Source organism: Papaver somniferum, unplaced genomic scaffold (assembly GCF_003573695.1).
Source record: "Papaver somniferum cultivar HN1 unplaced genomic scaffold, ASM357369v1 unplaced-scaffold_75, whole genome shotgun sequence".
Classification (NCBI taxonomy): Eukaryota; Viridiplantae; Streptophyta; class Magnoliopsida; order Ranunculales; family Papaveraceae; genus Papaver; species Papaver somniferum.
The window spans coordinates 1,563,175-1,635,263 of NW_020650415.1; the positions used below are offsets into that span (position 1 = coordinate 1,563,175).

Sequence of the window (72,089 nt, forward strand, 5' to 3'; positions counted from 1 at the left end):
AACCACTTTGAAAGTCTAGACAAAGACATTGATGAAACATCGGATGCTTGGAGGAACCGCGTATTCATCATTTTTGTCGCGTTGGACGGAAATTGTAACTCAAGGTCTTTGAAACTCGTCAAGGAACGGTTCCAGGAGATAAAATTGGAATGTGATGCTTTCAAAAGAGAATTTAAGGCTGTAAGGGAAGCCATGCCCAATATGTTGGGTGTTATAAGAGTAAGTAGTTAAACAAGAGGTAAAACTTATCAAAAGCTTTGAACAATACTAACTAAGTTTTTGTTTTGTGTTTTCAGTTGGGGAAGGCGTATGCGCGATTTGAGGTGCTTCGTGGGAAAAAGTTTGAGTTCGACCATTGATACTTTATCTTGGAGGGAACTATGTATAATTACGCCAATTATGGTTAAGTGTATAAGTGCACCGTTATTATGTATTGTATTTCATTTCATTCACTGCAACGCTATGCAAGGTGTATGCCTTTTACGATTCAATCAAATCAAAAATTATGATAATCCAGTGCAAGGGTCGTTAGCATATTAATTAAGAAACCGAACGACTATACAAAAAATTTGAAATGTCTGGCTAGGGTCGTCATCTTCTTTGAATACATATATGACGAATCTAAGTGTTTTATTTACTGAGAGTATTGGATTTAGAGTCGTTTGTATGTAAACAAAAAAAACTAACGACCCTTTGTGACCTAGTAAAAAAGGGTCGTCAATGTTTATCACACCACCCTAACGATTTTTCATAACCTAGGAAAGTTGCAGGTTTTAATCGTCATTGGGAGTGTCAATATAGTGACGACATTCTAGAGTCGTTTGGGTATTAACAACCCCGACTATGACGACCCTTACACTGAGTTCTTCAATGGTGTGGATGATTCGACCACTTGGACCAACAAACAGACAAATCTAAGGGTATAAGATGTTGACCTGATTGTTTTGAGCTTGGGGTTCCTCATTTGTAGTGTTGGTTCCATCATTTTGAGCAATGGGATCTTCATTTGCACCATTGTTCATAGCTTCCTCTATCAACATCTCCTTATCAAACATCCAATCAATTTGATTAGTTGAGACAATCTTTCCATCAACACAATCATTGTTGTTGTTTGAAGCTTCATCAACATCATTTCCTCCACTAGAATCACTCATTTCAAATAACCCTAACTTTCCCCCAAAAACTCAACCTCTCCTTCTCCACAACACAAAAACACAATATTCCTTTTATCCAAAAATTATCCCCAAATTTGATTCTAATCTAACGAAACTAATTAACATCTTAATCCACTTAACTAACTTAATCATATGTAATAATTTAAGGGTAGTTTTGGCATTTTTAAAAAATTAGGATAAGGGATATCCTCCAAACGTTATTTCATGACCCTTTTTGTCCTCTAGTGTGAGGCCCCCAATTGTTTTTTGGAGCTCCAAATTAAACGAGGTTTTTTATTTATTGCAATAGCAAAGTCTCCCCCAAAACCAACGTTTGAAAGAAAAAACTATTTATGAAATTCCGGTTCACCAGACTTGTAGACCTATATTCTGGTTCACCGCAGTTGTTTAAGAACATAAGTAACTGAAAGTGAAATAAATAATATTTTAGTTTGGTCACACAAGTAATATTCCATTTTCTTTATTCCATCATGGATAACAATGTTTCTGGTCCAGCAAATTGACACGAATCAGTCTTCTTAAGACTTTCGTTTCTAACATAATGTCCGCTGAGCTACCGATAGATGATGGTTTTTACTCTAGTTTGATTTTTTCCAGCAAGTTACTTTTCATTTTATGTGTTTTGATGCGTTTCAAGAAGTACCTAATCAGATTTTACATAGCCTCTCAAATGGATAATTAGAGCTAGGGAAACAATAGTAAAAACAAAAAATTTGATCCTGCATGATAAAACTAAACATAATCAATTTAATTATACTATATGATTTCACTGTTAGGCATATGTATTTAACGTATCATTATTGTCTTGGCAACTATTCTCTAAACTAAATAAAAAATGAATAGTAGAAGAATCATAGAAAAAAAGTTGTTCCGGAATAATCTTAGTAGTCATATTTGATAACAACACAACAGTGACGAATCCAGAACTTTTAATTGGGTGGGGAAATATTAGTATTAGTTGGACAATGAAAATAAAATGGTCACGAATCAATTAATATTTTTGGCAGTAAAAAATTACTAACCCTTATGTATATTACACAATAGTTAGTAACATCTATCTATCACAAGCGACCATAACATAAAATAATGTAAGGAAAGAGTTCAGTAACACTTATATTACAAAGAAAGTATCAAAAAAAAAATGGTTGAGCCAGGGATCCACCCACCTCACTACTGGCTCCGTTCCTACCACACAACCAAAGATGTCTGATAGATTTCCTAAAAAATAAGATTAAAAATGTTTATAACTATTGCTTTGTAGAAATCGGATTGTTGCTAAAAATTTGCAACTTGTATCTTGGTCCATGATGGCTTTTTTATTGATTTTGACAATTGGGTAGTCCTAAAAAATTGGTTGGGCCAGGGATCCACCCACCTCACTTGTGGCTTCGTCCCTGCCACACAACCAAAGATGTCTGATAGATTTCCTAAAAAATAAGATTAAATTTTTTTATAACTGTTGCTTTGTAGAAATCGGATCGTTTCACAAAATTAGCAACTTGTATCTTGGTCCATGATGGCTTTTTTATTGATTTTGACGATTGGGTAGTTCTACGAGGAAAGCATACCACTGACTAATAGGTTCATAAAAAGTGGCGAAAAACCTTCCCTCTCATAAAATGTTACAGTGGTTATTGAAGACATTAGAGAAAAAGTTACAAAAAATAACCTCGTATAAATTATCTGTAAAGGATGTGGGTTACCCCAGCCGTGTTCACGACCCTTTTCATAGTTAGGACCTAAAATTCAACTTTCAATAATTCCTCAATCTGGTGGTTGTTATTTCAAAATGAAGTTTAGTTGGTTGTTGACCTGTTTGGACAATCATGGTTAATTTTACATGGATAAATCAAGTTCTTTAATATGTGGCGAACAATACATGGGGTCTTCAAATAAATAAAAATAATAGCTATGTTTATTTTGTCAGGCCCATGTTAAACGTGTCTTTACCTTCACATCACAGATAAGCCTTCTTGAACTACAATTTCAAATAATTTTTAAATTTTAAGGTATGATTTGTTGTTGCTGAAAGACGTATAGTTGGGCATTGGTTAGGTTCCTCCCAAAGACTTTTATCAAGTTCGTTTGGAAGTGGAATTAAAGGTATCAATTAAGCTCTTTGTTTTCTTGAGATATTGTTTACCTTTTTCCTTATTTATCTAATTAGGTTAGTTATTGATTTATTTGGATAAATATGATCTCATAGTATGGGGTCAATTATATATGGGCCATCCTATCAAAATCAAAAATAATATGTTTTCTTTGCTAAACATGTTATGTACGTGATTCTGCCTTCATATGAAAGTTAGGTCATCATGGACTTTAATTTGAGATGATTCCTCAATTCAAATGTCTGACTTGTTGTTGCCGGAGAATGTGTGGTGTATTGTCGCCTTATTTGTGTCATTAAGTTTTTTGTTGCCTTGTTTGGTAGACATAATCTTATAATATAGGCCCATTATATATGGCCATCAACTAAAGAATTTTTTTTTTCTTTGTCAGGACGGTGTTGTACATGTTCACATTCACATCATGGTTAGGCTTTCCCAAACTACAATTTAAAATAATTCATAGTTTGGAGATATGATAGGTTGTTTCCAAAAAAAAGTGTGATTGGTCTTTCTCTTATTTGTTAGTTAGGTTAGTTGTTGCTTCAATAACCATATACTAATAATATGGGGTCAGTTATATATGGGTCTGTTGAACAAAAAAAGATTATATTTTCTTTGTTTTCCATGCAAGATAGATGTTTCTTCAAATCATAATTAGGTCTTCTTGAAATTACAACCTAAAATAATTTGTCAGCTATGGTTGTTGTTTCCAAAAGAAGCATAGTTGATTGTTTTTCTATTCAAATAATCAGAATCTTATAACACGGGGCCCACTAGATATAGGCATGTCAAATAGAAAAACAAAAAAATTATTCGTAGGCATTCACTATACGTGATTCCACCTTTACATCAAAATTAGGTCAAGCTGAAATTTAACTTAGAATAATTCCACAATTTTGTTATATGATTTTTTTGTTTCCAAAAGATGCGTGGTTGGTAGTTGCCTTATTTGTATAATTAAGTTTGTAGTTTCTTTGATTGGATCAACATAATCTATCTATAAATGTAGGTCCATTATATATGGGCTATCAAACCATATATAATTCAACAAAGAATATGTTTTATCTTTTTCCACATTCAAACTACCGTTAGGCCTTCCCGAACTAAAACTTGGAATAATTCCTTGATTTGGAGGTATTATTGGTTGTTGTCAAAACAAGTATAGTTCAAGAAAGAAAACAATATCTCAATAAAACAAGGAGCTTGATTGATACCTTTAATTTCTACTTCCAAAAGAGCTCGTGAAAAGTCATGGAACGAACCCGACGAATACCAAACCATACATTTTTCAACAACAACAAATCATACCTTCTAATTAGGATTTATTTTATATCGAAGTCCAAGACGGCCTAACTGGAATGTGAAGGTAAATACATGCGTTTACCATACGCCTATATAAGTAAACATTGCCTTCTTTTATATATATTTTTTAAGGCCCCATATAAAGTTGGCCACATTTACATCACAACTAGTCCTTCCTGAACTACAATTTGGAATCATTCCTGAAAATGGGGATATTTGTCGCTAAAATAATTATGGTTGGTCTTTGCTTTATTTGGATAACTATAATAATACGGGATCAATCATATATGGGTCCTTCAAATAAAAAAAAAAACTTTTATTTTCTTTATTTCCCATACATTGTAGGTGTTTCTTCTTTACATCAAAATTAGCTATGTCTGGCTGAAATTCCAATCTAGAATAATATCTCAATTTGGTGCCAAAAGAAGTATAGTTGGTTCTTGTGGTATTCAAATTTTCATAATCTCATAATATGCGTCCAACAATATCGGCTCGCAAAATGAAAAAAGCTAATGGTTTGTTTATTATCCAGATATTATACATATTTCTGCCTTAATATCACAATTAGGCCTTCCCCAATTTTAAATTGGAATATTCCTCGGTTTTGAAATATCGTTGTTGTTTCCAAAAGAAGTATAGTTGATTGTTTCCATGTTTGAATAATTATAGTTTCATAACACGGGGCCACCATTTTATAGGCCCCAATAATTAAAAGAAGGGTATGTTTTTTCAAGATTGCATTTGATGCTTCTATACCTTCAAATCATAGTTAGGTTTTCTTGAAGTTCAACTTGGAATAGTTTTTGAAATTTCAGATACCGCTAGTTGCCGCCAAAATAAATATGATAAGTTGTTTCCTTTATTTGCATAATTAGGTTTGTGGTTCTTTATTTAGATAAACATAATCTTATAACATGGGGCCAATTATTTATGGGTCCGTCAATTATAAAACACAAGTTTCTTTCTTATGGAATCATACATGTTTCTTCCTTTACATCACAGTTAGATTTCCTGAAATTCAACTTGAATAATTTATCCATTTGGAGGTATGGTTGTTGTTTCCAGAAAAGGTATAGTTGGTTGTTTCCTAATCAAATAAATAATAATATTATAATATTAGGATAATCAGATACGATCCAGGAAAATAAAATAAGCTTATGTTTTCTTTGTGGTGGGAGGATTCACGGACAATTTTATATGGACACTATACATACAAGATAGAACCAAAAAATGAAAAATTTGAATGCAAATGACAACAGATTTCAACCCAATATTTTTATAATATGTTTCTTTTATTAAATTCTATATTCCTACCAAAAATGATCACAATTCGATATATCAAGCCTCACCATCTACCAATTTTAATTTCAATTGTTAATTTTAAAAGATTGATTTACAAAGTGGTAGATGGTGACGTTGTACGTCTCAGATTGTGCTTATTTTTGTTAGGAATGTATAGTTTAATAACATGAATATATAATTAAAATATTGGGTTCAAATTCATTGTCATTTAGAGTCTAAAGAAATACTGGTCCAATCTTGTATGGATAGTGTCCATGAATCCCCTCTCTTCTTTTTAATGCTTGTGTTGCGCTTGTATATACCTTCACATCGCAGCTAGGCTTTCTTGAATTTCAACTTGTAATAATTTTTTATATTGGAGGCTCGATTGATTGTTGCCAAAAGATGTTTGATTGGCTGTTGAATTGTCTGTATAATTAGGTTTGTTTTTCCTTATTTGGATAAAGATAATCTTATAATACGATGTCAATCATATATAGGCCCATCAAATAAAAAAATAAAAAAAGATCTATGTTTTTCTTACATACCTTCACATTACAGATAGGCCTTCTTGGGCTTTCAACTTGGAAACATGGTTGGTTGTTGGCCAAATATTGTATATAATTGGTTGTTCCTTTATTTTAATAATAAGGTTCATTTTCTTTGGTTATATTAAAAGTCTTATATATGACGCCAACAAGATATGGGGTCGTCCAATAAAAAATGATAATGCTTTCTTTGTTATCTAGGTGGTGTACATGTTTCTGATGTCACATCACAGTTAGTCATTCCTGAATTTGAAGTTGGATTTTTTTCAAGGGTCGGGATCCTGTATCAAAAGGATTTGACAAAGCTTTTTGACAAACCCGGGTAGCCACCAGATATTATATATCTAACGATTCTAATTATAGATGACGTGGTTGTTTCCTCCAAATTGAGAAATATCCCAAGTTGCATTTTAGGAAAGCCTAATTGTGATGTCAAGGAAAAAACACGTAAAATGCATGGCAAACATGTCAACACAATTGGTTGTTTCCGTATTCAAATAATCATAATTTTACAATATGGGGCCAACTAGATACGTAAAACAGGAAAAAAAAAACATATGGTTTCCTTGTTAGGCATGCACTGGACATTTAAATCGCATTAAGGATTTTCTGAACTTCAACTTGGAATAATTCCTCATTTAAGAAATATTGTTTATTTTGAAAAGTAAAATGTAAATATGGGTGGTTGTTCCCCTGTTATTAACAATCGATTTCATTTTATTTGGCTACAATCATAATGTTATAATATGGGTCCATTTTATTTACCTTCACATTAGTTAGGCCTTTGTAAGATTCACCTTGGAATACATTTATAATTTGGAGATATAGTTCTTATTTAGAAAAGAGTTATAGGTCTTTGCCAAATTTGAATAATTATTGTCTTATCATACGGGCTTACTAGATATGGGCCCAAAAATAAAAATAGGTTATGCTTTCATTTGCAAGTTCTGTGTTACCCGTGTTTCAACTTTCACATCACAATTAGGTGTTTTTTGACTTCAACTAAGAATAATATCTGAAACTGTAGGAATGATTGGATGTTGCTAAAAGATGTATGATTCGTTGTTGCCTTATTTGTATAATTAGATTAATTAATTTTTCTTTATTTAGATAAACACTTTAATATGGGGTCAATAATTATACCATGGGCCCGTCAAATGAAAAAAATAGTTTATATTTTGTTAGACACGTATTACACGTTCTTCTGCGTTCACATCTCAGTTGTAGCAATTTTTAATTTGACCTATGAATACATAAGGCTATTTTTTAAAAATATATTAAACTATTATATTAAATGAATTATTATTTTCAAGGCTCGACAAGACCAAATTTTTTTATTATTTAGGAGAGATTAATATTTTAGTGAGTACTAACTTAAAGAGATTATATTGTACGGTAAAATATTAGCTTATACTTCAATTTCAACTCAAATCCTTTTATTTGTATTGAATAACAAAAAGTTGGTTGTCATTTTAAAGTCTCAACTACCAGATTATGAGCACAAATTTATTACCATTCATACAAGTATTAACCAAACAATCAAAGAAGGTCATCCCAAACTTTTGAATTTTAGTTTTCTCATCATCACAGGTCTTTCCAACCAAAATATATATAAAAATAAACAAACCATAATCTTCAAGAAAAACCTATGAAATAATAGTGATTGAGTATCATACAGACACAAAAAATGGAACATCCTGAACAACCCAGACTATCTTTTTTTGAAAAGGAGGTATGAATATGATACTTTCATCTAATTTCAATTTCTATTTTCTAATTTTTTTTTTTTTGGATTACACTTGATTTTTCTCTCAATCTTTGGCATTAACATAAGATTTTAAAAATTAGGGTTTGGGTTGTATTTTGATTTTTATAATTTGTTGTATTATATAGTCAGATAAATCTATTGATGCACGAAAACCGCTTCTCAATGGTGATCACTCTCTAGAGAGATACTCTGTTCTTTCAGCAATCCCACCGTGAGTAACCACTTCAGTTTTGTGTAGTTATATGTTTTGGTCATAAGCTTTAAACATAAGATCTTTAGGTATCTATATTTGTTAAAAGATATGTACTTAAGGAAAGTAAGATATCGTTATTTTAACAACCTGAAAAAAATTGTTAGGTTTTTCTTCCCAGCCATTGGAGGATTGTTATACGGCTATGACATCGGTGCTACATCTGGAGCCACAATTTCTTTGGAGGTATTGTAGAATTTGAGCTTTGAAACATACTATTTGGATAAGTTGTTTGTTTTAGCATGACTAGACTCTTTGGCATCTGCAAATATGGAAACATCATGGGTAGACCTAGAGGTGTAAACTGAACCGTGCCATCACGTTCCTATCACAACACAATACACTTAAATTTAAGGATAACACAACCCAGAATGTGACCTAGTACATCATGATAACTTTTTCTTAGTGCTGGGTTGGGCCAGACTAATCGGCACGGAAACACATCACAACAAACGCCATAGATAAGCATGAAAAATAGCACGACATAATATACTAAGAGAGAACGTCATAACATGCATAAGTCACTACTCAACACAGTAAAATACATCACATGTTATTATATTTCACAAAAGATTCTTTATTTTAGCAAGTTTTTGACATTTAATTTTCATTATGTTGACTAATTTCTATAGCAACAGATACAACATAAAAAAATAAATAACAAATATTTTCTTTGGAAATATAAAATAAGTGTATTGGCACAACACAATACGTCATAATAGTGTGCTCGGTTACCTAAAATAATATTACCGCAAATGCATAATACCTAACTAGGAGCGGTAAAAAAATCGATAATTGTCATCCCTAATAAACTACTCAAAAATGATATTCTTAGGACTTTTAGAATGAGACAATAATAAAATTATGTAAAACTAAAAATATACAGTAGTGGAATAGGTAACTGAGAAGTTTTGTTTCCACTGAATAGGAAAAACACTAGACATTCAAATCATTATTTGGAATATTTTTATGCAAAATTAACATATGGGCTTCACTGACGAATTAGTTTCCACCAAAAACCCTAACAACAAATTTAGTAAAACATGACTAGATTTCTTAAAAATCTATAAATATATTTTCATATAAAAGAAATATAATAAACCAATAATAGATTGCACGTCACCACAATTGAATCGGTGCTCTTCTTTTCTTGTATTTTGGCCAACGCCTTCACGGAAACACCAATGCTCCAATACTTTCTTCTCCCGTCGGTAGCAAAAATAGTGAGTATTAGCAAATACAAATAAAGAAGAAAAAATGTATAAAATATGTTTGAATCACATAACACGATTACGTTTCTGGGATCAACAACACACCTTAATCTCTGACATAACATGACGCAGACCAAAAATATGCTAGGCACGTGAATTTATGGGTTGAGTTGGGTTATGTTGGCACGGCATGCTTTACACCTCTAGTCATATATCTTTTAAAACAAATTACCAACTTGTCCCCCTAGTTACTTTGTTTGAGAATATAAGAAAAGGGGTAAATTGGAATAAAACGGTATCACAAAAGGGATAGTGCTCATTTTTATATAGGCGCGTCTAGTTTTAGAAGAAGTACTCCCTCCGTCCTAAATTATTAGTCCGCTTTGACTAAGTCAAGATATTAAGGAGACCGTAGGAGTGTACAAAACTACCCCTATTATATGGTACATTTTTACTAAAATTAAAAGGAGTATATGGAGTATGTAAGAAAAATACATTGGTAATTATAATATATATAGAAATATTTAAATAGAAGATAAAAATAAAAATCTTTATGGATTGATTTATTAGATTTGTTTCCCTATTGAGAAAGATATCATTTAATATTTAGATCGGTGATATTTAAAATAATTTTATAATTTTAAAAGTTTGAAGGATATATTTGAGAGTTTTACTAAAAAATATGACTATAAACGGAAGCTGGACAGTATTTTAGGACAGACGAAAATAGAATAGAGGACAGAAATTTTAGGACAGAGGGAGTATATATCAGTTAAATATTAGCTTTAAATTCATTGCTGTATAGGCTTTATAAAAATATTAGTAAAAATCTTGTATGGTAATATTCCAATAAGATTGTTTATGGATCCCCTCACATTTCCATGTTCCATATTACCATTATGCCTTCACAATTTTGTTGATCCATTTTAATGAATACTAGTTGTGACGTCTGTGCTCTGCACGAGCCAAAATATTTGTAGAAATATGTATGTTTTATTGTGGGTGTAATTTTTGGTACAAAAGTAAAATTTGGGATATATATAGTTTTTTCTCCCGTGCGTTGCACGGTTCTAAATATTTTATAGAGAAAAGAACGTATTAGTGAATAAAAATAGGCTTATGGTTCATAATAGATTTTTTAAAATATTTTTGGCCCGTAAAATAGAGATAATTCATTATTACCCGTGAAGTATTTTTTTCACTCAGGATTTTTTTTTTACCCGTGAAGTATTTTTTCTTTTCCTCAAGATTTTTTTTTTGTCAGTGAAGCATTTTTTTTAACTCAAAATATATTTATAGGCCATACTCAAGGGAATCAATTAATAAACGGGTAGAGATATTAAAAAAAAGTTACCAATGAAATATTTTTTTACTTATTTTCTTTTCTTTTACCCGCGAAGTTCTATATTTTATTCAAGATATATATTATTTTTGCACGTGAAGATTTCGCTATTTTAATAAACTGGTAGTAAGAAAAATACTACCTTATATGTGAGGTAATATTTTTTTACTTAAAATATTATTTTTTTTACTTAAGGAGTTATTTTCGGGTGGGGCCGGTAAAACATTTTACTTAAGATATTATTTTTTTTTACTTAAGATATTATTTTATGGTAGGGCCAGAAACTCTTATTTTCTATTGTTCTAAATTTTTTCTTAAATGATTTTGTTGGTCTAAATATTTTCTTGTGGAGATTTTTCCTGAAACCATATTATTAATTAATTAATATAACATACGAGAATATGGAAAAAACACAAAAAAACAAAAAAGGCTTTGCTAATTTCAATTATATCTCTCGTTATTTCTTTATTTATTTATAATAAGAAAAGGTAAAATTATTAAAGTTTTAAAATATTTATTTAAAAATGGGCACCTAGCCAAGCTGGTCATCCCCGTTTCCCAAAGTCTCATGCTCTCCAGGAGATCCTAGGTTCGAGCCCCCAATGGCGTAATATTGCAGGAATTAACATGGAAGGTTGTGTTAGCTTACCCTTCTTGTGATACTATCTCAGCCCCCATCCGCTTCGGCTCCTTTGGCTAGGTTACCCATGAGACTCGCTGGTAGGTTAGCATAGCAACCTGTTCAATTAATGTAGTAGTATATCGTTGGAGCTTAGGTTGTTAGGCTTATAACTAGTCAGTGTAATATTCTTTATCCAATTATGACTAATTAAAAACTAATTTAAAGGTCGCAATCGTTACGTAAACTCCATAACTTTTCCTTTTGCACAGATTTTATAAGTCTACAATTACATTCACACTCAAGAGAATCTTTCCAACAAACTAAGAACAAGCTAGAAGAAGTGGTTTAAATGATCTTGTTTGTTTTGTTAACCAAACAAACCTAGGCAACACCACTACATATACCAGTTGTGTTAGGATAATCAAATGATCCAACCATTTATCAAGGTTTTAAAGAAAAAGAAAACCATCCAACCTAAAGTAGCTCACCAAGCTATGGTAGCTTTTGACTTCCGGATCAAGAGGAATTGGATGTAATCGGTCGAATTCTGTCGGAATCTGGAACAAAATCTTTGTGGCTGTTATAACTGTTGTTGTACTGTCTTTAGCAGTTGTTTCCGATATAATAAATTGAAATTGCCAGAGTTGTTGGATCTGATATTACATTAGATGAAAACGAAGTTCTTTTGAGCAAATCAAGTTCCTCCTCTTGATAACCGCATCACCACAGAAAATAGTGGAATCTATAATATTCTGGCACAATAGAAAAGTGTTATGTCTCATTCTATTTATACAAAACATATACATAGGTAAAGTGGTAAACCCTACAGGGTTTCCTTATACGACAGACGTACTACACAAGCTATACATAAACTTCGTATACAAGTTAACTACTTCGACTCAATACATGTCTTGTATTCACACCCTCTGTCAAGTTGAACGGCTGTTGATCAGCGACGAATAACTTGTTTCGAATGACAGAAAACCGTGGATTACCAAGACTTTTAATAAATATATCAGTAAGTTGATCCTTAGTTGAGATAAAGCGAACAAGAAGTTGACGACGAGCCACTCGTTCACGTACAAAGTGGTAGTCTATCTCTATATCTTTTGTACGAGCACGGAATACTGGATTCATGGTCAAGTAAGTAGCCCCAAGGTTGTCGCACCATAGGATAAGAGGTTTAAAAGGAATACCTAACTCAGATAATAGAGAATGAATCCATATTAGTTCAGCTGTCGCAATTGCAAGGCCTCGATACTCTGCCTTGGTACTAGATCTCGAAACCGTCTTTTGTTTTTGAGCACTCCAAGATATTAAATTACCACCGAAAAATATACAATATCCAGTAGTAGATCGGCGGGAATCAACACATCCAGCCCAGTCGGAATCCGAATAGGCATGGAGATCAAAATTAGAAGGACGCTTGAGTAACAAACCAAAAGAGTGTGTCGACTTTAAATACCTCAATATTCGCTTGACTGCCAGCCGGTCATCATCAGTGGGATTGTGCATAAATTGACACACCTTATTTACTGAAACAGCAATATCTGGACGAGTGAAAGACAAGTATTGTAAGGCATCAACGATACTGCGATAAAGAGATGGATCGTGAAACTTTGGACTACCTTCTTGTGAATGTTTAGTCGATGTAGTTAAAGGAGTAGAGACATGCTTAACACCATCAAGCTTAGTACGCTGCAACAATTCAGTAACATATTTTCGCTGAGTCAAAAAGAGACCATCCTTGTGAGGAAATACTTCAATTCCAAGAAAATAATCTAATGAACCCAAGTCTTTAATCGCAAATGTAGAGCCAAGTTGATGTATAAGAGATTGAACAGCATCGGAGTTGGAGCCAGTCACAATGATATCGTCCATATATACGAGTATGTATATTGAATAGGCATCTGTTTTCTTAAAAAACAGTGAAGAATCCGAAACACAAGCCTTGAATCCAATTTGATTTAAAAATGTACTAAGTCGTGAGTACCAAGCCCATGGCGCTTGCTTGAGACCATATAACGATTTATGCAACTTGCGCACATAATCAGGATAAGAAGGATCAGTGAAGCCGGGAGGTTGTTTCATATAAACTTCCTCTTATAAATAACCATGTAAGAACACACTTTGTACGTGTAGTTGTCGAAGAGGCCAATTAAAACGCAATGCTAGAGAAAAAATAACACGAATAGAACATGGCTTCACAACCGGACTAAACGTCTCTCTAAAATCAATACCTTCTTGTTGGTTTAACCCCTTCGCCAGAGGACGAGACTTATAACAATCAATTGATCCATCTCCTTTTCGTTTAATACGGAAAACTCATTTACAACCGACGATATTCATGTTGGGTTCAGGAGGAACTAGTGTATAGGTCCCATTCTCAATCAGTGCATTTATCTGCTTGACCATAGCACCGCGCCAAACGGGCTTAGAATTTGCTTGGGAGAAGCAAGTAGGCTCTTCATCAGTTGAAAGCTGCAAGGGATGCTTAGACACAGAGAAGCACATTTTATTAATTGGCTTAAAAATGCCATCTTTACTGCGGGTTACCATCCGGTGAGTGGGACCAGTAGCTAGTGGAGGAACAACATTGACTGGATCACAATCAGTAGTTAAGGGTACTGAATTTGAATGTGAAACAGAACTTATAGATGTAGGTAATGATACTTCATGTGCTGGTTATATGGAAGTAGTAGGGGTGGGTAGTAATGGTGGGGATGGGATAGAAATACGTGAAGGAGGAGTGTGTAAATGTGGGGAATGTGCTGGGGATACAGAAGCAGCAACAACAGGAGTGGGTAGCAACGGTAAGGTGGGATTAATTACCGGGCTAGGTAAAAAATTGAATGATTGAGGATCCATGTGCGAAGGCTCAGTATTGCGTCCGTCAGAATATGGAAAAACAGTCTCTTCAAAACGAACGTGGCGAGAGATATACACACGACCAGTTGGAATGTGTAGACACATGTAACCTTTGTGATCAGAACTATACCCAATGAACGCACAAGGAAGAGACCGTGGAGCTAATTTATGGGCTGCATATGGACGCAAATATAGAGAGCACAAACAACCGAATACACACGAAGAGATAGAAAACCAGGAACACAACCAAATAAAATTTCAAATGGAGATATGGATTCGGAGCGGTCACGAGGTAAGCGGTTGATAAGGAAACAACTGGTAGTGAAAGCCTCAACCCAAAAAGATAAAGGTACATTGGCATGAGTAAGGAGAGCTAAGCCAGACTCGACAATATGACAATGTCGACGCTCAGCAATCCCATTTTGTGCAGAGGTGTGTGGACAACTAAAACGATGAAACACACCTTGAGAATTGAGATAAAGAGAAAATTTCTTAAATTCACCACCGTTGTCGGATTGGAAAACCTTAATTTTCTTACCCAAAAAATTTTCAATTTTAAGTTTAAACACTATAAACGCAGGAAGAGCATCACTTTTGCAAGTTGGCGGAAAAATCCAGGTAAGATGAGTAAAGACATCCATGAGTGAAAATAATAACGATAACCTTTATTAGATAAAACTGGAGCCGCACCCCATAAATCAGAAACAATAAGACCCAAAGGTTCACTGATAATAGTTGTAATGCGCCGAAAAAGGCAATTTATGACTTTTGCTAACATGACAGGAATGATAAAAAGAAACTGAATTGCAATCAACTGGCAGAGAGTGAAGAGACACGACACGACTAACTAACATAGGATGGCCTAAACGCTGATGCCAAGGCGGAAGATAAATAGAATGAAGAGCCAACTGTGCAATCTCTCGTAGCGGTTCAAATTGATAGAGACCATCTTTATTCTTTCCGTGGAGCAAAACCGTTCCCGTACGCTGATTCTTGACAACAAAAAGTTGGGTGAAATTCAAAAAATACATTGTTGTCTTTAGAGAATTGGGAAACACACAGTAAGTTCGAAGTAATCGACGGAACATGATAAAGATTATTTAGGACATAACGTCGAGAATTATGAACAAACGAAGTTGTACCAACATGAGATATAGGAAGAGTATTACCATTACCAACACGAATTTGATCAGTACCATCATATTCGTGACTTAGATTAAGATTGCCAAGATTTGCAGTTAGATGATTTGTAGCCCCGCTATCAAGAACCCAACCTTGAGGTATCGGAGGCGAAGGCAAAAGAGGCGGCATATGATTTGGAATGGCTATGTAAGCTGTGGAACTCGAAGGACGAGTACTTGTAGGAGCATTGAAATTGCGGTTGGAACGATGACGACAATGTGTTGCATCATGATATTTCCCCTTACAAATTTGGCATGGACCAAAGCGACGAGACCCACCAGGCTTTTGAGATGAAGAGTCCTGGGAAAATTGCTGACGAGTCTAACCAGATGAGTTGTTGGAAGAAGATTCTTCATGGTGCGATGTAAAAGACCGACGATTAGCCGAGGCAATATTAGCAACAGGTTGCTGGTTTAAAATAGATGAATGTTCTTCAATACGCATATTGAAGGCATGAGATGAGCATAAAATTGATCCAAAGAGAGAGTAGAAATAACAGTTGTTAAAGCAGCCACGATTGGATCATAAGAGCTATCTAATCCATTGAGAACAGCTTCAGCCTGTGCAACATCAGATAATGGTTCAGCGACAGCAGCGAGAGAATCACATAATTGTTTAACCTGCAGAATATATTCTGCCAACGTCTGTGAACCTTTCTGGAGTTTTTGAAGATCTCTTTTCATTTGTCGAACACGAGCACTATCTTTAGAGGAAAGAAAACCCTCCAAAGCTAGCCAAACAGCTCGCGAGGTTGTTAAACCAACCACATGGCTCATCACACCAGGAGTTAGAGATTGAATAAGCCAACCTAGAAGAGAAGAATCTTGTTCAATCCAATAAATATAAGCAGGATTAGGGGGGAGAGATAGCACCATCTACAGCATCATTAGGAAGAGGAAGAGTAGGTGAAGGCCATATAGTTTATAACCACGAAGAAGCGGAGTTATCTGTGTAAGCCATAGCAAATAGTTGTTGGAGTCGAGTTTAACAGATATAGAAATGAGAAGAAATAGTGGGTGGGTAAAACAGAGAGGGAGATGATGAAGAAGAGGTAGAAGAAGAAGAACCAGTAGCCATGACGGAAGCTAGTTTTTTTTTTTTGTTCAAACTAAGGCGGAAGCTAGGATTGGATCGAAGGATGATACCAAGTGGAATCTATAATATTCTGGCACAACACAAAAGTGTTATATCTCATTCTATTTATACAAAACACATACATAGGTAAAGAGGTAAACCCTACAGGATTTTCTTATATGACAGACGTACTAGACAAGCTATACATAAACTTCGTGTACAAGGTAACTACTTCGATTCAATACATGTCTTGTATTCACAAAAAAAAATACTAGAAATAATCATGAATAATTACCAAACTGAGATCTTCTTTGAAAACATAAAAGACTATAAATAAAACCATTTAATGGAGGAGAAGGAGTGTCTTCCACCAGCAAGTTCTCTAGTACCTGCTGATGATGAATATATTGGATAATCATCGTATTTCTTCTCATCCGTATACATGGATAGCAAATTAAATCTATTAACATTGCACTAGAAGCCAAGTTCAACTTCTGGGAGGAGAAATATTGTCCGTTCCTTGCTCTTTGTGAATAAATCCCACCTTCTTCTCCCAAGAGAGTTCCTTCTGAAGAAACAAGAGTCACAATATTAACGTCGTTACTGACAGGACTAGTAGCAACAAGAGTGTTGTCGTTAGCAACCCTTGTTGTTAATTCTTGAATGATTTGATTTGTTCAACAGATACAAGTTGAACGCTGCTGACATTTATATGTACCCATGCTAAATGTAGTTTCACCTCTAGGAGAATTCATTCAGCGTCGTTTGCAATATTTTCAGCTACAATGACAGTGTCGCTGACGATAGTACTCTCCTCAACAACTGCCGTTTTAGGAGGCGTTCCAGAGCAGTAGGCTTTCCCAACACTCCGTAACTAGAAATATTGACGTTTGCACCACTACTGACATTACTTACAGCCTCATTTTCTCCATGTTTTTTGCGCAACAGTTGCAGAATCTTTGATAGAATTATCACCAACATTAACTTCTGTAGTTGATGCAATGGGGAGGGCTTCCAAGATCTGTGTAAGCGGCTTAGGCTATGTTCGGTAACTACCAAAAAAACAAAAAATCTCCATGTTTATCGAACCCGGCTAGATTGGGGTATACCCAAATTTAATTGGACCTAGTGCTCTTTCTAAGGGGTAACCAAAATTGGTGATTTTACTTTAATCCCCTTGAACTAATTAACTTAAAATTTAATCCTAAAATTAAAAACTGAAAACTCTTAATCTTTCGTAATCTCTCTTCTCTAATCTCTCTGCTCTTCCACTTCATCGTCTTCCATTTCTTCCATCAACCGAAAATCTTGAACATTGATTTTCCACAAAAATGTTTGATTCTATAAGCGAAAAGAAGACTCTAAGTGATGTCTAACTCAAATACATCATTGTGTTGTGTGATTTGGTTGTTATATTAGGTTAGAAATCGAAAATTATGATTTCTGTGTCTTAAGTCGGCAAGGTCGTAACATGCATATTTTGCCGACATTTCATAATAGCCATGGCGACTATAAATTTTTTCAACAGCCGGAAGGGTATTTTTTGAAGACCTTACCGGATAATACAGTCGTCAAGGTCGTAACATGCATATCTTGCCGACTTTTCATAATAGCCATGGAGACTGTAAATTTTTTCAACACCTGGCAGGGTATTCTTCAACAGCCGGCGGGGTATTTTTCTCAACAATGGGCGGGTTTTTTTTTTTGTAGACCTTGCCGACTATATTAGTCGTCTCCTGTGTGTCAAAAAAATAAAGTCTGCATTGTCTTCATTTGAATACCTTGCCGGCCAAAGTTAGTCGGCATCATCTTCATTCATCTACCTTGCTAGCCAAATATAGTCGGCATGGTATTTATTCGTCGATCTTGCCGAATTTTCATACTTTCATAACTGAAAGTGTTGATTTCTGATCTAATTTTGAGTATGATTTCATACAACAACTTTGCAATCCCCTTTTTAGAAGTGTTTGGGTAGTGTTCTTTCATTTCTGTTGCAAAAGACTTTCTCAAAATTAAAATTTTTTCATCAAAAATCTTCCCAAATAAGTTCAATCAAAAACAAAATTTCATAATCAAATTCATAATTTGAGAAGTTTTAATCTACTCAATTAATTACGCTAATCCGAATTTTTAGTGTTAATTAAACAAGAGTATATTAGCCATTTAAAAATAGAAGGTTAAGAGGTGGGTTCTTTTACTTCAAACCGATCCAGCTTTTGTCTCATTAGGTATACCCCAATTAATCCTGGTATACCCCAATCAAGCCAGGTTATCGAAGTAATGCATTTTTTTTTATTTTTTATTTTGCTTATGAGTTCAGTTCCAAAAAATTATGGGTCCATTTTAAAATAAAAATATATGTGTGGAAAATATTGAGTTGTATTAATCTTTTGGAATTTCATGGAAAGGCTTTCCTTGTTTTCCCCAATAAATAGTGTGATTGGATTGGTATGAAGTCTTTATTAAACTAGATTTGTGCCCGTTCTATGTACCAGACGTATTTTATCTTTTGATTTGGTATGGCGGAGCTTCGCCACGCCTCTTGCCGATGCATTTATTATTTGGTTTGCGCGGGGCTTCGCCCGCCCCGTGATGATGTATTTTTTATTTGGTGTGGCGGATCATATCGAATAGGTGGAGGATACGGACAAGTTTTATTTAATTTTTTCTTTTCACTTGGTGTGCGTGGGTATTCTACTCATCCCGTGGCGATGCATTATTGATTTGGTGTGGTGGGACAAATACACTAAATAGGTGGAGAATATGTGCAAATTTTATTTATTTTTTCCTTTTAGTTTCGCAGAAAATATGTGGATCTTTTTTCCTTTTTATATATTAATTTGGAAAAAAAAGTCCCAATATAGTAATTACTTGATTTCCAAATTAAATTTGGACTTCCATAAATTCTTAACACCCTAAGTTAGGTTTCCTTTTTTAAGTCTATAATATAAATTAATCATATGTTGTCAAGTGTCCTCACCTAAATATTGAATTTGGTTTCCTATCAATCTTTTTCGCCTATTTTGGCCAATAGAAAACTATTGAATTTGGTTTCCTATTAATCTTTTTCGCCTATTTTGGCCAATAGAAAACTATTGAATTTGGTTTCCTATTAATCTTCTTCACTTAAATTGAATTTGGGAATTTTATTTTATGTAGGCCTTTAAGTCTTTAGATGCCTAAATTTATCCATTCTTCTATTGTACTAAATTTCTTAATAACTGTGGTTCTTTGCAGTCGTCTAAACTGAGCGGGACCTCATGGTATAATTTGTCATCTGTGGAGATTGGGCTCGTTGTGAGTTGCTCATCTTTTCACGTTCCAACATATTCAGGAATTTTTAAGCGTAAATGGTTTTGACATAATTTGAGTGTATAGTATTTTTTTTGCTTCTTTTGTTTTTATTTTGGTGTTCTTTACATGGTTATAGGTCAGTGGTTCACTGTATGGGGCCTTAATTGGTTCTATCTTGGCTTTTATCATCGCTGACTTCTTAGGTATGTAATTCGTCTTCCACATTAAGAAATTCTATAGTGTACTGCACTGATTCTATTTGCTGAATACCTAAAACAAAAAAAAATCTTTTGAAGGAAGACGAAGGGAGTTAATTACGTCCTCTTTGCTTTATTTTGTTGGAGCTATAGTAACCTCGGTTGCACCCAACTTCATGATTTTGGTGATCGGACGTATGATATATGGTGTAGGAATTGGACTGGTAAATATCCCTTTCCACTTAAACATTTTGTTTCCCACAGCTTATTGATCTGTGTTTTTTACAAGTGCACATAAACAAGTTCAATACACCAAGTTAATGCATACGTCCACTGGTGTTGCACAGTTTCTGCAGTAAACTGGTTTCTTGAAAGAATTTTTAGTTTCCTGCTGTGCTTTCAGGCAATGCATGCTGCTCCGCTGTACATTGCAGAGACTGCACCAAGTCAGATACGAGGGAGACTGATTTCTCTTAAAGAGGTCTTTATAGTTCTAGGAATGCTGGTAAGTTCTTCACATTTCCACCCTTGCTGTTTTTTATGGTTGAAGTGTGAGTTTACAATGTACATATTGAGACAGTAGATGAGTAGTTACTATGTCTGCTAGTAAAGTATCCCAATGCCCGACCACCTAATATTTCTATTCCTTCAATCTTCTACGTCAATGAGCTATGTATGTAATAAGACTTTTAAACTTGTAGATACTGTGTTTTATCTCTCATGCAGTTAGGTTATACAGTTGGCAGTCTGGAAATTGATAGAGTTGGAGGATGGCGTCATATGTATTCTACTAGTATTCCTGTATCTTTGCTTATGGCAATTGGAATGTGGTGGTTGCCCCCATCACCGCGATGGTTGTTATTAGGCGCCATACAAGGAAAGGGAAATACAGAGAAGGCAAGAGAAACTGCAATATATTGTTTGTGCCGGCTGAGGGGTGGTGGTGATTCAGCTCCAGACCAAGTAGATGAAATGCTGAATGAGCTTTCTTATGTTGAAGGAGAAAAGGAGACCTCATTCAGGGATATTTTTCAAGGAAAATGCTTGAAAGCACTTACCATTGGTGCTGGTTTGGTTTTGTTTCAGCAGGTACATATCATCATCATTAACCCGAAGTTCTGCAATTTTAAAAGCCTGATTGTTTAATAATATACGTGTATGACTATCTAACATGGCAGATCACAGGGCAACCAAGTGTGTTATATTATGCTGCAACGATTCTAAAGGTAAATTACGTATATGACTTTATAATAGCTTATTCTTTTCCCGTAAAGCAGGGGTTCACCTATATTCTTTAAACTCTTTTTGCTTTTTATAGAGTGCAGGGTTCTCTGCTGCATCTGATGCTACCCGGGTCTCGATTCTTCTAGGTCTACTGAAGGTAGGTCTTATTTCTTTGTTTCAGATCGATGTATATAATTTACTACTACTCGCTTAATAGTTAATTCTGAATCACGAAACCTAATTTTTTTTACACAGACAACTTGTGGATTATGAAACATCTAAAGTATTTATTGGCGCACATATATATAGATATTGCTACTTATCTATTCTAAGCCTCACTTACTAACGTAGTATCACTTATATTTGTGTACACATTCAATTGTAAGAGTAACTATTGATGTATTGTACCCCAACTTTTGAAAGCTTGTGGCTGAAATGTCTTCGTTTTTTAGTTGATAATGACTGGAGTAGCGGTCCTTGCGGTCGATAAACTTGGGCGAAGACCATTACTGCTTGGAGGTGTCAGTGGCATTGTGAGTTCCTTCAAACTACTCTTTCAGTGCATGAGCTCCTACTAAACGCCAATGACGGTTAGGGATTTCGCCATTCTATGATCTTGTTTCGTCGCCGACTCAATAGCATGTTGTTGTCATTGCAGGCAGTTTCTTTGTTCTTACTTGGGTCATATTACACTTTCTTGAATAATGCACCATTCGTTGCTGTTTCTTCCTTATTGCTGTATGTTTCATGTTATCAGGTATGAAACACTTTGTTTACAAGATTTTATTTCCAAGTGTTTCGTCTTGTGTTACTCTATATCCTGAGGCTTTTCAACTTCATTTAGTTTAATTCTGTAACCGGCCTTTTCTAATTCGCAGCTATCCTTTGGACCTATTGGCTGGTTAATGATTTCGGAGATTTTCCCCTGGCGCCTTAGAGGACGTGCATTAAGTATCGCAGTTCTTGTGAACTTTTCTTCAAATGCACTAGTCACGTTCGCTTTCTCTCCAGTTGAGGTACTTGTCTCATCTTTCTTATGAAGTTTATTTTCAAAGTTTCTCATTAACTCGTTTCTAAACATTGGAGCAAATATTTTGTAACAACGATATGAGTTGATAAAAGTTATAAGGCCATGATGTTTCACCATTGACCATTCGCTTCTTACTAGACTTCAGAGTGATAAAATACTTTTAATAATATTGAAAAGCCGGTTGATTGTACATGGCGAATCGAACGATTCATTACGTTATTAGATAACAGAATTAAGTCATTTGTTGATCAACTATCATTTACATCTGACCATAGCACTTACAATTAGATTCATACAAATCATCTAGCACCTACAAGCTTTAAAGATCTTCTTGACCACTTTATTGTGAAACAGGAGAACTGATTTGTGATGACTGTGGATTTTATTTGCAGACATTGATTGGGTCTGGAATGCTGTTTGTTGTGTTTGGGGAGATAGCTCTACTGGCCCTCGTCTTCATATACTTCATTGTACCAGAAACAAAGGGGCTGACTCTTGAGGAAATAGAGGCTAAGATTCTGTAAAAAGACATTTCTATGAATCCTCTTCATGTTAATGTTATAGTTTCACATGTAATCAAAACATCCTATTATCTTTCTAAAATTATAAACCTACGATTTACTGTGAGTTTTAGAAAACAGTCTTCCACAGTTTTTAGTTTCTGCTGTGCCGGGTCTATGTTTGATTGTTGTGGTCTTAAGGTATTTCTCCTGTTCTAATAATTTGTGAAAATTTATATGTGAATGAGATTTGGATTGAGGATTTGTAGACACCACAATTTTGTATATATGCATTAGCCACGAAGATATGCCGCCAAATCGTATCCCAATATTAGTCATAAATGGAAGCCTAAATTAGGTCCACTGTGCATTATAATACAAATAGGCGTACCCATTATTTTTATCCATTAAGTGTGCACCCAATCATAGTGCCTTGTCTGCAAGTGGTAATAAGTCCGAGCATAATCTGCATTTTTCACCAGGACAAAAAGCACGTCCACAAGGTGTTAAACTTGAGTAGTCCATAAACTAGTGCCCACTAGTCCTGAGGACCAAGTTAGTGTGCGTTAAAATAAGCCTAAAATGATAGTCCACCGACTAAGTCCACAGCCTGAGTTAGACGTCCATCCCAACGGCAAATGGGTAAAGTGTCGACACCACTGTTAGCTTTGTCTTCAAGACTTTCTCATTTAGCTAGAATCATAGGAATTAAAATGATACCTTTCATAATTTAGGAAAATGAGATAGATTAATTATTAATTTGAGAAATAATATTAAATTGAATGGGAAAGAGTATTTAAGTTTTCAATTTGAGTTGTTAGATTGACATCATTTGATTCTACGGTTATAGATAATGGAGAAGAGGTATAAATATCTAACTAAATCTTGAGAATGGAGGAGGACCCGGATAGAAATCAGAGGGAGAGGAAAATCAAGAAGAAAAAAGGGAGAGGTTTGGGTAACTAATTTCTAGTGCTAAAAATATTGGCAGTGTTGGATATGATTTTGGCGGCAGCTAAATTGTTGGTTTCAATCTAAGTAACATTTGAAACATTCTCATAGCCAAAAAAACAGGTCGTCTTCTTTCATTATGTATTTGGCGTAATTCATCGCTTCGATTTTGCACAGTTAAATAAAACGCTCAAGATTCCTTTTTAATAATTAATAATCTTGCTTTTGTCTTTATTTCAATTGTTTGAACACATCATCTTCATTTGTCTGATTCACATCATTTTTGGGTTAATAATAAACACATGAGTATAGAAGTTTTTTTTTTTTTTTTTTGGTAAACTGCATAACTATCAGAAAAACTAGGGCATAATAAAACGGGGATAGACCCTCCCCTAAGTATCAGCAAAAAACTCAGCAGTGATGAAATCTGAAGGAGTAGAAATCCAGAAATCATTCATATTACAATGTGCTGCTTTCTTAGCCAAAAAATCAGCCACACAGTTAGCTTCTCTATACATATGTGTGAACAAAATATTGCAAGAAAACTTTACCAAAAAATGGATATCCTCAACCAAATGTTTGAGATACCATGGGCTGGGAACTAACTTACGAAAAAATTGGATAGCATAAGCAGAGCCACTTTAAACCTCAACAAAAGAATAGCCTAGTTGAATAGCCAAAAGAAGACCTTGCTTAATTGCCCAAATTTCTACAACAGTATTGCCATTACGATATATGTGGCTCGCAAAACAAGCTAAGAACTCACCTTGAAAGTCTTGCAAAACTCCCCCAACCCCAGCTCCTGCAAGAGAAGAAGCAGCACCATCAGAGTTAAGTTTAATATATGCTGATGGTTTCCAATAGATTAACATTTCTTGTTTATTATTGGAACATTCGAGATATGGCATGCTAAATTGATACTCTTTAGCAGCACGATATGCCTTTCCTAACACAAAAAGACTCCGACAAGGAGTTGATGTAAATACAAGTTCATTACGAGTAAGCCAAATATTCCACAAAATAAACGGAATCAAAGTTACTCCTTGCAGTGCATTGAAAGACAATTTAGTAGAACATAATTAGATAAGCCAAGACGGACTAATAAGTTGTAATTGAAATCTGAAATTCCACATGCACGCAAGAGTAGTCCAAATAGGTTGAACCACATGACATTCGAAAAAAAGATGGAGCTCAGTTTCAAAATGATTGTGACACAGTGAGCATTCAGGGGAAGTACCAATGCGAACACGATAAAAAGTTTCATGTACATGTATCCTATTATGAGCTACGAGCCACATAAAAGACCTAATTTTCTGGGGACAACGTAAATGCCAAATGGACTTTCAGTGTTTGCAAAAAGGGTTTAAGGTTTCCTTATTAGACAACAGCCAATTGTAAGCTTCCTTAGCAGTCACGTCACCAAACTTACTAGGCTGCCATACTAAAGAGTCTTGAGCAAAAGGAGAAACTTGAATATCAATAGACTGAATAGATTTTTGCACATAAGATGGGAGATCATTATCACATAATGACAAGTTCTAACATGGACCATTTTTATCTATCACATCTTTAACCAGGAGATTATGATCAATTCGATCATGATCAGTAACTATAGAACTAAGAGGTAATTTTTCAACCTGTGGATCATTCCAGAAGTTAATTTTTTCCCCATTACCAATACACCAACGCAAGGATTCTATGAGGATGTCACGACCCTGCAAAATACTTTTCCAACAGAGAGAGTTAGAAGGATATGATAAACAAGTCCAAAAAGTACTATTCCTGTGATATTTGGCTTTAAATAAACGGGAAATAACAGACTCTGGCTGAGAATGAATTCTCCATGCCATTCTAGCCAACAAAGCCAAATTATTCAAGTGAAGATCCCTAATACCTAATCCTCCGTTTTCAACAGGCTGACAAACCGTGTCCCATCCTATAATGTGTAACTTCTTCTCGCCATTTCTATGCTGCCAAAGAAACTCCCTTTTATACCTGCTCAAAAGCTTAGAGCCTGTTTGGTATAGTTTTTAAAAACAGTTTTCTGTTTTTGAAAATAGAGAAAACAGAAAAGAAGAGAAAACGCGTTTGGTAGGGACATTTTCAGAAAAATGTTTTCCATTTGTTTTCTGTTTTTGAAAACAAAAAAAGGGAAAAAAATGAAAACAACAAATTATTGTTTTCTGTGTTTTCTCTTTTTTCTTTTTTTGTTCCTTCTTCTTTTTTTCAGAATAAAGTAAGAGGTCGGGGAATGACTGCAAGTAGTCTGGTCAGTATCTATATCTTAGACTCCTTTACATTTGATCTGATTTAGTTGCTTTTCGGTTTTCAAAAACAGTTTTTATCCTACCAAACATTTTTAGAAAATGAAAAAAGAAAAAAGGGTATGTTTTTAAAACAACAAAAAATTTTTTGAAAACTGTTTTTAAAAACTATACCAAACAGGCTCTTAGTAATTTTCAAAGGAAATTTCAATACAGTCGTAAGGTGATTAGAAACTAGATCCAAAGAAGCTTTAAGTAAAGTAGTTCTACTAGCAAAATTTAAAGAGGTGGATTTCCAACCCTGCATCGATTAACAAATTTATCAGTAAGGTCAGAAAAAGTAGAAGCAATGACTCTACCCATTGAACTAGTACTCCCAAATATTTTCCAGGGTCCCCTTGATGATTAACCTTAAGGCAATTAGTAAAATGCCTAATGAGGCTCTTATGGATGTCAGGAGTTAACATAAGGATCGATTTAGTCTGATTTATGAGCTGACCAGACCACTGACAATAGCTGCAAAATAGAAGTTATATTCTCTGCATTAGACTTAGTATCCTGCAAGTAGATGATACTATCATCCGCATAGAAAAATGAGTAATCTTAGGAGCGGAAGACACAATCGAAAAAGGCTTGAGAGTACCTAGGTTAACACCTTTATCTATTAAGCGAGTTAAAGTTTCAAGGATTAAAATAAACAATAGGGAGATAAAGGATCCCCTGTCTAATACCATTGCCAGGAAAAATGGGTGGACTAGGAGACCCATTAACTAAAATTTCAAAAGAAACCGTTTTGATACATTAAGGAACCCACCTAATCCATTGTGAACTGAAACCAAGACAATTGAATATACTTAACAAGAAATTTTAGTTAAGTCTATCATAGCCTTATCAACATCTAATTTCAATGCCATCCACCCCTTTAAGCCTTTCTTCTTTTTCCGGTAAGAGCGGAAAATTTCATTGTTCAAAAGAATAGCATCAAAAATAGAACTATTAGGAACAATCGCATGTTGACAAGGACTTATGATGCGGTCCAAAAAAAGGCGCAACCTATTAGCTAAAAATTTTGTAATGATTTTCAGAGAAAAATTGCATAAGCTAATTGGCCTATACTCCTTAATGTTAATGGGGGATTTTCTATTGAGCATTAAAACAATATAGGTGCAGTTTAGCTCAGAATGAAGACAACCATCAGTGAGTAAAGACTTCACCGTAGATATAATACTAGGGCCAACGATGTGCCAATATTTTCTACAAAAGAAGCCTTGCAAACCATCAGGCCCCGGAGCCTTCATGGGACCCATCTGATTAATGGCACAACGAATTTCAGATTCAGTCACAGGTCTAGTTAAAGCCTGATTATCTTCAGGGGGTGTCAACACCACCAACTTTTTCTTAAGAAACTTGTATGGACAAACTTAAAAACAAATCCGAAAGTTCAGCTTAATGAAACTCAATCAAGGAATAGTATTTAGAGTTATAACTCTTTCTCACACGACCATAAAGTTTAAAGAGACAAGTCCGAGAACCTGATTCACGTGTGAGAATACTTGGTGATTCCAAAGATCAATTTCCAAGTATCAATCAAGTCGTATGCAATAAACAAGGATGGATGTATCTACTTGGATTGATTAACGTACAACCTGTGATATTTCAATTATAAAGATAAACAATATAATGCGGAAAAAGAAATAACATGGACACCAAAAATTTTGTTAACGAGGAAACCGAAAATGAAAAAAAACCATGGGACCTAGTCCATAGTGAACACCAAGTGTATTAAGCCGCTACAGAAACTAACATAATACCAATGAACTTCCGACTGGAATGTAGTTGAGACCGAATTAAATCCTCACGGAAATTCAGTTACAGTCGCGCTCCTTATGCCTCTTGAATCCCAGCGGTAGTCCGCTCAATTGATTCCCTTAGCTGACGTCCTTTACAACCCAACTCAATTGAAGACTTTAAATCAATCTGCCTGCCTCAGATAAGCCTATATGGTGATTTTTTTTTTGATCGTAGATCAAGGTGAGACTGGAAATCGATAGCAATAGACAAATTAAGTCAAGCTAACCCAAAATCTGGACTTATGACTCCCAAAGAGTAGCCTAGATTATTGTTCACCTCACAAGTATTTAATTTTTTGAATCAAAAAAGTCTGAGACGAAGATATCTTTGATGATTCCTATAAGGATACGCGGGCTCGTCAACGCTAATTATCCGGTCAAGAGACGATATAGCCGCTAATGACTCGATTAGTTAATACGGTCTTTAATTTATAGTTGATATAACAATAATTTAGATACGAAATTAGTACCGTTGGATAAATCTCGAAATCCATTTCTTCTTTTGCTTCTTCTTCTCTCTGTCGAACATGGTACATAGAATTTTGGCATTATGAAATGTACATTTATTTTCTCGACATAAAGAAAAAGGTGTCCGGTGTCCTAGAGAATTGTACTAGAGTCGCTTGAATAAATGTACTAGAGTCAACTTTGTTTAGGTTAGAATAGAAAGTCTAGGAATGTTGAGACATACAAGTATTACCTTGAAGGCCTGAAAATCATGTAGATGTATCGACTACAATGAAGACATCATCCTTCCACTTGGGGTTAGTAATACTGACTTGAATTATTTCCATTCATATCGTTTCTTTCATGTCGTTTAAATTGAAAACATAACATGCGAGGTTATTCAATACTCTACTATTAGACTTGGTCATTTGATTATGATCAAAGTGACAAGGATTAATGTTAAATTATGAAGTATAATTCTTATCTTTTGAATTTTCTGAATGTTATATCGACATAATCTATGCAATTAGGAAACTATGTTTAATTACATATGTTAAAAGGAAGTACATATACGAAACAAGGAAATCAATAGGCGTTTTGGTCCGGTTTTCATTGAAGATCTATTGGATGACCAATTCGAACTTAGGTAATAATTTTGGTAGAACCGATATGAAGTTATGTTGAGAGCTATGGTAGAACTGATCTTTACCTAGTTCTGTATATGCGTTCGGTAGAACCGATCTTAACTATTGTTAGGAGTCACGATAGAACCGATCCTTACTTATATTGATATAGCTGGTAGAACCGATCCTAGATTTTGTTGGGAGTCATGGTAGAAACGATTACCTATATTTGGTGACTTGATATAACTGATCTTAACTTATATTAAGAGTCATGGTAGAACCGGTCCCGAAAGAAAAAACTATCATGTATATTCATATATTACTTTACGATTTTGTGTGAGTATGGAATTTGGGTTGCTAAATTGGAAAGTTCCAGATGTTGACATATTCTGGACGTGAATACAAATCTTATCTTGTATTGTCCATAGATATTCCTTGATACTCAAGCTGATCCCAATCCGATATATTGTGAATCTTTGAATCAATATTTTCGATTTTCCAGCAAATCAAAAGATATCTCTTGGAATTTGGGTTGCTAAAAATCGAAATTAGGTACTTATTGCATATCTTGAGAATATTTTCGGTTTTGTAATTTCCTTGTTGTCCAAACAACCTTAGTCTATAAATAGTTGAGTTTGCACTTCTTGCGAACTATCCTAAGAGCCAGGAAAACTTCATTCATGTTGTTTGTGGTAGAGCGGTCTATCCGGAGAGGAATTACCCTAATTAGGCGAAATCTCTTATACCACTCGTTTACATTTTTTTTTGGGGATCAAGAAGCTCTGCGATTACCGCTGGTGGTAAACTATATACTTGCATTGTTATTTTAGTTTTCGATTATTGATTTGATTGAATAGCGGTTTCTGAAACTTTGATTGCACCTAGTTTGATTGAGAGCCTTCTCTTCTGACATAAGGGTCACTTAAACTAGATCAAATTATAGAAGGGATCATTAGAATTGCTGTTAGATCTAAAGACAATCTTGATAGTCGTGAATCTGAATATAAGTTATTGATTTTGATTGATCTTACCAGAAAAAGGAGTTTACTTATTCAAACGAAAGATCCTTTTACATAACTCAACGAATCTTTTTATAAAAGATTATTGGAGAACTTACCAAACAACTTTGTTCTTTTACTGTTTGGAAGACGATCAAAAGGAGTTGAGTGCTTAAGACTTTACATCGGTAAAGCAACTAGAGATAATGATTTGATGTCTTGGGATGCACAGGCGTGACCAGTAGATCGTAGACGCATGAATACTGAAGGAACTAAGTAACTAGGAGTAGATTACTTGGTATCAACGATACAAAGTTGGCGTTGTGCTTTGTATAGCGGCTTAAGTTTGAGAGTATTCAAAGATGGACTAGGTCACAGAGTTTTTCTGTATATGCGATTTCCTCGTTAACAAAATCTTGTTGTGTCATTTACTTTACTTCCGCATTATAGTTATTGAATTATAATAATGTAAATTACACTTGTTTGTTATCAAGTGAATACCTAGTTGTTGTATTATCTCGACTTTACCCATAAACGATCACGCTTGGTATCAGACTTATAGGTTGAAACAGAAGAACGTGATGTATCTGGAAACCCTCATCACTCCAAGTATTAACTTCTTAATTTCCTTATAATTACTATATCCTTGGTAATTTTCTTTTGGATGTAGAAAGAAAGACATGAGCACCTTGCTAGAAATTTATCATCTAAAAATCCAAATAAATTAAAAAAACATTAGTCAAAACTTTCAAATGTGGGTTATCAATGATAATCAAGTGCAATTCCTTGTCCATTTTTTTTTTTTGCTAACATACACAATTCATTGTCAGATTTCGTGCCAAAGTGTAGAAACTCCAAAAACTTAAAGACCAAAGTGAGCTAACGACCACAGATTGCAAAATAGGACTAACTACAGTCGAGATTCTAATACGAGATGACAACGCACGGTGGGGGGCCGAACAGACATGAAGGAAATAGTGATGTTAATTTAGTTCCCAGTACTTTAGCAACGATTATAAGTGTCCCTAATTCAGGATTGTATCTCTTTAATACATCTGGAGAAGATTTTCACTCGGGCCAGAATGACTTGATCATAGGAAGTTAGCAACAAACATTGGCGTCACTAAACAAGTTTGGAGCACACTATTAGTGAACTTTAAAAAAAATTCTTACTATATTTATCTACAGGCATGTATGTCATCGTTTCAGGGACCTAAACTTACTTTTTTTGTCATGTTTGTTTTGATCATATTTTCTTGTTTTGGAAATTACGAAGACTTTGATGGACACAGGTGACCTTTTTTCGAGTCCTAGTACGGCCAAAATCTCAAATATTATCCCTAAATCACTAAAAAAAATTATCTAATGCAAGCAGAATTGCAAATATTTTTACCCAAATCTTCCTTGTTGCATTTGTAAACCCAAATTCCCACATTGTAGTTCTTGTCCATTCTCAAATAAGCCAATGTTTGCAACTGTTCACAATTCTTTTTCTGGAAAGAACAAATCAAAATATAAGTTTCCTAGTATGCATAACGAAACCAAAATCTAAATGAAGACCTAAAACCATCCAAGTTTCGAACAGCCACCGTCTTCCGCTTGGTTATTCTTCTCCCTTCACGTTTCATTATCCTGAACCTGAACCTAAGTTCTTTACTATGAGCACGAGGTCCACCATCAAAGTCGCTTTTGCGCCCAAAAATGATAATAACTGAAGTAATAAAATCTATTGATAACTTAACTAATGATATGAAATTAACTGACCTCAAGCATGCATTGAATGTGATGATTCGGTTTTAAGAAAACATTCTAATTAGTGAGATTCCATATAGGGGCGTTTCGGAGATATGTTGTGGTTTCTATACAAAATCAAAAAGAAGTAATGGAGTAGGATGTGGAATCCATGGAGAATGTTATTTTTCCCCGGTAATTATTATATTTGATGGTTGTTTCTAATGGTGCTATTAACAACTAATCAAGTTTTGTTATTCATTGAAATATTTTTAATTAAAGTGCTGAACTTAAAGATTCATCAAAATAAAACCAAGAAGTTATGGAGATTTTATGCTGATATACTCACATTTTGAAAATTGAGGATACAAGTGTCTTTTGTATTTATATAATTTCCACTTCTCTTAAAGTGTTTGATCAACTAATTTAAACTAGTTTTCATGCCGAGTTAGACTTTGCAGATAGATTTTGAAACTTACGAAGGTTAATGTTGTTGAAGGTGGTGGAGGAAGAGAACGAAGAAATGATCAGGGATGACACACGAATTTAAAAATTGAAAAATATGAAACACAAGAATCGTAATTGGCAACTTTTCCATTTTGGGTAATTATTAAGAAAAACAGTTCTGTGCCAACACTAGCAACACTAGAATACCAGACAGGTTCCATCTTAAATAGATTTTGTTTAGAAGTTTTCGATTTTTGGAATTATCACATGAAAAGACTTGAAATGTACACCAAATTTTGCTACCATTTTCGGCAATCTTACACATTCATTAAGCAATGATTTTGCATTCAACTGTTAGGAATCGATGAAAAACGCAACGGAAATTGGTTTAAAAATTTTCTATCAAACCCCTTGTTTCATAGATGTTAATAAGAGCAAAGAGGGATTAGAGATTTTGTGTACCTTTCCTTTTGCTAATCCAAATCTCCAAGAAGAACAGCAAAATCCACTTTTAGCTTTATCTCCAAAACCACCCTAAAGGAAGGAAGAAGAACAAGTCCTGTAGCTTTGTTTCTAAACACCAAACTCCAATTGATTACCACCAACAACTTTGTTCACTTGAATCAAACCAAACTACTTTTGATCTGTTTGTACTTTCACAAACAATCACCGTGATTCTAAAGCACCGACTGTATCCTTGAAGAAGAGAATGTAAAACAAGTTTCTATAGCTTTTGGGAATAAAAGCTCGTATAGCTTTTGCTTAGGAAAATAAGACAAAAGACAATTGCTGCCACAAAACTAGAAAGACACGTAGGTTAGTTTTGGACTTTCTTCCAAAATCCTTAATTGTATAGGGACGAGAAAATAAGAAGACACAGCTTTCTTAGCTTTTTCGGTAGTTCTAGCCTTGATTGCTTGCTCCCCTTATATAGTTTTCATTCTAGGAGTTGTCCCTCTTATTTTCAAATACCTTTTCCAAATACAATTAGGTGTTTTGGGCTACAAACAATTTTAGCTTTTCTTAACCGTACAGGACTCTATGTGTCTCACACAATTCCAAATACGATTAGGAAATTACAAGTCATTCCACCAAAGACTTGTAATTGACAAACACTCTAAAATTTTCTGTTTTAATAAAAGTAAAACCCTTCCTCTACTTTCTTACAATAAGTCCCTCCGTGAATACTGGTATTCATAAATTCTCATAGTCGTGTAAAAATTACACATCAGCTCCCTATGCAGAATTTATATTTGGTCCTTGATGCGCTTTTTACATTATTATTCTAATAATCACTTAAAAAATTCAAGTGACCACTGGCCAGTCTAGAATAATAATTCCCGCACAATAATCCAAGGGAATACACATCGAGACGGATACCATATTGAATATGTATATTCTTACTGCGTACTAACGACTATCCATCTTGCCTAGATATTGGATCCAAAAATGACCTCACTGCTTGGTAAGACAAGATGCCCGGAAATACACGTAGGGTATATACATATTCTCAGGATTAAGAACTTATGTAAAGTAGTAACTTAGATCTATTCACAAGCTGATAAATTACGAACAGAAATAACCGACCGGTTCGACATAATCCAATTACATCAACCTGCTAGATTTAGAAGTCTCCACTTCTATGATGAGATTTATCATAATACGTACGTAATAATCATAGCAAGTTATAATCTAATCAATAAAAATGATTCACATAGATTACAAACTAAAATGTCACCAATATATTATATCTCCCACTGTATAAATTAAAACTAATATATTCGACCATATCTCACAAAGCATGTTTAAAGTGAATTGTTAAATAATATTTAAAATGTAATGTCAAACTATTGTTTTTGGGCATAACCCCAACAATCTCCCACTTGCACGAAAACAATAAAAAATCAGTTTTGACTCCCATCCCATCAACATGAGAATCAAACGCCTTTTGTGTCAAGGCTTTGGTAAAGGGATCTGCCAAATTCTGCGCTGAGGCTATCTTAGTGACAACTACTTCGCCTTTCTTTGACATGTATCTAATAATATGATACTTTCTTTGAATGTGCTTGTTCTTAGAGTGGTGTCTAGGTTCTTCACAATTAGCTACATCACCACTATTATCAAAAAAAATAATAATAATAAGTGGTATAGATGCAGGAACCACTGTAAGACTAGTTAGAAAATTCTTTAGCTGCTTCGCAAGCCGCTATATATTCAGCTTCAGTAGTAGAGTCAGCAATACATTTTTGCTTGACAGTTCTCCAACTAACGGCTGCTCCACCTAATGTGAACACATATCCTGAAGTTGACTTTCTCTTATCCTCATCTGATTGAAAATCAGAATCAGCATAACCAAGAGGTACCAATTCTTCGGATCCGTAAACCAACATATGATCTCTAGTTCTCCTGAGATACTTTAGAATATGTTTTACGGCAATCCAATGTTCCCTTCCTGGACTGGATTGGAACCGACTGACCATCCCAACTGCATAACAAATTTCTGGCCTAGTACATAGCATAGCATACATGAGAGTGCCTACATCCGAAGCATAAGGAACATTACTCATTTCTTGCATTTCCTCTGATGTCTTGGGACAAAGAGTCTTTATAAGCTTAATGCCATGTCTATAGGGTAAGAAACCTTTCTTTGAGTTTTGCATAGCAAATCTCTCCAGCAATTTGTCAATGTAAGTGGCTTGGGATAAGCCAATCATTCTAGCATTTCGATTTCTGAGAATTTTAATGCCTAGAATGTAACTGGCCTCTCCCAAGTCTTTCATTCTAAAGTGATTGGACAACCATAGCTTTACTGACGATAATGCTCCTACATCATTTCCAATGAGTAATATATCATCTACATACAATACCAAAAACATCACCATGTTTCCTTGAGTCTTCTTGTAAACACACGGTTCATCAAGATTTTGCTCAAAACCCATAGATTTAATGGCCTCATCAAATCTAATATTCCAGCTTCGAGATGCTTGCTTAAGTCCTTAAATAGACTTATGCAACTTGCATACTTTATGCTCATGGCCTTTAATTACATATCCCTCTGGTTGGATCATGTAAATGTCCTCTTCAAGATTGCCTTTCAGAAAGGCAGTCTTGACGTCCATCTGCCAAATCTCATAGTCAAAATGAGATGCAATGGACAAAGAGTATTCTAATGGACTTAAGCATTGCTACTGGCGAAAAAGTATCCTCGTAATCGATTCCCTCTTTCTGAGTGTACCCTTTTTCCACCAACCTAGCTTTAAGGGTTTCAACCTTACCATCTGGTCCTCTTTTCTTCTTGTAAATCCATTTACACCCAATAGGTTTAATATTAGGTGGTAGATCTACAATACTCCAGACTCCATTAGAATGGATGGATTCTATTTCAGTATCCATACCGGACAACCATTTTCTCGATTCAGGGTCATTTACTGCCTTGTTGTAACTAGTAGGATCCGAATCCTGCTCATCTAGGATAACTTGAAAATTTTCTCCAAAGAACTGAGCATACTTAGGATTTCGTCTCCTTGGTCTAGTACTACGAAGAGGCTGATTTGGTTGAGCAACAACTATATGTTCAACTTGTTGTTCCGGTTGTCCTACAACTAGCGGTTGAACTTGTGGTTCAACTTCATGTTGAGGATGTACTACTTCTTCATCCATATGAAGACCCGGATCTACTAATGGTTCATCAAAGATCGGAGGATACTGCTGAACTATTGGTTGCACAACTACTGGTGTATTTGTATGTGTATTATTACTAGCTTGTTCATAGAATTCAGGAATATCAAAGGAAGTTAGTCGCAAATTTGAAGCAGTTTTGTTAGACACTTCATTGTTTACTGGAAGTGAACTAGTAGTACTACTAACTCCCACTGAACCATTTTCACACAACTCTTCAAGCACAACTTTACTTCGAGGCTTATAGTCCATCATATAATCGTCTTCAAGAAATATTGCATTAGTACTTACTACCAACTTTTGCTCTTTCGAATTATAAAATAGACCAGCTGTAGTACCTTTTGGGTATCCTACAAACAAGCAAACTTTTGACCTTGATTCTATTTTACTAAACTTTCCTTTTAGCACATGTGCAGGACAACCCCAAATTCTTAAATGCCGTAGACTTGGCTTACGCCCAGACCACAGCTCCCTGGGTGTGTTAGGAACTGCCTTACTAAGTACCAAATTCAGAATATATGCTGTTGTTTCTAAGGATAATCCCCAAAAAGATATAGGTAATGTAATATAACTCATCATGGACCTTACCATCTCTAGTAAAGTTCTATTCCTTCTCTCTGCCACACCATTTTGTTGTGGTGTTCCAGGTGCAGTCAACTGGGATACAATCCCATGTTCTACTAAGTATGCACCAAACATAGTTGAAAGATACTCGCCACCTCGATCTGATCTAATGGCTTTCAATTTCTTTCCTATTTGGTTTTCGACCTCTGCCTTGTATTCTTTGAACTTTTCAAAAGAATCAGACTTATGATGCATAAGGTAGATGTAGCCATATCTAGAATAATCATCAGTGAAAGTGATGAAATACTCATAGCCACCTCTAGCTCTAACATTCATCGGTCTACATACATCAGTGTGTACTAATTCTAATACTTCATAGGCTTTAACACCTTTCCCTGTAAATTGTCTCTTGCTCATTTTACCTTCCAAACAGGACTCACAAACTGACCATGGTTCAATTTCTAACGAATCCAGAGATCCATTTTGAACCAAACGTTTGATCATGTTAAGGTTGATATGACCAAGCCTTAGATGCCATAAGTATGTAGCATTAGTAGAAGGACTTTTCCTTTTAAGAGTGATAACAGATGATATATATTCATTATTTAAAACACAAGGAACAATAGGAGAAATAAGATATAAACCATGCGCCAACACACCAGTAAAAATAACAAAACTGTCTTTAATTATTAAAACCTTAAAAGAATCAAATTTAATTGTCAAACCATCTCTAATGAGACAAGACACTGAAATTAAATTCCGCCTAATGTCTGGCACATATAAACAATCTTTCAAAACTAAAACCTTATTCTCATTGTTACTATTACTACTAAGACGAACTCTTCCTACGGCTACGGCAGCAACTCTTTCATTCGAACCTAGGCTCAGGTAAATTTCTCCTTTACTTAGTTGTCTGGTTATCTGAAACCCCTGAAATGAATTGCATACATGATTAGTGGCTCCAAATCTATACACCAACTGTTTGATGTATAAGTGGAAACATTTGCCTCAACAACTAAAGATTCAAATTACCTTCTGATTTCTTCTTAGCTAAGTACTCCGTGCAGTTGCGCTTCCAATGACCAGGCTTGTTGCAGTGGAAACACTTTCCTTTGCAACACTTTCTCCCTTGTTCTTTTTAACACCCAAAGCATGGTTCGCTGAAGGAGTTGTTTTTTGACCTTTCTTCTTAGGATTCTTTCGCTTAGGTTTGCGCTTAGAATCCTCCGCTAAGTTAACACTTCCAGTTGCCTTTTTATTGTGCAAAATTCCTTCCGCAGTTTGCAATTGGTTAAGTAACTCGGGAAGAGTTAAAACCATCTTATTCATTTGACATTCAACTTGAAATGTGCAAACGAACTGGGAAGGGAATTAAGAACAATGTCAACTTTCATATAGCATCGATAGTTGACCCAAGGGTTCCAATTCGTTAAACAGAGATATCATGAATGACGTGCTCACGAACTGGAGTTCCTTCTTGCATCTTAGTGTTCATTAGCTTTTAGTAGCTTCCGCTTTGGCGGGACGATTGTGTTCAAAAACATCTCTTTTAGACCATTAATGATCTCAGCAGCTTTCTCAAAGCCCTCATATTGGTGCTGCAATACATTGGAAATAGAACCATGATATAGCACTTGGCCATATTAGCCTTTTTCCACCTTGCATGCTCACCTACTGTGGCTTCAGGTTCAGGGAGTATAGGTTCTGGCTCACTAAGAACAAACTTGTAATCTTGTACAGTGAGTATATATCCAAGTTTCTTTCCAATCAACATAGTTGGGACTGGTTAATTGGTTTTCTTTCAAGATAATCTGTAAGGGACTGAGGCTCGACATTGACATCTAAACATGCATAACAAATAAGTCGTAGTGAGATAAAACCGCTCTTAAAAAAATTAAAATTTATTTACAACTCCCTAGTATTACGATAAAGATCGGATTCCCAAAACTTTGCATCCCGTACATTCCTTAGGGAATTAGTTGCGCATATAGTTTTTCAGGTGGAAGATCTTTCCATTGATTTAACAACCCTAGACATCTCATGTCATATTAAATCAACAATCCGATATGTTCGGCCTCTAAAATAAATATTTGTTTCCTTAGGAAATCAAATTAATTATTTTAAATTAAGTGTAACCCATAGACTATATCTCAGAGCCGACATAAATTGGATAGTCTCCTTGGGGAGAATAAAACAATTCATGTAATCTGAATTTCCCTATGGAAGGCCGCGGGATACGAAAATCCCTCTCCCACTTAATTTCTTATACAAGGGCAATCACCATTCACACATCTCATGCATAAACCAAAATAATATTGCGATTTTATGATTACCAATCTAATTATTCCAAGCTGATACTACAGCTAAAATATATGCACATAAACTAATAGTTACTAAAGTTCCCTGAATCACCAACTAAACACATTGGTACTGTGTAATATCAGTTATCTAAAGGGATAACTAACTGTTGACGTTTGTAATGTTCCAAGACCCGTTAAAAACTTGTTTTAATACACCGTACCAAAACTGTTTTGGACTTACTAAAACAAATTTTGGTCTTCATTATCAAACAATTCAGTTACCCTCTTAAGCCAATTAAGGGTTAACAAACAATCCATTGATACTGTTGACTACCCATGAAAACTTTGGTTTACACGGGAAAAATTTCAAAGAATCTAACCCACTTCTTACATCTCATGTAGAAATACAAAGGAACCCATATATCCCTCAAAGTGATTTCATACTCTAGCATAAAAACATTAGTTATCCATACACATACATTAATTTGCATCATATACAAGATTCAGCCAATACCCATCTCAAAATAATCAAATAAATCATCAATCAACAACATCCATCAATTGATAAATCTAGGGTTCCATCGATTAATAGAAATTACCAAATTGAAAAACCCTAATTTTTATAACCCATCATAATCTCTATCATGATAAATAAAATTACAATTATTAACATCTAAACCTAGCTGTTGATGCCATTGTTAGGAATCTCAAAAACGCAGCGGAAATTGGTTTAAAAATTTTCTATAAACCCCTTGTTTCATAGATGTTAATAAGAGCAAAGAGGGATTAGAGATTTTGTGTACCTTTCCTTTTGCTAATCCAAATCTCCAAGAAGAACAACAAAATCCACTTTTAGCTTTATCTCCAAACCACCGTAACGGAAGGAAGAAGAACAAGTCCTGTGCTTTGTTTCTAAACACCAAACTCCAATTGATTACCACCAACAACTTTGTTCACTTGAATCAAACCAAAACTTTTGATGTTTGTACTTTCACTAACAATCACCGTGATTCGAAAGCACCGACTGTATCCTTGAAGAAGAGAATGTAAAACAAGTTTCTGTAGCTTTTGGGAATAAAAGCTCGTATAGATTTTGCTTAGGAAAATAAGACAAAAGACAATTGCTGCCACAAAACTAGAAAGACACGTAGGTTAGTTTTGGACTTTCTTCCAAAATCCTTAATTGTATAGGGACGGGAAAATAAGAAGGCACAACTTTCTTAGCTTTTTCGTAGTTCTAGCCTTGATTGCTTGCTCCCCTTATAGTTTTGATACTAGGAGTCCCTCTTATTTTTAAATACCTTTTCCAAATACAATTAGGTCTCTTGGCTAAAACAATTTTAGCTTTTCTTAACCGTACAGGACTCTATGTGTCTCACACAATTCCAAATACGATTAGGAAATTACAAGTCATTCCACCAAAGACTTGTAATTGACAAACACTCTAAAATTGTCTGTTTTAATAAAAGTAAAACCCTTCCTCTACTTTCTTACAATAAGTCCCTCCGTGAATACCGGTATTCATAAATTCTCATAGGCGTGTAAAAATTACACATCATCTCCCTATGCAGAATTTATATTTGGTCCTTGATGCGCTTTTACATTATTATTCTAATAATCACTTAAACAATTGACCACTGGCCAGTCTAGAATAATAATTCCCGCACAATAATCCAAGGGAATACACATCGAGACGGATACCATATTGAATATGTATATTCTTACTGCGTACTCACGACTATCCATCTTACCCAGATATTGGATCCAAAAATGACCTCACTGCTTGGTAAGACAAGATGCCCGGAAATACACGTAGCGTATATACATATTCTCAGAATTAAGAACTTATGTAAAGTAGTAACTTAAATCTATTCACAAGCTGATAAATTACGAACAGAAATAACCGACTGGTTCGACATAATCCAATTACATCAACCTGCTAGATTTAGAAGTCTCCACTTCTATGATGAGATTTATCATAATACGTACGTAATAATCATAGCAAGTTATAATCTAATCAATAAAAATGATTCCACATAGATTACGAACTAAAATGTCACCAATATATTATATCTCTCATTATATAAATTACAACTAATATATTTGACCACATCTCACAAAGCATGTTTAAAGTGAACTGTTAAATAATATTTAAAATGTAATGTCAAACTATTATTTTTGGGCATAACCCCAACATTAACTCCGTCTCAAAAACCCCGCAAATCAACTGCTCTTCCTTCTTTGCTCCCTACAACTCGAATGCTGTTCCTTCCTCCTCCACACAACTCCTCAACTGCTCTTCCTCCTCCCCAAAACACCTCAACTGCTCTTCCTCCTCCCACAATATATATTCTACATTTCTCATCACTCTTTTTCACTCATCACATTTTCTTCCATCAAAAACAAAAAATGGCAACAAATTTCATGGATGAAGAAATTCCTATTGTAGTTTCACGCCAGGATTTCCCTCCTAACTTTGTGTTTGGTGTTTCAACTTCTGCTTATCAGGTAACCACGTACTAACATCCCATTCAAGAAAAGAGGGAAAAATTAACTTTTTGAGTCTAACCCATGCGCTCATTTTCGGTAAATACGCAGAGCTCTGTGAGAGAAACATATCCCTAATATATTAGCTTTAAATCCGTTACCATTTGGTTTTTATTCATAAAAATGACTTAAAAGTGTGAGAATAAAAATATGAAAGTATCCTTCATTTTCTTTATTTCAGCCCAAATTTAATATTTTTATGATGGTTTTTATTATTCATTCAATAATTATTAGACGAGGAAAGTTATATAACTTTGTTGCGCTGATAGAAAATAGTTGAGATTTACATTTTTTGTAAAAAAAAGAGAGAGTCCAACCCCAGATCTCTAATGGACTTGGAGATCGTCTTCCAAGATTCACAGATGAAGATAGAGAATTGTTAAGCTACTCGATAGACTTTCTGGGTATTAATCAGTATACATCAAGGTTCATTGCTCATGCAGCAACAAGCCCTGACCCTGGGCATTTTATAAAAGATCAACAAATCGAAAGAATTGGTATAACACTTCTTTAGTAAATATTTATGTTTTATATATCTATATAAGCTCCGTTTTCTAACTTCCTTCTTATGATCAGTTAAATATCCAGGGGGTGAGGCTATTGGTGATAAGGTATTGATAATATCTGACTAGTTTTCTCTCAAACACATGCAATCAAACTTACGTTCGAGTTTAATTTAGTTGAAAATGTCCTGTATGCCAGGCTGCATCCGATTGGCTTTACATAGTTGCTTGGGGGTTGCGTAATCTACTGAATTATGTTGCAGAGAAATATCAGAACCCCAAGATATACATTACTGAGAATGGTATGGACAGATAACACATTATTCATTGGTGAAGAAGGGTTTTGGGATTTATGTATTTAATTACTATGCTAATCTGTTGATATCCAGTACTAACTAACTCTCACGTACATTTCATGCAATTTATAGGAATGGATGACGAAGAAGATCCAGAAACTCTTCTCCATAAGATGCTGGATGATAAAAAGAGAGTTGGGTACTACAAGGCGTACATTGCTGCATTAGCCCAAGCAATCAAGTATATATATGCCCTTACTAATCCCTCTCCTTTTATTATGCACTTGTCTGTCGCTTAGAAAGAAACTATCTAAACTGAGCGTTACATGGACAGGGATGGTGCCGATGTGAGGGGGTACTTCGCATGGTCTTTCATGGACAACTTTGAATGGTCTGAAGGCTACACCAAGCGTTTTGGTATTGTTTATGTCGATTACAAGAATGGACTCTGCCGGTACCCCAAATCATCTGCCCTCTGGTTTTCTCGTTTTCTTTCAGGCGATGAAGGAATGACTATTATGACGGAGGACTGATTTCCTCTACATTAGTCATTAGCATTACTGAGAATTCCTAGGCACTTAAATAAACGACGAGACATGGCGTGGAGCTTCCATCGCTATGTCAATATCATTCTGCCCTTTACTGGGTAGCGACTAGAGAGATAATAATTTTACCATTTGTGTGGACTGTGAATTAGTCATTGTCATGTGTGCTTGTGTGAGTTATCTGTGTGTGCTTGCGTGAGTTGCTTGTGTGGTTTGTCAAGTATAAATGGTCTTTCTCCTTACCATTATTCTGTATTGATTTCTCTTTATTTCTTTTGACCGGCTATTTTGCCCGGCTAAATTGAGGTCTATGTCATTTAATTGGGGCCTATAACTACACGACAAAATAGGATTATTAAAAAATAATTCATAGAAACCCCTTAACCAACTATTTTCTTAATGACTCATTTATTCATGATTAATTAGTTTTAATTCGGGTGATTAGGGGTAAAGTATAGTGTTAGATGAAATTTGAAAATTTGAAATTTGAAAATTTAAAGTATAGTATTGAACATGAAAAAATTTGAAAATTTGAAATTTTTTGAAGAACACCAACTCAGAATCGGTATATGTTGTCAAAAACATATACCGATTGTAACCTCAAAAACATACAGAGATTTTTTGAAACTAGCTTCTACCCAGAATCGGTTTATATGGACATCAAAATCAACCGATTATCCATAATCGGTTTATATTGGCATGAACGTAAACCGATTGTGGGTAAATTTTCTCTTTTTTATCTGTGAATTATGTGTTGTTAAACATCAAATAAAATTAAAATTCATTCTATACCCGAGTTAATGAAATGAAATCAAGTATGATTTCATACTCATTTTATGATCGAGTATTAACTGAAAAAAATGGGTTAACCAGAATCGGTTTACACGATACGTATGTAAAAACAGATTCCTGACATTGCACAACAGGAATCGGTTTATAAGAATGCTTATGTAATCTGATTCTAACAAAAAAAAGATACAGAAAAATTGAGAACAACAATCGGTTTACTCGACACACATATAAAATCTGATTCTAACATTATACACCAACAATCGATTTTTATAAGTGCTAATGTAATCCGATTCTGGTTCAAATTTCTCGAACCATAAAACATATCAAGGACAATCGGTCATTGTGGGCATGAACATAAAGCGTTTCTATTTGCAATCGGATCACATATACATTAACGTTAACCGATTCTGATAAATCAGGAAAAATTTGATTTCAAAATTTTCAATTTTTGAGCAATTTTATGTTACTAAAACCTAGTTGATTGGGTTGAGAAGAAAAGAAGAAGAATCAGTTGAAGTGGAGATAGAAATGAATTTGATTTTGGTTTTTAATTTTATGATTTTAGTTTATGATTTTGATTTTGATTTTAGTTTTTAAATTTTATGATTTTAGTTTTATGATTTTGATTTTAGTTTTTAATTTTATGACTAGGATTTGATGGGGATAAATTAGTAGTATTAATATTTGATAGAGAGTAAAATGGTAGTTTCATCAAACTTAGACACCCCTTAACATTCTTTATGGGGTGGATGAAAAAATCCATAGGCCCCAATTTAGCCAGGCTATTCTGGGACCTATTCCATTTATTTGGAGTCTATCCGTGTATGTTAATGCATAAATAAACTGATTCTGGTTGATTTTCAGAAAAAACTGATGAGGAAATTTCAGAGATTCATAGTTAAATTATCGATGAATTCTTTTAAAAGGAAGGGTCCAACGGGTTTGATTCAATAAATCGAATTGTTTGCCGTTCTATGAAAATAAAAAATTGAATTGTTGCTTGATATTAGGTTTTAGTTTTCGATTTTGATGAAAATCGAGAGAAGATTATGTTTTGATTAAAGATTGTTAATCTAAATGATTTTTCGTCTACACACAATTAAAACTATTAAGGTTAGTGTAGAGGGTAGTTTCGTATTTTCTTACACAGTCGACACCCTTATCATCAAAAAAGAAAAAAAAAGAAGATCAAAATCATCATAGGCTGCAAATAAAATGGTTAGTCCCAAAATAGCCAGGTTCTTAGTGTTTTTAGCTGCTCTCTAATAATTAAGTTGATGTTTTTGTACTTGAAATTGGAGACTGGTAATAGTATTGGCATGTGGGGAGCTAACGTCTGCTGACTATTTAATATTGTACACAAGTATGTTGTTCTTGTTATTATATATTTTTTGATGTATTTAATCTCTATATAAACCTTCAATTAAATCAATTAATGGAAAATAAAGACTTATTATCAAAAAAAAAAAGGAAAATGTTCAAATGATACCTAATATCTCAACTGATAAAACAACATGTAGTTTAATTTTTTTTTTATATTTTAAATGTTTAGTTTTTTTTCATAAAATAAGAGGACGAAATCCTCTAACATTACATATTCAGTGTTCTAACCATGATCGGAACAAAATTCGACCATGATATATTTTCATTGAAATACCTGGAATTGTAAAAGTTAAGAAGATGGCCTAAGTTTTCTCCGTTCCAGCAGTTTTGGAGTTTAAAGATATTACATAAGGCTGTTGTGTTAGCTGCCCACATTACACCAAATCTAGAGGTTAACAAAAGTTCTGAAATTTTAAAATTAATAACATCCAAGTTGCTTCTTTGGAAGTCATTACTAACGTTATATCTAAGTGTTCTGGCTTCAACGTACATTCCTTTGAGAAGCATCAAAGTAGGCATTGAATCACTATGGAAAGCTACTTCATGACCACTCCACTATGTTGCCCAGTGGAAAGCTGTTTTGGCTCCTCTTCTTTCTAACTCCACTCTAGTACTGCAGTTGAAGGTAGTATTCCTGACTTCAATGGTGAAACCTGCATAGTCAGTGAGAGTTATGCCAATACCAGAAAATGAGGTATGATTAATCATTGTTGAAGCTATGCTAAAAGTGTAAACCAAATTTGCTTCAATTTTCCTGTTGTCGGAAGTGCAAATGTTAAGAAAATCGTCTTTCATTGGATTGTAATACAATGTTTGGGATATATTGTAATTTGGGGCAGCAGTACTAGAAATACTATTTATGAATTTGACTATCTTGTGCGTTGTGTCCGCATTTTTTTGTTTTTTCATCCTGAAAACCCAATCGCATCTGGATTTCCAGATGTGCCAGGTAATGATGCTGCAAAATTCAGGCCAATTCAGCACAAAACCATTTCTATCAATATTTGAGAACCAAGTATTTAACCAATCATGAAAAGTAGTACTATTTTCAATCACGTAATCCATACTAAAGTTTAAGTGTATCCAAACCTGTTTGGCAAAGTTGCAAGATAGAAAAAGATGGGTTAGAGTTTCCTCACCGCCGTTGCAAAGAGTGCAGGTAGTGTTTATACGTGGAATAACTGCATCTACCCAAACCCTATTAGGAAGGTAGCAATTTATTGGTAAAATCTCTTCGTATTCTAATGAAGTAGATATAATGGATTCAAACCTCACATCGAGACATAATAATGAAATGGTACGTAAACAAACAATATTCCTCTTTTGATTAATATAAAGTTGTATTATTTTTAATCCTTTTTTTTTTCCACTTCTCAAAAACTTGGAAAAAATTAACTTCTTCTTGGTCTTCTATGTACGAGGAAAGGTTTCTTGGTTTTAGCAATATTAGAAATAATAGATTTCGACTTAGGAGCTATTTTTCGTTAGTTTAATAAAGCGATCTTTATCTTCACTATTAGATCTTTTTTATCTGCACTTTTATGTTGTTTCTTTCTATCGATTTGTTCGTATTTGGTTTTCTTCATAAAGATATATCGGCGATTCGGCAAGAGAAAGTTCGAGTTCTTCATCTTCAGAAAAATAGATTTAGGGCTTCGGGTGGTTCGCTGCACATGAAGAATTTTTGCCCAAATCACTCTCTTGTCATAAGAGCATCCCTTTTGAAAGACGGATATCTATCAAAATAGTTGAATTATAATATTAAATATCATTTCTTATCCAATCTCAAAGTACAAGATTTGGGTGCTATCGTATGTGAATTGCTCTTTCTCTTTGCAATTTATTTGAGTTTTGCATATTTCTTTATATTTGTTTTATGTTATGTTTTATTTGTTTTTCTTGAAAACCATCAAGTAAACACTTGAAATGAAATTATAGTTTGATAAAAAAAAGAAAGATAAAAATAAAGTTCAAATTTCATGAATTGAATGAACACAAGAAATATATTGCAATACATACAAAACAAAAATAAATAAGCAATCAATAATCTCTCCAAAACTCAACCAACCAATTACAGTGCATCCTTATGAATTTTTAACAAGAAGATACAAAAAATTATAAAAAAAAACAATTACGAGAAAAAAAAAACTGAATAATTCCCTTTTTCTTTTCTTAAAGCAAAAACCAAATGAGAATACTTCCTTTTTTTATTTTTTAAAATCCTTCTTGTTTCTTTTTTTCCATTCTTTGAAAATAATTTGTTTTAAGGTAAATCAATTATTTATGCTAAATAATTTAAAATATCTTTTATCATGAACATGAGAAGAAACTATTAAACAGTCGGGTAAAGGTGCATGGGCAGCCGTGGCTTGGCAAGAGCACAAAGTGGTTTAGCCAAGAACAGATCATGACACGACTCACTGAGTCCGATTGACTCTCCTGGTGGTGCACTCCAGCTGAATCCTTGAAGAAGCCTAGCCAATAACATCACTGTCATTGACGTCCCAAGCGGGACACCCATGCATCCACGCCGTCCAGTGCTAAAAGAAAAAAACGAAAGATCGTTCTCACCAGCTCCCACCTGTTCACCCGAGCCATCCAAATGCCTCTCGGGTTTAAACTTCAGCGGTTCATCCCACACTTTAGCATTACGGCCAAGTCCTGGGCGACTTAGAAGTACCTGACTTCCCTTTGGGATGAAATACCCGGCCACGACTGCATCTGATATTGCGACGTGTGGTAGGTTGAATGGAGCAATTGGGTGTAGACGGAATGCTTCTCTAGCACATGACTTGACGTAATTTAGACGCGGAAAATCTGATTCTTGCACAAGTCTGTCTTTCCCGACAACCCTGTCGATTTCTTCCGCCGCTTTTTGAAGCATTTCAGGTTGGTTGATCATCTCTGCCAGTGCCCACTCAACTGCATTTGATGGATTGTCTACTGATGCATATATCAAATCCTATACATAAATAAGAAACCCCATAATAAATTAAACACTCCAAGCTCTTATGGAAGTTATATGGAAATTTCCGGTCATGCATGCAGAGTAAACGTACACGTACACTAAAGAATCCATGCATGTAGAGTAAACGTACACGTATGTCAATTCATGTACTATGATTTTATATGAAATCTTACCGCTGATTGAGCTTTGATTTCCTCAGTCGATAGCAAAGGGTTCCCATTGGCATCCTTGAGACAAATGAGAACGTCAAGGAGATCATGTGGTTGTTTCTTGTTGATGAATCTATCACCATCAGCTGATCTCCATTGCTTGATTCTCTCATCAATAACAGGATCATGGTAACTGTTAACAATCTTTGATGCTTTCTTCATGAGCTTTTCATGACCATCTAAATCTAACCATCTTATAATAGGCATAAAATCTGCTACACTGAATGCATAGAGTAGAGATAGAACATTGAATAATGCTTGTACGTATTCTTCTTCTTCGACACCAGGACCTCCATCTTTTCTTCCTATACCAAAATACCTCATATTGAACATCAATTTTCTTATAACATTTCCACTATACATTCTAGATACTGTCCTTATGTTCACAACTCCACCAACATAATTAGTAGTGCTGTTATCAATGCATTGGTTGTAGATGTATCGAACAAGGTTGTCGGCTTCCTCTGATCTCTTGTCAAGAAGCCATCTGAGTCTGGAAGGGGACATAAGTTCAGAAGCCACCACTCTTCTCATCTTCTTCCATTGATCTCCTAATGGTGCAACGGCAACTGATAAGAACCCACGGCTGGAATACTCCGTACCCATTGTGATAGGCCTTGTCGCAAATGTAGCATCTTGTTTCTTCAAAAATTCTCTAGCAATCTCAGGTGAAGTCACTGGAATTATATGGACATTTCCTAGACGAACACTTAAAATATCGGTATTCATGTCCTTCATGAGTTTGTCTATCCATCGAAATGCGGGCTTTTTGTGAAACAAGTCTGGGATATTACCAATGATCGGCCACGAGACAGCCGGTCCAGGTGGTAGTGGAAGAGAGCTAGATTTTGTTTTGCTACTTCTTTTGGATTGGGTTTGAAGGAAAAATACGAAAATGGATATTACAAATACAAGTTCAGTGGTTGGGATGGAGGAAATGAGACCAGAGGTAGCTACGTCAGGAGCACCGCATCTCAGAGTTAAGAAAGAAGACATGACCAAGGTACTAGACGTATTATTTTTCATGATTAGCACTAGTACAAAAATGGACTAGTACCAGTGCTAGTAGTCGCAGCTTCTGATGATTCCTGACCTTTTAGTACTAGTAAATTGTGTGATTAGTGTGCTTATGTGAATCTTCCACTGACATATGGAGCTGGAATCAGTGCTGATCCTAAGTTGGGTTATTTGTGAACTGAGGTCTTATATACTACTCTTTACTATCGTTTATTTATTTGTTTGTTTATTATAATCTAAGGCCCAGAGGGCTACAGATCTGCCTCAACCGTTGGCAATAACCAAACTGGAGGACGAGACTAGCAGAAACAAGTATCTATGCCTATGTATATGGTTTGTGATTTGTTGGTGCTAAAACTCTAATTAGTGATCTGGATGAGTGTTATAATGGTGATACCTCTAATTAATTGTTGTTAACTATAAAAACATTATGTTTTACTTCAACCTTGCTCCTTGACACGCTGGATAGCAGCTATCAGCGATTCCTGAAGTAGCTAACATAGTGGCAGAGACCCTTTATATTCCCTCAGTTACAATTTAGATGAGGTTTTGGAGTTTTCACCTAGATTAGAAAAAAGAGATTAAAGTGAAAAAGGGGAGTATGAGTTAACATGATTTTACATGCATATTAAGAAAATAATGAAAAAATAAATAAATTTCATATATGTTCTGAATAATATTTTCTATAAAATTTAACTTGACTGTTAAGGTTGAAATGCAGTGAACTCGATATTGGTATAATAATTTCTTTTGCCTTACTTTTTTCAACTTAAAAGTTAATCCTGAGTTCAGAGAGGTGTGTACATATGGCTGGTTGTTGCCAAAAAAGGTACGCATAATTTGGTATTATAATATGGGCCCTTCACATAAAAAGGTTATGTTTTCTTTGCATATTATCAAGCATTTCAAGGGTACATATTGTACATGAATGTTGGTTTTTACTCCAAAATGAATGGAAAATTCTGAAAGAAATATTTCCCGGACCGCTATATATGTTGTAAATATACGTATACACCATGTTTGGAGAGACATAAATTTCGCAGCCTCATTAACTTTTTTACACGCCTTGAGAACCCTCAAGCTCCTTCTATCCCCCGAGACAAGAATTTGGAAAAGAACTTATTTAACATGTCATAAACCTTCTGCTCATCCCTCCTTTTGTTATTTGAGACTGCGCGCTGGTTTTCAGGTGCATTAGTTGGCCTCTTAAACAAAACTCCTCCCCTTAAAGTATTAGCATGCTAGAAAGGAAGAAACCAAAATATACGAAACAGTGACTTTTGATGCCCCAATAGCATATTTGTGCCGCCAATTGACCGTATCGTTTTGCTTCTTTATGGCTATTGGCTCTTTCAAGCACTGTAAATAAATCTAATACACTGAAGATGCATCAACCATAAATTCAATATTGCATTGTTTAATCGAACCAAAATGTACCTAAAGCACTTTTTGATGCACATCACTTTTGATACATGAAAGTGATTGCATACACACATCACTTTTGATACATGAAAGGAATTGCACATCTAGATTTGCTATTGCATTTTCGGAAAGCATTGTGCATAATGTCCAATGAAGTGCTACTACTGTAAAAAGTTTCTTTTTTCATGATTTGAAATGGATAAAGCCGGAGAAATTCTTTATTTATTTAAAAGGAGATAGGTGCTATAAACTCTCAATTTCCACGATTATAATAGTGGAAAGATGCTATCTTGCGGTGGTATGTGGGTTGATATTGTGATTTATATAGATTTGCTGGGGGTCAGGAATTTGTTTTCGGGGTCGAGAGATATGTGGTCATTGTTGCACTTGCGTTTGTAGCGATAAGTCGTCAACCAATGAGATGGGACTAGAGCCAACTTGTGGTTTATAGACTGCATTAACAATGAACAGTTGGCCGGGACTGATGACAGTTAGGTATTATTAGATACTCAACGGAGGTTCATGGATTGAACTTCACAACTTTGGAACTCTCATCGTTGTTCTTGGATTGAACTTAATAAAAGAAAAGAAAAACAGAAACATGAGAGGACTTAAATCTAGAAACAAAAAAAGATGAAAAAATCAGTAAAGAAAAAAGGGCTCCATTAACAACCGTGCAAGAAAGAAAAACTACTTCTTCAATCTTTGAACGATACAATGGTGGGCACACACTGTTCTCGATTCTGCTGTTCCTAGCTTGGCCTGCTGCATCTTTAAATTATATTTTTCCTTACACACGGACAAGTGACTAGTCTAAGAAAGTGGTCCATTTAAACTATGACCTTTATAAGCCTGCCAAAATGCAGACAACTACAAGTCACCAGAGCTTAACTACAAGTCACCAGAGCTTAAGATTTTCAATAACGTAGATCAAATTATCTTCACGAGCTTCTCCTCTCTAGAGCCCAGCAATCATATATAAGTACTCTAATTTACAAACCATTGAGGGAATTTTAAACAAAAAACAAGAAAGAAGAACATTATGGGCAATGAGGATTTGAAGAATCCGTTGCTACATGGTGAAGAACCGGATATAGACGAAATCAAGAATTTTGGTCAATTCTGTAAGGAAGCTAAGGTCGAGAACAGAAAGCTATGGAGCTTAGCTGCGCCTGCCATCTTTACTTACGTCGCTCAATACTCACTTGGAGGATTGACACAAGTGTTTGCCGGACATCTTACTACGCTTGAACTCGATGCTTTTTCTACTGAGAACATGGTCATTGCAGGACTCGCTTTCGGAATTATGGTATGTTTCTGATTATTTGAAACCAATATACATATAGATAGAATGCATTCATTTTACATTTTTTAATTACTAGCCCAATTCGAGGGTCAGACATGTCACCCGTGATATATGATCAATATTTGGATGTTGCAGCTAGGGATGGGGAGTGCATTAGAAACCTTATGTGGTCAAGCATTTGGAGCAGGAAAATTACATATGTTAGGAGTGTATATGCAACGTTCATGGATCATACTCAATACAATGTGTTTATGTATATTACCGCTCTACATTTGGGCAGAACCGATCTTGAAATTCTTTGGACAAAATGACGAAATTGCGGCCCTAGCTGGGAGGTTTTCGCTATACATGATTCCTCAATTGTTTGCGTATGGCTTTAATTTTCCAATACAAAAATTCTTACAATCACAAAGCAAAATTAAGACCATGGCTTGGGTATCTGCAGCAACAGTTGTTTTCCATTTAGGGTTTAAGGTTTCCTTATTAGACAACAGCCAATTGTAAGCTTCCTTAGCAGTCACGTCACCAAACTTACTAGGCTGCCATACTAAAGAGTCTTGAGCAAAAGGAGAAACTTGAATATCAATAGACTGAATAGATTTTTGCACAGAAGATGGGAGATCATTATCACATAATGACAAGTTCTAACATGGACCATTTTTATCTATCACATCTTTAACCAGGAGATTATGATCAATTCGATCATGATCAGTAACTATAGAACTAAGAGGTAATTTTTCAACCCGTGGATCATTCCAGAAGTTAATTTTTTCCCCATTACCAATACACCAACGCAAGGATTCTATGAGGATGTCACGACCCTGCAAAATACTTTTCCAACAGAGAGAGTTAGAAGGATATGATAAACAAGTCCAAAAAGTACTATTCCTGTGATATTTGGCTTTAAATAAACGGGAAATAACAGACTCTGGCTGAGAATGAATTCTCCATGCCATTCTAGCCAACAAAGCCAAATTATTCAAGTGAAGATCCCTAATACCTAATCCTCCGTTTTCAACAGGCTGACAAACCGTGTCCCATCCTATAATGTGTAACTTCTTCTCGCCATTTCTATGCTGCCAAAGAAACTCCCTTTTATACCTGCTCAAAAGCTTAGAGCCTGTTTGGTATAGTTTTTAAAAACAGTTTTCTGTTTTTGAAAATAGAGAACACAGAAAAGAAGAGAAAACGCGTTTGGTAGGGACATTTTCAGAAAAATGTTTTCCATTGTTTTCTGTTTTTGAAAACAAAAAAAAGGGAAAAAAATGAAAACAACAAATTATTGTTTTCTCTTTTTTCTTTTTTTTTCCTTCTTCTTTTTTTCAGAACAAAGTAGAGATCGGGGGAATGACTGCAAGTGAGTCATGGTCAGTATCACTATATCTTAGACTAGTCTTTACATTTGATCTGATTTAGTTGATTTTTCTTGGTTTTCAAAAACAGTTTTTATCCTACCAAACAATTTTTAGAAAATGAAAACAAAGAAAAAAGGGTATGTTTTTAAAACAACAAAAAATAATTTTTGAAAACTGTTTTTAAAAACTATACCAAACAGGCTCTTAGTAATTTTCAAAGGAAATTTCAATACAGTCGTAAGGTGATTAGAAACTAGATCCAAAGAAGCTTTAAGTAAAGTAGTTCTACTAGCAAAATTTAAAGAGGTGGATTTCCAACCCTGCATACGATTAACAAATTTATCAGTAAGGTCAGAAAAAGTAGAAGCAATGACTCTACCTCATTGAACTAGTACTCCCAAATATTTTCCAGGGTCCCCTTGATGATTAACCTTAAGGCAATTAGTAAAATGCCTAATGAGGCTCTTATGGATGTCAGGAGTTAACATAAGGATCGATTTAGTCTGATTTATGAGCTGACCAGACCACTGACAATAGTGCTGCAAAATAGAAGTTATATTCTCCGCATTAGACTTAGTATCCTGCAAGTAGATGATACTATCATCCGCATAGAAATAATGAGTAATCTTAGGAGCGGAAGACACAATCGAAAAAGGCTTGAGAGCACCTAGGTTAACACCTTTATCTATTAAGCGAGTTAAAGTTTCAAGGATTAAAATAAACAATAGGGAGATAAAGGATCCCCTGTCTAATACCATTGCCAGGAAAAATGGGTGGACTAGGAGACCCATTAACTAAAATTTCAAAAGAAACCGTTTTGATACATTAAGGACCCACCTAATCCATTGTGAACTGAAACCAAGACAATTGAATATACTTAACAAGAAATTTTAGTTAAGTCTATCATAGCCTTATCAACATCTAATTTCAATGCCATCCACCCCTTTAAGCCTTTCTTCTTTTTCCGGTAAGAGCGGAAAATTTCATTGTTCAAAAGAATAGCATCAAAAATAGAACTATTAGGAACAATCGCATGTTGACAAGGACTTATGATGCGGTCCAAAAAAAGGCGCAACCTATTAGCTAAAAATTTTGTAATGATTTTCAGAGAAAAATTGCATAAGCTAATTGGCCTTACTCCTTAATGTTAATGGGGGATTTTCTATTGAGCATTAAAACAATATAGGTGCAGTTTAGCTCAGAATGAAGACAACCATCAGTGAGTAAAGACTTCACCGTAGATATAATACTAGGGCCAACGATGTGCCTATTTTCTACAAAGAAGCTTGCAAACCATCAGGCCCCGGAGCCTTCATGGGACCCATCTGATTAATGGCACAACGAATTTCAGATTCAGTCACAGGTCTAGTTAAAGCCTGATTATCTTCAGGGGGTGTCAACACCACCAACTTTTTCTTAAGAAACTTGTATGGACAAACTTAAAAACAAATCCGAAAGTTCAGCTTAATGAAACTCAATCAAGGAATAGTATTTAGAGTTATAACTCTTTCTCACACGACCATAAAGTTTAAAGAGACAAGTCCGAGAACCTGATTCACGTGTGAGAATACTTGGTGATTCCAAAGATCAATTTCCAAGTATCAATCAAGTCGTATGCAATAAACAAGGATGGATGTATCTACTTGGATTGATTAACGTACAACCTGTGATATTTCAATTATAAAGATAAACAATATGCGGAAAAAGAAATAACATGGACACCAAAAATTTTGTTAACGAGGAAACCGAAAATGAAAAAAAACCATGGGACCTAGTCCATAGTGAACACCAAACTGTATTAAGCCGCTACAGAAACTAACATAATACCAATGAACTTCCGACTGGAATGTAGTTGAGACCGAATTAAATCCTCACGGAAATTCAGTTACAGTCGCGCTCCTTATGCCTCTTGAACCCAGCGGTAGTCCGCTCAATTGATTCTTAGCTGACGTCCTTTACAACCTCAAACTCAATTGAAGACTTTAAATCAATCTGCCTGCCTCAGATAAGCCTATATGGTGATTTTTTTTGATCGTAGGATCGTAGAGGTGGAGACTGGAAATCGATAGCAATAGACAAATTAAGTCAAGCTAACCTCAAAATCTGGACTTATGACTCCCAAAGAGTAGCCTAGATTATTGTTCACCTCACAAGTATTTAATTTTTGAATCAAAAAAGTCTGAGACGAAGATATCTTGATGATTCCTATAAGGATACGCGGGCTCGTCAACGCTAATTAATCCGGGCAAGAGACGATATAGCCGCTAATGACTCGATTAGTTAATACGGCTTATTTATAGTTGATATAACAATAATTTAGATAACGAAATTAGGTACCGTTGGATAAATCTCGAAATCCATTTCTTCTTTGCTTCTTCTTCTCCTGTCGAACATGGTACATAGAATTTTGGCATTATGAAATGTACATTATTTCTCGACATAAAGACAAAAGGGGTCCGGTGTCCTAGAGAATTGTACTAGAGTCGCTTGAATAAATGTACTAGAGTCAACTTTGTTTAGGTTAGAATAGAAAGTCTAGGAATGTTGAGACATACAAGTATTACCTTGAAGGCCTGAAAATCATGTAGATGTATCGACTACAATGAAGACATCATCCTTCCACTTGGGGTTAGTAATACTGACTTGAATTATTTCCATTCATATCGTTTCTTTCATGTCGTTTAAATTGAAAACATAACATGCGAGGTTATTCAATACTCTACTATTAGACTTGGTCATTTGATTATGATCAAAGTGACAAGGATTAATGTTAAATTATGAAGTATAATTCTTATCTTTTGAATTTTCTGAATGTTATATCGACATAATCTATGCAATTAGGAAACTATGTTTAATTACATATGTTAAAAGGAAGTACATATACGAAACAAGGAAATCAATAGGCGTTTTGGTCCGGTTTTCATTGAAGATCTATTGGATGACCAATTCGAACTTAGGTAATAATTTTGGTAGAACCGATATGAAGTTATGTTGAGAGCTATGGTAGAACTGATCTTTACCTAGTTCTGTATATGCGTTCGGTAGAACCGATCTTAACTATTGTTAGGAGTCACGGTAGAACCGATCCTTACTTATATTGATATAGCTGGTAGAACCGATCCTAGATTTTGTTGGGAGTCATGGTAGAAATGATTACCTATATTTGGTGACTTGATATAACCGATCTTAACTTATATTAAGAGTCATGGTAGAACCGGTCCCGAGAGAAAAAACGATCCTGTATATTCATATATTACTTTACGATTTTGTGTGAGTATGGAATTTGGGTTGCTTAATTGGAAATTTCCAGATGTTGACATATTCTGGACGTGAATACAAATCTTATCTTGTATTGTCCACAGATATTCCTTGATACTCAAGGTGATCCCAATCCGATATATTGTGAATCTTTGAATCAATATTTTCGATTTTCCAGCAAATCAAAAGATATCTCTTGGAAATTTATAGTAGTTATGTGCTAAACTAATATTAGATATTTTCTAATGAGAATTTTCGGAATTACATGTAGGATATTAGTTGGAAATATAAAAATCGAAATTAGGTACTTATTGCATATCTTGAGAATATTTTCGGTTTTGGAATTTCCTTGTTGTCCAAACAACCTTAGTCTATAAATAGTTGAGTTTGCACTTCTTGCGAACTATCCTAAGATCCAGGAAAACTTCATTCATGTTGTTTGTGGTAGAGCCGTCTATCCGGAGAGGAATTACCCTAATTAGGAGAAATCTCTTATACCACTCGTTTACATTTTTTTTTGGGAATCAAGAAGCTCTGCGATTACCGCTGGTGGTAAACTATATACTTGCATTGTTATTTTGTTTTCGATTATTGATTTGATTGACTAGCGGTTTCTGAAACTTTGATTGCACCTAGTTTGATTGAGAGCCTTCTCTTCTGACATAAGGGTCACTCAAACTAGATCAAATTATAGAAGGGATCATTAGAATTGTTGTTAGATCTAAAGACAATCTTATGGATTCGTCATATCAGAATTCGATAGTCGTGAATCTGAATATAAGTTATTGATTTTGATTGATCTTACCAGACAAAGGAGTTTACTTATTCAAACGAAAGATCCTTTTACATAACTCAACGAATCTTTTTATAAAAGATTATTGGAGAACTTACCAAACAACTTTGTTCTTTTACTGTTTGGAAGACGATCAAAAGGAGTTGAGTGCTTAAGACTTTACATCGGTAAAGCAACTAGAGATAATGATTTGATGTCTTGGGATGCACATGCGTGACCAGTAGATCGTAGACGCATGAATACTGAAGGAACTAAGTAACTAGGAGTAGATTACTTGGTATCAACGATACAAAGTTGGCGTTGTGCTTTGTATAGCGGCTTAAGTTTGAGAGTATTCAAAGATGGACTAGGTCACAGAGTTTTTCTGTATATGCGATTTCCTCGTTAACAAAATCTTGTTGTGTCATTTACTTTACTTCCGCATTATAGTTATTGAATTATAATAATGTAAATTGCACTTGTTTGTTATCAAGTGAATACCTAGTTGTTGTATTATCTCGACTTTACCCATAAACGATCACGCTTGGTATCAGACTTATAGGTTGAAACGGAAGAACGTGATGTATCTGAAACCCTCGTCACTCCAAGTATTAACTTCTTAATCTTTTCCTTATAATTACTATATTTGATGGTTGTTTCTAATGGTGCTATTAACAACTAATCAAGTTTTGTTATTCATTGAAATATTTTTAATAAAGTGCTGAACTTAAAGATTCATCAAAATAAAACCAAGAAGTTATGGAGATTTTATACTGATATACTCACATTTTGAAAATTGAGGATACAAGTGTCTTTTGTATTTATATAATTTCCACTTCTCTTAAAGTGTTTGATCAACTAATTTAAACTAGTTTTCATGCCGAGTTAGACTTTGCAGATAGATTTTGAAACTTACGAAGGTTAATGTTGTTGAAGGTGGTGGAGGAAGAGAACGAAGAAATGATCAGGGATGACACACGAATTTAAAAATTGAAAAATATGAAACACAAGATCGTAATTGGCAACTTTTCCATTTTGGGTAATTATTAAGAAAAACAGTTTTGCCAACACTAGCAACACTAGAATACCAGACAGGTTCCATCTTAAATAGATTTTGTTTAGAAGTTTTCGATTTTTGGAATTATCACATGAAAAGACTTGAAATGTACACCAAATTTTGCTACCATTTTCGGCAATCTTACACATTCATTAAGCAATGATTTTGCATTCAACTGTTAGGAATCGATGAAAAACGCAACGGAAATTGGTTTAAAAATTTTCTATCAAACCCCTTGTTTCATAGATGTTAATAAGAGCAAAGAGGGATTAGAGATTTTGTGTACCTTTCCTTTTGCTAATTCAAATCTCCAAGAAGAACAGCAAAATCCACTTTTAGCTTTATCTCCAAAACCACCCTAAAGGAAGGAAGAAGAACAAGACCTGTAGCTTTGTTTCTAAACACCAAACTCCAATTGATTACCACCAACAACTTTGTTCACTTGATTCAAACCCAACTACTTTTGATCTGTTTTTACTTTCACTAACAATCACCGTGATTCTAAAGCACCGACTATATCCTTGAAGAAGAGAATGTAAAACAAGTTTCTATAGCTTTTGGGAATAAAAGCTCATATAGATTTTGCTTAGGAAAATAAGACAAAAGACAATTGCTGCCACAAAACTAGAAAGACACGTAGGTTAGTTTTGGACTTTCTTCCAAAATCCTTAATTGTATAGGGACGAGAAAATAAGAAGACACAGCTTTCTTAGCTTTTTCGGTAGTTCTAGCCTTGATTGCTTGCTCCCCTTATATAGTTTTCATTCTAGGAGTTGTCCCTCTTATTTTCAAATACCTTTTCCAAATACAATTAGGTGTTTTGGGCTACAAACAATTTTAGCTTTTCTTAACCGTACAGGACTCTATGTGTCTCACACAATTCCAAATACGATTAGGAAATTACAAGTCATTCCACCAAAGACTTGTAATTGACAAACACTCTAAAATTGTCTGTTTTAATAAAAGTAAAACCCTTCCTTTACTTTTTACAATAAGTCCCTCCGTGAATACTGGTATTCATAAATTCTCATAGTCGTGTAAAAATTACACATCAGCTCCCTTGCAGAATTTATATTTGGTCCTTGATGCGCTTTTTACATTATTTTTCTAATAATCACTAAAAAATTCAAGTGCCCACTGGCCAGTCTAGAATAATAATTCCCGCACAATAATCCAAGGGAATAGACATCGAGACGGATACCATATTGAATATGTATATTCTTACTGCGTACTAACGACTATCCATCTTACCCAGATATTGGATCCAAAAATGACCTCACTGCTTGGTAAGACAAGATGCCCGGAAATACACGTAGGGTATATACATATTCTCAGGATTAAGAACTTATGTAAAGTAGTAACTTAGATCTATTCACAAGCTGATAAATTACGAACAGAAATAACCGACCGGTTCGACATAATCCAATTACATCAACCTGCTAGATTTAGAAGTCTCCACTTCTATGATGAGATTTATCATAATACGTACGTAATAATCATAGCAAGTTATAATCTAATCAATAAAAATGATTCACATAGATTACAAACTAAAATGTCACCAATATATTATATCTCCCACTGTATAAATTAAAACTAATATATTCGACCATATCTCACAAAGCATGTTTAAAGTGAATTGTTAAATAATATTTAAAATGTAATGTCAAACTATTGTTTTTGGGCATAACCCCAACAATCTCCCACTTGCACGAAAACAATAAAAAATCAGTTTTGACTCCCATCCCATCAACATGAGAATCAAACGCCTTTTGTGTCAAGGCTTTGGTAAAGGGATCTGCCAAATTCTGCGCTGAGGCTATCTTAGTGACAACTACTTCGCCTTTCTTTGACATGTCTCCAATAATATGATACTTTCTTTGAATGTGCTTGTTCTTAGAGTGGTGTCTAGGTTCTTCACAATTAGCTACATCACCACTATTATCAAAAAAAATAATAATAATAAGTGGTATAGATGCAGGAACCACTGTAAGACTAGTTAGAAAATTCTTTAGCTGCTTCGCAAGCCGCTATATATTCAGCTTCAGTAGTAGAGTCAGCAATACATTTTTGCTTGACAGTTCTCCAACTAACGGCTGCTCCACCTAATGTGAACACATATCCTGAAGTTGACTTTCTCTTATCCTCATCTGATTGAAAATCAGAATCAGCATAACCAAGAGGTACCAATTCTTCGGATCCGTAAACCAACATATGATCTCTAGTTCTCCTGAGATACTTTAGAATATGTTTTACGGCAATCCAATGTTCCCTTCCTGGACTGGATTGGAACCGACTGACCATCCCAACTGCATAACAAATTCTGGCCTAGTACATAGCATAGCATACATGAGAGTGCCTACATCCGAAGCATAAGAACATTACTCATTTCTTGCATTTCCTCTGATGTCTTGGGACAAAGAGTCTTTATAAGCTTAATGCCATGTCTATAGGGTAAGAAACCTTTCTTTGAGTTTTGCATAGCAAATCTCTCCAGCAATTTGTCAATGTAAGTGGCTTGGGATAAGCCAATCATTCTAGCATTTCGATTTCTGAGAATTTTAATGCCTAGAATGTAACTGGCCTCTCCCAAGTCTTTCATTCTAAAGTGATTGGACAACCATAGCTTTACTGACGATAATGCTCCTACATCATTTCCAATGAGTAATATATCATCTACATACAATACCAAAAACATCACCATGTTTCCTTGAGTCTTCTTGTAAACACACGGTTCATCAAGATTTTGCTCAAAACCCATAGATTTAATGGCCTCATCAAATCTAATATTCCAGCTTCGAGATGCTTGCTTAAGTCCTTAAATAGACTTATGCAACTTGCATACTTTATGCTCATGGCCTTTAATTACATATCCCTCTGGTTGGATCATGTAAATGTCCTCTTCAAGATTGCCTTTCAAAAGGCAGTCTTGACGTCCATCTGCCAAATCTCATAGTCAAAATGAGATGCAATGGACAAAGAGTATTCTAATGGACTTAAGCATTGCTACTGGCGAAAAAGTATCCTCGTAATCGATTCCCTCTTTCTGAGTGTACCCTTTTTCCACCAACCTAGCTTTAAGGGTTTCAACCTTACCATCTGGTCCTCTTTTCTTCTTGTAAATCCATTTACACCCAATAGGTTTAATATTAGGTGGTAGATCTACAATACTCCAGACTCCATTAGAATGGATGGATTCTATTTCAGTATCCATACCGGACAACCATTTTCTCGATTCAGGGTCATTTACTTCCTTGTTGTAACTAGTAGGATCCGAATCCTGCTCATCTAGGATAACTTGAAAATTTTCTCCAAAGAACTGAGCATACTTAGGATTTCGTCTCCTTGGTCTAGTACTACGAAGAGGCTGATTTGGTTGAGCAACAACTATATGTTCAACTTGTTGTTCCGGTTGTCCTACAACTAGCGGTTGAACTTGTGGTTCAACTTCATGTTGAGGATGTACTACTTCTTCATCCATATGAAGAACCGGATCTACTAATGGTTCATCAAAGATCGGAGGATACTGCTGAACTATTGGTTGTTGCACAACTACTGGTGTATTTGTATGTGTATTATTACTAGCTTGTTCACAGAATTCAGGAATATCAAAGGAAGTTAGTCGCAAATTTGAAGCAGTTTTGTTAGACACTTCATTGTTTACTAGAAGTGAACTAGAAGTAATACTAACTCCCACTGAACCATTTTCACACAACTCTTCAAGCACACTTTACTTCGAGCTTATAGTCCATCATATAATCGTCTTCAAGAAATATTGCATTAGTACTTACTACCAACTTTTGCTCTTTCGAATTATAAAATAGACCAGCTGTAGTACCTTTTGGGTATCCTACAAACAAGCAAACTTTTGACCTTGATTCTAGTTTACTAAACTTTCCTTTTAGCACATGTGCAGGACAACCCCAAATTCTTAAATGCCGTAGACTTGGCTTACGCCCAGACCACAGCTCCCTGGGTGTTTAGGAACTGCCTTACTAGGTACCAAATTCAGAATATATGCTGCTGTTTCTAAGGATAATCCCCAAAAAGATATAGGTAATGTAATATAACTCATCATGGACCTTACCATCTCTAGTAAAGTTTATTCCTTCTCTCTGCCACACCATTTTGTTGTGGTGTTCCAGGTGCAGTCAACTGGGATACAATCCCATGTTCTACTAAGTATGCACCAAACAGAGTTGAAAGATACTCGCCACCTCGATCTGATCTAATGGCTTTCAATTTCTTTCCTATTTGGTTTTCGACCTCTGCCTTGTATTCTTTGAACTTTTCAAAAGAATCAGACTTATGATGCATAAGGTAGATGTAGCCATATCTAGAATAATCATCAGTGAAAGTGATGAAATACTCATAGCCACCTCTAGCTCTAACATTCATCGGTCCACATACATCAGTGTGTACTAATTCTAATACTTCATAGGCTTTAACACCTTTCCCTGTAAATTGTCTCTTGCTCATTTTACCTTCCAAACAGGACTCACAAACTGACCATGGTTCAATTTCTAACGAATCCAGAGATCCATTTTGAACCAAACGTTTGATCATGTTAAGGTTGATATGACCAAGCCTTAGATGCCATAAGTATGTAGCATTAGTAGAAGGACTTTTCCTTTTAAGAGTGATAACAGATGATATACATTCATTATTTAAAACACAAGGAACAATAGGAGAAATAAGATATAAACCATGCGCCAACACACCAGTAAAAATAACAAAACTGTCTTTAATTATTAAAACCTTAAAAGAATCAAATTTAATTGTCAAACCATCTCTAATGAGACAAGACACTGAAATTAAATTCCGCCTAATGTCTGGCACATATAAACAATCTTTCAAAACTAAAACCTTATTCTCATTGTTACTATTACTACTAAGACGAACTCTTCCTACGGCTACGGCAGCAACTCTTCATTCGAACCTAGGCTCAGGTAAATTTCTCCTTTACTTAGTTGTCTGGTTATCTGAAACCCCTGAAATGAATTGCATACATGATTAGTGGCTCCAAATCTATACACCAACTTGATGTATAAGTGGAAACATTTGCCTCAACAACTAAAGATTCAAAATTACCTTCTGATTTCTTCTTAGCTAAGTACTCCGTGCAGTTGCGCTTCCAATGACCAGGCTTGTTGCAGTGGAAACACTTTCCTTTGCAACACTTTCTCCCTTGTTCTTTTTAACACCCAAAGCATGGTTCGCTGAAGGAGTTGTTTTTGACCTTTCTTCTTAGGATTCTTTCGCTTAGGTTTGCGCTTAGAATCCTCCGCTAAGTTAACACTTCCAGTTGCCTTTTTATTGTGCAAAATTCCTTCCGCAGTTTGCAATTGGTTAAGTAACTCGGGAAGAGTTAAAACCATCTTATTCATTTGACATTCAACTTGAAATGTGCAAACGAACTGGGAAGGGAATTAAGAACAATGTCAACTTTCATATTAGCATCGATAGTTGACCCAAGGGTATCCAATTCGTTAAACAGAGATATCATGAGAATGACGTGCTCACGAACTGGAGTTCCTTCTTGCATCTTAGTGTTCATTAGATTTTTAGTAGCTTCCGCTTTGGCGGGACTGTGTTCAAAAACATCTCTTTTAGACCATTAATGATCTCAGCAGCTTTCTCAAAGCCCTCATTGGTGATGCAATACATTGGAAATAGAAACCATGATATAGCACTTGGCCATATCATTAGCCTTTTTCCACCTTGCATGCTCACCTACTGTGGCTTCAGGTTCAGGGAGTATAGGTTCTGGCTCACTAAGAACAAACTTGTAATCTTGTACAGTGAGTAATATCCAAGTTTCTTTTCCAATCAACATAGTTGGGACGGTTAATTGGTTTTCTTTCAAGATAATCTGTAAGGGACTGAGGCTCGACATTGACATCTAAACATGCATAACAAATAAGTCGTAGTGAGATAAAACAGCTCTTAAAAAAATTAAAAATTTATTTATCACAACTCCCTAGTATTACGATAAAGATCGGATTCCCAAAACTTTACATCCGTAACATTCCTCAGGGAATTAGTTGCGCATATAGTTTTTCAGGTGGAAGATCTTTCCATTGATTTAACAACCCTAGACATCTCATGTCATATTAAATCAACAATCCGATATGTTCGGCCTCTAAAATAAATATTTGTTTCCTTGGAAATCAAATTAATTATTTTAATTAAGTGTAACCCATAGACTATATCTCAGAGCCGACATAAATTGGATATCTCCTTGGGGAGAATAAAACAATTCATGTAATCTGAATTTCACCTATGGAAGGCCGCGGGATACGAAAATCCCTCTCCCACTTAATTTCTTATACAAGGGCAATCACCATTCACACAGCTCATGCATAAACCAAAATAATATTGCGATTTTATGATTACCAATCTAATTATTCCAAGCTGATACTACAGCTAAAATATATATGCACATAAACTAATAGTTACTAAAGTTCCCTGAATCACCAACTAAACACATTGGTACTGTGTAATCAGTTATCTAAAGGGATAACTAACTGTTGACGTTTGTAATGTTCCAAGACCCGTTAAAAACTTGTTTTAATACACCGTACCAAAACTGTTTTGGACTTACTAAAACAAATTTTGGTCTTCATTATCAAACAATTCAGTTACCCTCTTAAGCCAATTAAGGGTTAACAAACAATCCATTGATACACTGTTGACTACCCATGAAAACTTTGGTTTACACGGGAAAAAAATTTCAAAGAATCTAACCCACTTCTTACATCTCATGTAGAAATACAAAGGAACCCATATATCCCTCAAAGTGATTTCATACTCTAGCATAAAAACATTAGTTATCCATACACATACATTAATTTGCATCATATACAAGATTCAGCCAATACCCATCTCAAAATAATCAAATAAATCATCAATAATCAACAACATCCATCAATTGATAAATCTAGGGTTCCATCGATTAATAGAAATTACCAAATTGAAAAAACCCTAATTTTTATAACCCATCATAATCTCTATCATGATAAATAAAATTACAATTATTAACATCTAAACCTAGCTGTTGATGCCATTGTTAGGAATCTATCAAAAACGCAGCGGAAATTGGTTTAAAAATTTTCTATAAAACCCCTTGTTTCATAGATGTTAATAAGAGCAAAGAGGGATTAGAGATTTTGTGTACCTTTCCTTTTGCTAATCCAAATCTCCAAGAAGAACAACAAAATCCACTTTTAGCTTTATCTCCAAAACCACCGTAACGGAAGGAAGAAGAACAAGTCCTGTGGCTTTGTTTCTAAACACCAAACTCCAATTGATTACCACAACAACTTTGTTCACTTGAACTAAACCAAACTTTTGATATGTTTGTACTTTCACTAACAATCACCGTGATTCGAAAGCACCTACTGTATCCTTGAAGAAGAGAATGTAAAACAAGTTTCTGTAGATTTTGGGAATAAAAGCTCGTATAGATTTTTCTTAGGAAAATAAGAGAAAAGACAATTGCTGCCACAAAACTAGAAAGACACGTAGGTTAGTTTTGGACTTTCTTCCAAAATCCTTAATTGTATAGGGACGGGAAAATAAGAAGGCACAACTTTCTTAGCTTTTTCTGTAGTTCTAGCCTTGATTGCTTGCTCCCCTTATATAGTTTTGATACTAGGAGCTGTCCCTCTTATTTTTAAATACCTTTTCCAAATACAATTAGGTCTCTTGGCTACAAACAATTTTAGCTTTTCTTAACCGTACAGGACTCTATGTGTCTCACACAATTCCAAATACGATTAGGAAATTACAAGTCATTCCACCAAAGACTTGTAATTGACAAACACTCTAAAATTGTCTGTTTTAATAAAAGTAAAACCCTTCCTCTACTTTCTTACAATAAGTCCCTCCGTGAATACCGGTATTCATAAATTCTCATAGGCGTGTAAAAATTACACATCATCTCCCTATGCAGAATTTATATTTGGTCCTTGATGCGCTTTTTACATTATTATTATAATAATCACTTAAACAATTGACCACTGGCCAGTCTAGAATAATAATTCCCGCACAATAATCCAAGGGAATACACATCGAGACGGATACCATATTGAATATGTATATTCTTACTGCGTACTCACGACTATCCATCTTACCCAGATATTGGATCCAAAAATGACCTCACTGCTTGGTAAGACAAGATGCCCGGAAATACACGTAGCGTATATACATATTCTCAGAATTAAGAACTTATGTAAAGTAGTAACTTAAATCTATTCACAAGCTGATAAATTACGAACAGAAATAACCGACTGGTTCGACATAATCCAATTACATCAACCTGCTAGATTTAGAAGTCTCCACTTCTATGATGAGATTTATCATAATACGTACGTAATAATCATAGCAAGTTATAATCTAATCAATAAAAATGATTCCACATAGATTACGAACTAAATGTCACCAATATATATATCTCCATTGTATAAATTACAACTAATATATTTGACCACATCTCACAAAGCATGTTTAAAGTGAACTGTTAAATAATATTTAAAATGTAATGTCAAACTATTATTTTTGGGCATAACCCCAACATTAACTCGTCTCAAAAACCCCGCAAATCAACTGCTCTTCCTTCTTTGCTCCCTACAACTCGAATGCTGTTCCTTCCTCCTCCACACAACTCCTCAACTGCTCTTCCTCCTCCCCAAAACACCTCAACTGCTCTTCCTCCTCCCACAATATATATTCTACATTTCTCATCACTCTTTTTCACTCATCACATTTTCTTCCATCAAAAACAAAAAATGGCAACAAATTTCATGGATGAAGAAATTCCTATTGTAGTTTCACGCCAGGATTTCCCTCCTAACTTTGTGTTTGGTGTTTCAACTTCTGCTTATCAGGTAACCACGTACTAACATCCCATTCAAGAAAAGAGGGAAAAATTAACTTTTTGAGTCTAACCCATACGCTCATTTTCGGTAATACGCAGAGCTCTGTGAGAGAAACATATCCCTAATATATTAGCTTTAAATCCGTTACCATTTGGTTTTTATTCATAAAAATGACTTAAAAGTGTGAGAATAAAAATGTGAAAGTATCCTTCATTTTCTTTATTTCAGCCTAAATTTAATATTTTTATGATGGTTTTTGTTATTCATTCAATAATTATTAGACGAGGAAAGTTATATAACTTTGTTGCGCTGATAGAAAATAGTTGAGATTTACATTTTTTGTAAAAAAAAGAGAGAGTCCAACCCCAGATCTCTAATGGACTTGGATACTTTTAAATCACCTTTTGTTAGAGAACATTTGTTCAATCCAGATTTGAATTTGGATCAGGAAATTTTAGATGTTGATGAAAGTTTGGTGTTTTTATAGGTTGAAGGAGCAGTTAATGAAGGTGGCAGGGGTGAGAGTATTTGGGATGTTTTTGCACGCAAAGAAGGTGCGTCAGACCATTTCAAACACATTTGAGACCGTCTGTGTCTAGTTATTGTTAGATCCTTGCACACTTGGCAGCAATGTTGGTAGAGTTTTTTTAACGGAATCGACCTTGAATATTGTATCAGGAAAAATCGTAGATGGAAGTAATGGAGACATTGCTGCAGATCAATATCACCGCTACAAGGTAGTAAATTTTCTCTAGGATTTGGTACGTACTTGTTCAACTTTGCGATAAAATGTTATCTTTAAGATGCTAATAACAAGCATGTTTGCCTTTTATATATATAGGAAGATGTCGAACTTATGTCCAAGCTGGGATTTGATGCCTACCGATTTTCTGTATCATGGCCTCGTATTTTCCCTGGTATTCTGCTAAGTGCTATCCTATCAAATTCAATTGCTGCTTATCGTTGTCTTATGATAAGTGTGCAGTTGAAGAATAATCTTGCTCTCTTTCTATGAGCGCAGATGGTTTGGGAACGAAAGTCAATGAGGAAGGAATTGCCTACTACAACAATCTCATTGATGCTCTGCTTGATAAAGGTCATTGTTTATACCTAGGTTGTCCCTTTTATTTATGATACACTACTTAGTTGAATTATATGTTCTGCAGGTATGCAGCCGTACTTAACATTATACCATTGGGATCTACCTAACTATCTTCAAGAATCAATCGGAGGATGGTTATCCGACGAAATTGTGTAAGTTTGATGAAAAAACATCATATGGCTGATTCACAATCCATTTCTGTGCATCTTTAAACTAATGAGTGGATGACATACTTTATTTGGGAATCATCCAGAAAATATTTCGCAATATATGCTGAGACTTGCTTCGCGAATTTTGGGGATAGAGTAAAACATTGGATCACATTAAACGAACTTTGTTCAACTTCGGTACATGGATACGATGTTGGGACACATGCTCCGGGAGAAGTGAAAATCCTTCTACAGAACCTTATTTGGTTACACACCATCAACTTCTGGCTCATGCAGCGGCTGTTTCCATTTACAAAAACAAGTTTCAGGTTATCTTTTCGATATGTGCTTGTATATTTTCTGTTGAATGTCTAAAATATATTTCTATGTGGGCTTTTATGACATGACTGAACCAAGGAACACTCTAAAAGTAACTTTTGTTCATTCAACTAAGGATTAATATCATTGATATATATGATTAGAGTACTAGATATTGTCTCGATATCTTGTTGGAGTCAGCCTTGCTAACAGTTTTCATCAATTTCACGATTCCTCTTGTTCATAATTTACATCTTATACCTGTATTGTAGGCTCAGCAAGGCGGTGAAATAGGCATAGCACTTGATTGTGAATGGGCAGAGGCTTTTCCCGGTAAGGAGGAGGATAAAAATGCTGCTGCAAGACGTTAGATTTTACATTTGGATGGTTTTTGGATCCAATATATTTCGGGACTATCCTAAAACCATGCGTGAGAGGCTTGGAGATCGTCTTCCAAGATTCACAGATGAAGATAGAGAATTGTTAAGCTACTCGATAGACTTTCTGGGTATTAATCAGTATACATCAAGGTTCATTGCTCATGCAGCAACAAGCCCTGACCCTGGGCATTTTAAAAAAGATCAACAAATCGAAAGAATTGGTATAACACTTCTTTAGTAAATATTTATGTTTTATATCTATATAAGCTCCGTTTTCTAACTTCCTTCTTATGATCAGTTAAATCCAGGGGTGAGGCTATTGGTGATAAGGTATTGATAATATCTGACTAGTTTCTCTCAAACACATGCAATCAAACTTACGTTCGAGTTTAATTTAGTTGAAAATGTCCTGTATGCCAGGCTGCATCCGATTGGCTTTACATAGTTGCTTGGGGGTTGCGTAATCTACTGAATTATGTTGCAGAGAATATCAGAACCCCAAGATATACATTACTGAGAATGGTATGGACAGATAACACATTATTCATTGGTGAAGAAGGGTTTTGGGATTTATGTATTTAATTACTATGCTAATCTGTTGATATCCAGTACTAACTAACTCTCACGTACATTTCATGCAATTTATAGGAATGGATGACGAAGAAGATCCAGAAACTCTTCTCCATAAGATGCTGGATGATAAAAGAGAGTTGGGTACTACAAGGCGTACATTGCTGCATTAGCCCAAGCAATCAAGTATATATATGCCCTTACTAATCCCTCTCCTTTTATTATGCACTTGTCTGTCGCTTAGAAAGAACTATCTAAACTGAGCGTTTACATGGACAGGGATGGTGCCGATGTGAGGGGGTACTTCGCATGGTCTTTCATGGACAACTTTGAATGGTCTGAAGGCTACACCAAGCGTTTTGGTATTGTTTATGTCGATTACAAGAATGGACTCTGCCGGTACCCCAAATCATCTGCCCTCTGGTTTTCTCGTTTTCTTTCAGGCGATGAAGGAATGACTATTATGACGGAGGACTGATTTCCTCTACATTAGTCATTAGCATTACTGAGAATTCCTAGGCACTTAAATAAACGACGAGACATGGCGTGGAGCTTCCATCGCTATGTCAATATCATTCTGCCCTTTACTGGGTAGCGACTAGAGAGATAATAATTTTACCATTTGTGTGGACTGTGAATTAGTCATTGTCATGTGTGATTGTGTGAGTTATCTGTGTGTGCTTGCGTGAGTTGCTTGTGTGGTTTGTCAAGTATAAATGGTCTTTCTCCTTACCATTATTCTGTATTGATTTCTCTTTATTTCTTTTGACCGGCTATTTTGCCCGGCTAAATTGAGGTCTATGTCATTTAATTGGGGCCTATAACTACACGACAAAATAGGATTATTAAAAAATAATTCATAGAAACTCCTTAACCAACTATTTTCTTAATGACTCATTTATTCATGATTAATTAGTTTTAATTCGGGTGATTAGGGGTAAAGTATAGTGTTAGATGTGAAATTAACTTGTGTTAATTAATCATTGAACATGAAAAAATTTGAAAATTTGAAATTTTTTGAAGAACACCAACTCAGAATCGGTATATGTTGTCAAAAACATATACCGATTGTAACCTCAAAAACATACAGAGATTTTTTGAAACTAGCTTCTACCCAGAATCGGTTTATATGGACATGAAAATCAACCGATTATCCATAATCGGTTTATATTGGCATGAACGTAAACCGACTGTGGGTAAATTTTCTCTTTTTTATCTGTGAATTATGTGTTGTTAAACATCAAATAAAATTAAAATTCATTCTATACCCGAGTTAATGAAATGAAATCAAGTATGATTTCATACTCATTTTATGATCGAGTATTAACTGAAAAAAATGGGTTAACCAGAATCGGTTTACACGATACGTATGTAAAAACAGATTCCTGACATTGCACAACAGGAATCGGTTTATAAGAATGCTTATGTAATCTGATTCTAACAAAAAAAAGATACAGAAAAATTGATAACAACAATCGGTTTACTCGACACACATATAAAATCTGATTCTAACATTATACACCAACAATCGATTTTTATAAGTACTAATGTAATCCGATTCTGGTTCAAATTTCTCGAACCATAAAACATATCAAGGACAATCGGTCATTGTGGGCATGAACATAAAGCGTTTCTATTTGCAATCGGATCACATATACATTAACGTTAACCGATTCTGATAAATCGGGAAAAATTTGATTTCAAAATTTTCAATTTTTGAGCAATTTTATGTTACTAAAACCTAGTTGATTGGGTTGAGAAGAAAAGAAGAAGAATCAGTTGAAGTGGAGATGGAAATGAATTTGATTTTGATTTTTAATTTTATGATTTTAGTTTATGATTTTGATTTTGATTTTAGTTTTTAAATTTTATGATTTTAGTTTTATGATTTTGATTTTAGTTTTTAATTTTATGACTAGGATTTGATGGGGATAAATTAGTAGTATTAATATTTGGAGAGTAAAATGGTAGTTTCATCAAACTTAGACACCCCTTAACATTCTTTATGGGGTGGATGAAAAAATCCATAGGCCCCAATTTAGCCAGGCTATTCTGGGACCTATTCCATTTATTTGGAGTCTATCCGTGTATGTTAATGCATAAATAAACTGATTCTGGTTGATTTTCAGAAAAAACTGATGAGGAAATTTCAGAGATTCATAGTTAAATTATCGATGAATTCTTTTAAAAGGAAGGGTCCAACGGGTTTGATTCAATAAATCGAATTGTTTGCCGTTCTATGAAAATAAAAAATTGAATTGTTGCTTGATATTAGGTTTTAGTTTTCGATTTTGATGAAAATCGAGGAAGATTATGTTTTGATTAAAGATTGTTAATCTAAATGATTTTTCGTCTACACACAATTAAAACTATTAAGGTTAGTGTAGAGGGTAGTTTCGTATTTTCTTACACAGTCGACACCCTTATCATCA

The 72,089-nt window shown here is 34.8% G+C and overlaps 5 protein-coding genes and 1 pseudogene across 5 annotated transcripts; 4 read left to right on the forward strand and 2 right to left on the reverse strand.

Annotated features, from left to right (window-relative positions):
- The first annotated feature begins 8,006 nt into the window (after window positions 1-8,006).
- On the forward strand, window positions 8,007-23,283 carry LOC113344244 (D-xylose-proton symporter-like 2). The gene is made up of 14 exons (XM_026588253.1): window positions 8,007-8,149; window positions 8,311-8,396; window positions 8,543-8,621; window positions 19,972-20,031; window positions 20,165-20,231; window positions 20,325-20,449; window positions 20,629-20,730; window positions 20,952-21,314; window positions 21,404-21,451; window positions 21,544-21,606; window positions 21,902-21,982; window positions 22,108-22,206; window positions 22,328-22,465; window positions 22,872-23,283. Exons 1-14 carry the CDS (start codon window positions 8,105-8,107, stop codon window positions 23,001-23,003), a joined length of 1,488 nt encoding a protein of 495 aa, XP_026444038.1. The 5' UTR covers window positions 8,007-8,104; the 3' UTR covers window positions 23,004-23,283.
- A 17,958-nt stretch (window positions 23,284-41,241) lies between these two features.
- LOC113344221 (beta-glucosidase 4-like) lies at window positions 41,242-43,044 on the forward strand. Its single transcript, XM_026588228.1, has 6 exons — window positions 41,242-41,340; window positions 41,687-41,876; window positions 41,956-41,990; window positions 42,082-42,184; window positions 42,311-42,419; window positions 42,513-43,044. Exons 1-6 carry the CDS (start codon window positions 41,242-41,244, stop codon window positions 42,709-42,711), a joined length of 735 nt encoding a protein of 244 aa, XP_026444013.1. The 3' UTR covers window positions 42,712-43,044.
- Window positions 43,045-46,918: 3,874 nt separating this feature from the next.
- Window positions 46,919-49,225, reverse strand: LOC113344184 (phenylalanine N-monooxygenase-like). The gene is made up of 2 exons (XM_026588199.1): window positions 48,040-49,225; window positions 46,919-47,860 (listed from the first exon to the last, which is right to left on the reverse strand). The coding sequence occupies exons 1-2, from the start codon at window positions 49,099-49,101 to the stop codon at window positions 47,231-47,233; spliced, it is 1,692 nt and encodes a 563-aa protein (XP_026443984.1). The 5' UTR covers window positions 49,102-49,225; the 3' UTR covers window positions 46,919-47,230.
- Window positions 49,226-51,411: 2,186 nt separating this feature from the next.
- Window positions 51,412-52,385, forward strand: LOC113344185 (protein DETOXIFICATION 33-like). The gene is made up of 2 exons (XM_026588200.1): window positions 51,412-51,823; window positions 51,956-52,385. The coding sequence occupies exons 1-2, from the start codon at window positions 51,557-51,559 to the stop codon at window positions 52,322-52,324; spliced, it is 636 nt and encodes a 211-aa protein (XP_026443985.1). The 5' UTR covers window positions 51,412-51,556; the 3' UTR covers window positions 52,325-52,385.
- Window positions 52,386-63,642: 11,257 nt separating this feature from the next.
- LOC113344223 lies at window positions 63,643-64,155 on the reverse strand. The gene is made up of 2 exons (XM_026588229.1): window positions 63,953-64,155; window positions 63,643-63,847 (listed from the first exon to the last, which is right to left on the reverse strand). The coding sequence occupies exons 1-2, from the start codon at window positions 64,153-64,155 to the stop codon at window positions 63,643-63,645; spliced, it is 408 nt and encodes a 135-aa protein (XP_026444014.1).
- A 2,838-nt stretch (window positions 64,156-66,993) lies between these two features.
- Window positions 66,994-70,452, forward strand: LOC113344248 (annotated as a pseudogene).
- The last annotated feature ends 1,637 nt before the right edge of the window (window positions 70,453-72,089 follow it).

Coding starts and splice junctions, on each gene's coding strand:
- LOC113344244 (XM_026588253.1), top strand. CDS start 8,105: ATGGAACATCCTGAACAACCCAGACTATCTTTTTTTGAAAAGGAG. Junction 20,450..20,628: donor ATGGTGTAGGAATTGGACTG/GTAAATATCCCT, acceptor CTGTGCTTTCAG/GCAATGCATGCTGCTCCGCT. Junction 21,315..21,403: donor GTTTGGTTTTGTTTCAGCAG/GTACATATCATC, acceptor CTAACATGGCAG/ATCACAGGGCAACCAAGTGT.
- LOC113344221 (XM_026588228.1), top strand. CDS start 41,242: ATGGCAACAAATTTCATGGATGAAGAAATTCCTATTGTAGTTTCACGC. Junction 41,877..41,955: donor TCAACAAATCGAAAGAATTG/GTATAACACTTC, acceptor TCTTATGATCAG/TTAAATATCCAGGGGGTGAG. Junction 42,185..42,310: donor GATATACATTACTGAGAATG/GTATGGACAGAT, acceptor TGCAATTTATAG/GAATGGATGACGAAGAAGAT.
- LOC113344184 (XM_026588199.1), bottom strand. CDS start 49,101: ATGAAAAATAATACGTCTAGTACCTTGGTCATGTCTTCTTTCTTAACT. Junction 47,861..48,039: donor AAATCAAAGCTCAATCAGCG/GTAAGATTTCAT, acceptor ATTTATGTATAG/GATTTGATATATGCATCAGT.
- LOC113344185 (XM_026588200.1), top strand. CDS start 51,557: ATGGGCAATGAGGATTTGAAGAATCCGTTGCTACATGGTGAAGAACCG. Junction 51,824..51,955: donor GACTCGCTTTCGGAATTATG/GTATGTTTCTGA, acceptor TGGATGTTGCAG/CTAGGGATGGGGAGTGCATT.
- LOC113344223 (XM_026588229.1), bottom strand. CDS start 64,155: ATGTCGAGCCTCAGTCCCTTACAGATTATCTTGAAAGAAAACCAATTA. Junction 63,848..63,952: donor AAGGCTAATGATATGGCCAA/GTGCTATATCAT, acceptor TTTTGAACACAG/TCCCGCCAAAGCGGAAGCTA.